General features: G+C 32.5%; 13 protein-coding genes across 13 annotated transcripts; 7 read left to right on the top strand and 6 right to left on the bottom strand.

The window, feature by feature from the left end:
* Positions 1–35,684: 35,684 nt before the first annotated feature.
* K444DRAFT_540884 (uncharacterized protein) lies at positions 35,685–38,792 on the top strand (the record flags this gene model as incomplete). Its single annotated transcript, XM_024875750.1, has 3 exons — positions 35,685–36,177; positions 36,227–36,303; positions 36,369–38,792. Coding segments are annotated over 3 exons (2,994 nt in total), but the record flags the coding sequence as incomplete, so codon positions are not given.
* A 203-nt stretch (positions 38,793–38,995) lies between these two features.
* K444DRAFT_618972 (2-nitropropane dioxygenase) lies at positions 38,996–40,355 on the top strand. The gene has a single exon (XM_024881428.1). The coding sequence runs from the start codon at positions 39,211–39,213 to the stop codon at positions 40,264–40,266; it is 1,056 nt and encodes a 351-aa protein (XP_024730682.1). The 5' UTR covers positions 38,996–39,210; the 3' UTR covers positions 40,267–40,355.
* Positions 40,356–40,445: 90 nt separating this feature from the next.
* K444DRAFT_571372 (uncharacterized protein) lies at positions 40,446–41,851 on the bottom strand (the record flags this gene model as incomplete). Its single annotated transcript, XM_024877312.1, has 1 exon — positions 40,446–41,851. One exon carries the CDS (start codon positions 41,849–41,851, stop codon positions 40,490–40,492), a length of 1,362 nt encoding a protein of 453 aa, XP_024730681.1. The 3' UTR covers positions 40,446–40,489.
* A 697-nt stretch (positions 41,852–42,548) lies between these two features.
* On the bottom strand, positions 42,549–44,813 carry K444DRAFT_146946 (uncharacterized protein). The gene is made up of 5 exons (XM_024870569.1): positions 44,450–44,813; positions 43,904–44,175; positions 43,696–43,844; positions 43,404–43,647; positions 42,549–43,315 (listed from the first exon to the last, which is right to left on the bottom strand). The coding sequence occupies exons 1-5, from the start codon at positions 44,721–44,723 to the stop codon at positions 42,782–42,784; spliced, it is 1,473 nt and encodes a 490-aa protein (XP_024730680.1). The 5' UTR covers positions 44,724–44,813; the 3' UTR covers positions 42,549–42,781.
* A 1,343-nt stretch (positions 44,814–46,156) lies between these two features.
* K444DRAFT_618970 (presequence protease-like protein) lies at positions 46,157–49,749 on the top strand. The gene is made up of 2 exons (XM_024881427.1): positions 46,157–46,472; positions 46,520–49,749. Exons 1-2 carry the CDS (start codon positions 46,183–46,185, stop codon positions 49,317–49,319), a joined length of 3,090 nt encoding a protein of 1,029 aa, XP_024730679.1. The 5' UTR covers positions 46,157–46,182; the 3' UTR covers positions 49,320–49,749.
* A 1,306-nt stretch (positions 49,750–51,055) lies between these two features.
* On the top strand, positions 51,056–52,454 carry K444DRAFT_646664 (ornithine decarboxylase; the record flags this gene model as incomplete). Its single annotated transcript, XM_024885228.1, has 2 exons — positions 51,056–51,350; positions 51,400–52,454. The coding sequence occupies 2 exons, from the start codon at positions 51,056–51,058 to the stop codon at positions 52,452–52,454; spliced, it is 1,350 nt and encodes a 449-aa protein (XP_024730678.1).
* Positions 52,455–54,658: 2,204 nt separating this feature from the next.
* Positions 54,659–55,499, top strand: K444DRAFT_146667 (small nuclear ribonucleo protein). Its single transcript, XM_024870568.1, has 7 exons — positions 54,659–54,772; positions 54,908–54,963; positions 55,016–55,072; positions 55,124–55,162; positions 55,214–55,241; positions 55,293–55,356; positions 55,404–55,499. The coding sequence occupies exons 2-7, from the start codon at positions 54,939–54,941 to the stop codon at positions 55,443–55,445; spliced, it is 255 nt and encodes an 84-aa protein (XP_024730677.1). The 5' UTR covers positions 54,659–54,772; positions 54,908–54,938; the 3' UTR covers positions 55,446–55,499.
* Positions 55,500–55,552: 53 nt separating this feature from the next.
* On the bottom strand, positions 55,553–56,559 carry K444DRAFT_635221 (uncharacterized protein; the record flags this gene model as incomplete). Its single annotated transcript, XM_024883834.1, has 3 exons — positions 55,553–55,966; positions 56,016–56,277; positions 56,426–56,559. The coding sequence occupies 3 exons, from the start codon at positions 56,557–56,559 to the stop codon at positions 55,553–55,555; spliced, it is 810 nt and encodes a 269-aa protein (XP_024730676.1).
* A 1,268-nt stretch (positions 56,560–57,827) lies between these two features.
* K444DRAFT_618963 (DNA-directed RNA polymeras-like protein II subunit RPB11) lies at positions 57,828–58,778 on the bottom strand. Its single transcript, XM_024881426.1, has 4 exons — positions 58,611–58,778; positions 58,415–58,473; positions 58,226–58,336; positions 57,828–58,174 (listed from the first exon to the last, which is right to left on the bottom strand). The coding sequence occupies exons 1-4, from the start codon at positions 58,625–58,627 to the stop codon at positions 57,984–57,986; spliced, it is 378 nt and encodes a 125-aa protein (XP_024730675.1). The 5' UTR covers positions 58,628–58,778; the 3' UTR covers positions 57,828–57,983.
* A 420-nt stretch (positions 58,779–59,198) lies between these two features.
* On the top strand, positions 59,199–60,383 carry K444DRAFT_646671 (NPD-domain-containing protein; the record flags this gene model as incomplete). Its single annotated transcript, XM_024885229.1, has 3 exons — positions 59,199–59,265; positions 59,297–59,448; positions 59,805–60,383. The coding sequence occupies 3 exons, from the start codon at positions 59,199–59,201 to the stop codon at positions 60,381–60,383; spliced, it is 798 nt and encodes a 265-aa protein (XP_024730674.1).
* Positions 60,384–60,546: 163 nt separating this feature from the next.
* Positions 60,547–64,484, bottom strand: K444DRAFT_541066 (uncharacterized protein; the record flags this gene model as incomplete). The annotated part of the gene is made up of 3 exons (XM_024875759.1): positions 60,547–62,096; positions 62,145–63,129; positions 63,186–64,484. The coding sequence occupies 3 exons, from the start codon at positions 64,482–64,484 to the stop codon at positions 60,547–60,549; spliced, it is 3,834 nt and encodes a 1,277-aa protein (XP_024730673.1).
* Positions 64,485–65,488: 1,004 nt separating this feature from the next.
* On the top strand, positions 65,489–67,145 carry K444DRAFT_541095 (uncharacterized protein; the record flags this gene model as incomplete). The annotated part of the gene is made up of 4 exons (XM_024875762.1): positions 65,489–65,888; positions 65,941–66,209; positions 66,272–66,393; positions 66,452–67,145. 4 exons carry the CDS (start codon positions 65,489–65,491, stop codon positions 67,143–67,145), a joined length of 1,485 nt encoding a protein of 494 aa, XP_024730672.1.
* Positions 67,146–67,249: 104 nt separating this feature from the next.
* On the bottom strand, positions 67,250–68,224 carry K444DRAFT_540843 (alcohol dehydrogenase zinc-binding domain protein; the record flags this gene model as incomplete). The annotated part of the gene is made up of 1 exon (XM_024875744.1): positions 67,250–68,224. The coding sequence occupies one exon, from the start codon at positions 68,222–68,224 to the stop codon at positions 67,250–67,252; it is 975 nt and encodes a 324-aa protein (XP_024730671.1).
* Positions 68,225–68,907: the final 683 nt, after the last annotated feature.

Genomic DNA, 68,907 nt, shown 5'->3' with positions numbered 1-68,907 from the left:
AAAGTATTCTAAAGGCCTTTTAGCTTAGTTTTCTATTTCTCTAATACTTATATTATAATAAGTATTTCTTTATTATATATATTATAATTAAGCTTTACTAGAAATATAGTTTTAGAAAAATAAGCTATAGGATACTAAAGGCCTATTTCTAGGTCTTATTAAGAAAATAGGCTAATAATTACTTTTTAAAATATATTTATTTCTATTATTATAAACAGATTTAGATTATAGTATTATAGAACTAGAATAGAAATTATAGCTTTCTTTAGGTAAGTAAAAGCCTTTTAATATTACTCGGATTACTTAAAGAAAATTTCTTTTTTTATAAATAAAATAAGAGATCTAGTAATTTTTTTATACTTTCTAATAAAGTATTTATAAAAGTTATAGAAGCCAAAAAAGAACTATATATTCTTAATTATTTTTAGAAGTTACTAATTATATATTATTTTAATTTTATTAGAATCTATTTTAATACTAAATATAGAAATAATAAAGTCTAAGTACTTTATATATATAACTTTAAATTCCGATTTCTTAATATTTACTTAGAAACTAGTAAGATATAAATAGTTTAGTACTTTTTATATATATTATTTATACTTTATTAGATTCTCTAAATAAATAAGAATATTATTAAGATATATTATATAAAAATTATTTAGATATTTAAAAAATATATTATTTATATAATATTAATATATAACTAGGCTATTTATAAAGCCTTTCTAGAGAATATTATATTTATATATTTTATAATAGATATAAAATATTATTAGTTCCTAAAAGTCCGGATTTATAGCTATATAATAGAAAGCTTAGTAATATCTAATTTAGTATAAATCTTAGCCTTAGATAATTAACTTAAAGTTTTATTAATAAATAAAAAGAAATATTAATTCTTTTAGGTAATATTATTTAGATAATAGAAATTAATATAGAAATATAAACCTCTATTTACTTTCTTTATAAAAAGAACTAGTAAAGTAAAAGAAGCCTAACTAGCTTTAATAAAGCCTTTAGCTAGGTTATTTTCCAAGAAATACTTGATTTCTAAAAGCTTTTAAGTAAATTATTACTAAAGGAGTTAATATCTAATACTCTTGGTTTCTTTTAGGCCTTTAATCTAAATCTTATAATTATATAGTTTATAAAAAGAAAAAGTATTAGATTTTTTTTTAAAGAAAATAAAAATATATTTCTTAAGTTCCGGAAATAATATTCTCTATAATTACTAAAGCTTTATTTCTCTTAGTTATTAACTCTTTAGGCTAGAAATAGCTTCTTTTTTCCAAGCTTTAAGCTTCTTATTAATCTTATAAATAGAGATTTAACTAATAATATTATTTTCTCTTTTAGCTATATAATTAAATACTATAAAAATAAGAATTACTAAGTCTAATATTTACTTTTTATTAAGAACTTCTTTTTGCTTTTTTAGCTTTTACTTAGGTATTATATTTTAATTAGGCTATAGAAGCTTCTTTTTTATAGTTTTATATAATTTCCTCTAATTAGTCTAAAAAAAGAAAAACTATTTTAGAATAAAAGATTTCTAGAAATAGCTTATAATAGAATCTTATTAATTAGTATTCTTTTAATATTTTTTATTAAATTACTTTTCTAGCTATTATTATAAAATACTAATAATATAATTAAATTATATAGATTTAGGCTTATTCTTTAGCTATATAAGCCTATATCTTTTATAATTAATTAGAATATTAATATATACTACTTATTTTCTATTAAGAATAATATTATAATTTTTAAGGTTTAGAATAATTATAAGTATATTAATACTTTATTTATTAATTAGAAATAAGACTTCTATATATTTTTTTTTAGTAAACTTAGCTAGTATTCTATTAAAACTATATATAATATAGGATAAGAAAAGAAGTTATAGTTCTATTTCTAATAATTACTTTATAAGCTAAATAAGCTTTATATTAATAAAAGTATAATTATTAGCTCTAGTATTAATAAGAAAAAAAGACTTAATTCCTAATTTATTTATACTAATAATATAAGATATTATAAGAGTATTTTCTCTTATTAAATAAATTAAGTTAATTTTTACTAAATCTATATTATAAGCTCCTAAAATAGAGACTTTCTTTAGAAATACTTGTTTTCCGGTTTTATACTAGAATTAGAACTCAAATTCTTTAAATACTTTACTAGAATAATATATTCTAGTAAAATAGAAACTAAGCCCGGCTTAATTCTAGAAAGAGCTATTTTGGTTTCTTTATTATATAGAATCGAATAGTATCTAATATAGTAGCCAAACTTATTATAATTAAAGTATTTAATAATTAAGAGATTCTTAGTCTTTATAAGATATTACTTATATTTATAAGAAGATATATATTTAATAAAAGTAATTAATATAGGCTTCTTAGATTTTTTCTTAAGAATATATTTCTTAGAAATATATAAGAATATAATACTAGAAGTAAACTTGGCTAGAATAGTTCCTGTTTTTTTATACTTTTTAATTTTCTCGTATATAGCCTTAATTTACTAATTATTAGTAATATAATACTAAGTAAAGTAAGTAGTATTAATAGAAGAATTATTATAGTATATATATACTAATTTCTAGAGTTTTAATAAGAGGTTCTTATTTAGTTTATACTTAATATTTTAAAGACTAATATTATCTTTTATAAATAGTTATAAGAAAAGAATATAGAATTCCTGAAATATTTAACTAGAATATATTTAAAGCTTACTAAAGTTATAATAAACGTTCTATATCTTATTAGAATTAAAGTATAGCTTCTTTAGATAGAAATAGAATTCTGAGAGCTAATAATACTAATTTAGACTATCTTTATTTATATAAGAGTTAGTTAGGGCAAGAATATTACTAGTAAGTTTATTAGAAATATAAATAATCTTGAGATTTTCTAAGAAATATAAATTAGTATTTCCTTATAGCTTATTCTTAATTTAAACTAGCTAGTTATTAAAGATAGTATAATCTCTAATAAAGAAAATTAGATCTGGGAGCTTAGTAATTCTAGTATCTCTAAAGGAAATATAAAATATAGGAAATTCTAGATAGAAATAAGCGAGAAATAGTTCGGAATTCTTTTAAGAGAGGTTTAAAGTAGCTAGAGCAGGCAAAGTAAAAGTAGTTAGAGCTACTATAAGCTAATCTATTATAGCTATATAATATTTAATATTATTCTCGAGCTTAGTATTATAAAGCTTAGTATTCTCGAGAATAGCTTTATTATAATTATAGATATTCTTATATAAAATAGCTTTTTAGATATTCTTCTAATAGCTTTTTATAATAATATTAATATCTGAAAATAAGGTATTAGGTTTCTTGGCCTATTTATATAATTCTCTAGTAATAATATAATTATTAGTCTCTAGAAGCTTTATAATAAAAGCAGAGAGTTCTATTTCTATAAACTTATTTATAAATTTTCTAGAAATATTAACGAGATATTTAATTCGGAAAAGGCTACTAATAAAATAACCTAAACTAGTAAGAGCTTTACCGGAAGCCTTAGCAGAAGTCAATATAGTTCCTGGTCACGTGATATCCTGAGAAATTAATCTATTATACTTTTTCTTTATTATATTCTCTCGAGTAATCTTATTACTAGTATATATATAGAGTCTATAAGATTATAGAATAGGGCTTGAGAATAGTAATTAGGTTACTAGCCTATATATATCTATTATTCTAGAACTTAATTAAAGAATAGCCTTTATTTAAAGTTCTTTAATTTTGGGTTTTTGGAAGAGATTTCTAATATATTACTAGTATATATTTATAAAGATATAAATATCTAATTTCTTTAAGAATTCTAAAGCTTTTTGCTTTTATTATTCTAAAGTCTATTATTTATATTTCTGAGATTCTATTATTTTAGTAATATTTATATTACTAATAGTTCTAAATTAGTTTATTTAAAATTCTCTATAAGATTAAAAAAAGTAAGCTTTAAATATTATTATAAATATAGTATTTAGGGTTTAGAAAGTAAGGTAAAAGGTTCCTTATAAAAATAATTTAAAACTAAGGAAAAGAAAACTAGAATATAGGAAACTATAAGGAAATATATATATCTTATAGTATACTAGTCCTAAAGGGGCTTAGTTTTCTAAATATCTCTAGTATATTTCAAGTATATTTCTTTAATAAGGCGGCTATATTATATATATTTAAGAGATATCTAATATCTAGTAAAATATTTTAGATACTAGATATCTAGGAATTATAATAGTACTTGTATTATATAAATATCTTATTCTAGATAATTAGGTCTATAAAATATAAGAGAGCCCTAAGCTGGCTTGTTTTAATAATTATATTTATAAATAATTTATTAAATTTAAATAGAATCTAGAATTAGAAATAAAATATATATTTATTTAGAAAAAAAAAGCTATAATATTTATTAATATTATATATAGAATTACCTTATCTTAGCTATAGTAATAGTAATAAAAGGTCTTATAAAGAAATATCTTACTAGTTTTATTAGAGTCTTATAAATAGAAATAGATAATTTATAAATTATTTATAATTATCTAAAAGTAAGAATACTAGTCTATATTTAGTTAGGCTTATATTATAGTTACTAGTAATATCTTATAAATATAATTAACTTATAAATTAGCTATATAGTAGCTTATAGTTTAGTTAAAGATATTTTTAGATAAGGTAATATTTATAAGTATTTACTAGAGATTTATAAGACTAAGACTAAATAAAAAGAAGTTAATTAATAGATTATAAACTAGCTTATAGACTAGATTATTATAGAAATGCTTTTTATACTAGTTTTAGATTATTTATATATTTATAATTAGCTATTAGTAAATATTTACAAAAAAGAATATTTATAAACTATAGCCGGTTATTAATAAAATAGCTTTATTAAAATACTAGAACTATTTCTAATTATTTTTTACTAAGCTATAAATAATACAAGTAATATAATATATAAAATAATAAATATTCTTAACTAAATAAAGCTTATTAAAGAATTATAAACTATATATAACTATTAATAAGAATTATAAATAGAACTACTTACCTAAAATTAGATTATAATAATAAATATAACTAATACTATATTCTTATTTATAGTATTTTTATATTTGAGTTTTAGTAATTTATATAAAATATTATAAGAACTTATAATATAAGTATTAGTAGCTATTTTATATATTATATTATATTTAAAAAAGGCTATTAAAATTAGATAAATATTTATAATTTAGTCTATAATTTATTTAGATAAGAGATTAGTTATAAAATAGATTATATATTATTTAGAAAAGTAAATTATAAGATATTAAATTAAAGAAAACTTCTAATATATTAGGTATTTAAATAAATACTAGAAAGCCTTTATAAGGCCTATATACTAAATCTAAAAATACTAGATAATCTTATTATTTATTTCTAAATAATAATAATTATATAATTTATTTTCTTATAAATATACTTATAAATATACTTAATTATTTATATAAATATATAGCTATTATTTTAATACTAGTATTCGAGATATCTATTTTTATAAATAATTATTATAATTATAAATATTTTAAAAAACCTCTTCTAGTATATAAATAAAACTATAAGTATTTTATAAACTATATATAAGGCTTTTGGATTATTATTAAGGCTATATAATCTATAAGATATTTAATTAGTAATTATAATTATAAGTTTGCCTATAGAATTCTATAATGAGTTTAGAAGCTTAATATAAATAATCTTATTAACTAAATTAGGAATTAAGAAAATAGTATTTCTTTTAAGAAATAAAAATAAATATATATATAGAAAGTTATATTTCTAGTATTTAATTATATAAATATAGCCTATATATTATCTAAAAAGATAATTTTTAAGATTTATAAAAAGCTCTTATATTTTTAGAATAAAAATCTAATAAAAGAAATTCGGATAATTAATTAATTATTATTTATTTAAAAAATAATCTATAATTTTAAGCTAGTATGAATTAGTTATAAAGATAATAAAAAAGCTTAGTTTACTAAAATACTATATAATAACTATTAAATCTTAAAAAAGCTATTATATAAAATAATTACTATTTATAAAACTCAATAAAAAAATAAAAAAATAGCTAATATTACTTATATAAATATTTTTATAAATTAAAGTATTTATAAGTTCTATATAAATATTTATATAAATATTTTACTAATATAAATAAAGCTAATTAAATAGGATAGTTTTATAAATAATATATATATTAATAATATATTATTAAAATAAATAACTAATATAAAAAAATATAAAAAAAACTAGATAAATATAGAAATAATACTAATAAAAGATTTATTATTTAAGTTATATTTATTAATGAATTCTATTATAGTTTTATAATTATAAATTATAATATTAGTTCGAATTATTATATAAGAAAAGTAAAATATAATAAAATATTATATATATTTATAAATATTTATAGCCTGTTTTATAAACTATAAATACTAAATTATAATAGCTTATATTTATATATTTATCTAAAATAAGAGCTATAATCTTATTATTTATTAGAAGATTTTTATAATAATAATTAGTATCTAACTCGAGAATTAAGTATATTTATAAGTTAAATAAAATCCAGAAATTAGTTTACTAGCTTATAAAATACTTACGGGCTATTTTATAAACTATAATAAACGAATTATAATTCGTAAATATATTTATAAACTATAAAAGAATTATATAATCTAAATAAGAAAAATTAATAGCTTATATATTAGTTATAAAAAGCAGATTATAAAAAAAGAATTATATAAAAAAGAATTTAATATATAAAGTAAACTATAATAGGCCTTAGAAATAAAAGAGCTTATTATAAATCTAAAAATACTAGATTTTATAAAAGAAGTTAATTTATATATTCTTTTTATATTTAATTAATATAAAAGTAAAAATATAATTATATATCTAGATATTTGCCTAGAAAACCTAATAAAGTAGATTATTACTTATAAAAAGATAAGAGAGATATAGAAGAGGCTTATAAATTAAAGGAAGTATTATATTATTCTTCTTATAATAGGCCTTAAAATAATTATTTATATAATTAAAATAGAAGATTTTATAAGCTATATAGTAATTTATAAGTAAACTAGTTATATATATAAAAGCTAGCCAGAAATATAAGAAAAAGCTAGAAAGCTATATAATAAATAAGTTTATAAGAAAGTTCTCTAAAATATTAACTAGAGCTATAATAAATAGTTAATAAATCCGTTACTAGTACTATAAGACTAGCTTATTTATAAAGATATTTATAATTAATTATTATTATTACTAGAAAATAAAGAAAATATTCGGATTAAGTTCTTATAAAATAAGATATTACTAAATATAATTAGTAACTAACCGGGCCTATTAACTAGTTAGTTAAGCTAGGAAAAGAGAAGAAATATAGATTTAATAGTAATTATAGCTTTTATATATCTTAGCCTATTTTATAATAAAGTTAGAAATAGGCCGATTTTTTTATAAATAATATAATAATAGAAAGAATCTATAGTAATAAAGAAAAGAAAAAGAAAAAAGTAATATAAGATTAGGTTTTCTTTTTTTAATACTTTTTATAGAACTACTAGCTTAAAACTTCCTTTTGAGCTTTAAAAAATTATAAGAAAAGCTTCTTATATTCTAGAACTACTAAAATAAAAATAAAAATATTTGAGTTTATTTTTTTTTATTTTAAGTTAAGCCCTAAAGATTTGAATATAATTATATTCTAATATATAATTTCCTAAAAAAGGGCAATTCTGGTATTTCTTATATAACTAGTATTTTTTAAGAAGCCCCGAAAGCTAATTATTTAGGGTAGTTCAAATATAGAATAATATAGAAAAAAAAGAAATATATTTTTAATAAGTTATAAAGTTCTAATTTATTTAGGTATTTAGAGAAACTATATATTAAATACTTTATTTATATAATATAAAAGTACTATATAGTTAATATAAGAGAAAATATAATCTTTATTATAAAGCTTTATAAAAGAACTTAAATAAATATTATAATATCTAATATAAGAAAAAACAGGAATTTATTAAGCTAAAGATATAAGAAAAAATCGCGATTTATTAATTAAAAATATAAGAAAAAATAGTAATATACTAGTAAATAAATATAGTTAATAGGTTATAAATACTTTTACTTTTACTACTAATAATTCTATAATTATAAAATATTAAATTATTATTATTTTATAATTATAAAATATATTATTATAAATAATAAAGAATATATTTTTGAATTTAAGCTTTTAAGCTAATTAAAATATAAAATATAGTTCTATAAAATATTATTAAAGCTTTATATTAAAGAAATCTAATATATTATTAAAATAAATAAAAATATATATATTATAAATATAATATTTATAATACTTATAATATCTAATATATTAATTAAAAAAAATAAGAATAAAATTAATAAAGTAATAAAGAAAATAATAAAGTTAAAGCTTAAAAAGAATTTTAAAAAGCTTAGAAAAAAGCTTAGAAAAAAGCTTATTTAATATAATAAAAATAAAGTTATTATCTTATCTTATATTATTTAATAATTTCTTAAAATAAAATACTATTAATTTTTCTTAATTAAAATTATAATAATAATTCAGAAAATTTAAAGCTTTAAATATATAAAAGAAAAAGAAATATATTCTAAATAAACTAAAATAAAGAAATATTATTATAGATTTGATCTTATAAATCTTATAATAAAAAATATATATTCTAACTTTATATTATTTATAATATTTAATATAAAGCTATTAAATAAATATAAAATAAGAATTAATAAATTTTATATAATAATATATAATATTAATAAAAAGATTAAAATCTTAATAAATAAGAAAAATAGTCTTAAAATATATATTATATTAAAAAGTGCCTTTATTATTTATAATACTTATAGTTATTTTCCTTCTTATTATTATTATTACTATTAATCTAATTTCTTAAAAAATAAAGAAATAAAATATTATATTTATTAAAGAATTTAATTCTAAAACAAATACTAAAACTAAAACTATTTTATTTTCCTAAAATAATATTAATAAATATCCGGATTTCTAGTTATTTAATTTAATTTATATTATATATATAGCTAATTAATCTTTTTATTTTAGGTTTATATTAGTTCTTATTAAATATATACTAATTTAGATTAAAGGAAAAATATTATATATAAAATAAAAAGAAATTATAAAAATATATATATTAAATAGAATTTTAATATTAGTTTTTAATTATTTTTTTATATTAGATTTAGGAATTAGTCTTTTATTAATAAGATATTTATATAAAGCAAGTTTTAAAAAAGAAATTAATTATAAAAAGCTATATTTTAAATATAAACCGAAAATAATTATTAAAATAAAAATAACTAATATATTTTATTTTATTTCTTATATAATATTAGAAAAAGAAAAGCAAGTTATATTTATATTAACTAGAATTAATATATAAAATATTAATCTTTATAAATAACTAATTATAAAGCTAAATAATAAGAAAATTAGAAATAAATAAATAAATAAATAAATAAAAAGAATTCAAAATCTTTAATTATTTATTTATATTAAACTCTAATAAAAATAGCTATTATTATAAAATATAAGCTTATATATAAGAGATTTAATTATTTTAAATTAAATAAACTATATTACTTTTATAAAGTTATAACTTTTAATAAGATAATTTAGATTTTATATAATATTAAGCTTTATAATAGCAGGAATAGAATAATGAAATAAGGTTTAAAGATTAATAATTTCCTATATTTTGAGAATTTAAAGCTAAGAAGGAAGAAGTGAGGTATAGTAGTAAATAAGTAGGTATAGCTAAGACTACTAAAACACCGAGCTTTAGAAATAAGCTTGGTTTGAATTATAGCTTGAAACCTTAGCTAAAACTAATCTCTTTAGCTAAAACCACATCTGTATTAACTATATAATACTAGCCGTTATAAGCTTTATAAGATTTATTTTCTAATAAAAATAAAAAATAAAACCCCGAAAATATTTAGTTTATAAAAGACTATAATTTTAGCTCTAATTTAATTTAATATAATAAGTTCATTTCCGACTTTTATTAATAGCTATAATTATTTCTTTTTAATTTTTAATAATATAATATAAAAGAAATAAGTTATATTAATAGAATTAAAATATATAATTATATAATATTTATAAATTTAAAAACTAGAAATTAAATATAAAATAAAGAAATTAATTAAGGAAATATAATTAGATAATTCTTTTTAATTATTTAAAGTAATATAAAGCTAAAAGATTTATAAAATTATAAAATTATAAAATATAATAATAGTATTATTATATTAGAATAAACTAGTTAAGAAAAGTATATAAATTATAAAAAATAATATATATTATTAATATAGCTATAATTATTAATAGTTATATAATATAGTTATATAATATAAAAATAATTATATAATCTTATATTATATTAGTAACTTAACTAATAGCTAGTTCTTATTAGACTTAATAGATTTAGGAATTATATATTAATATTATAATATTATAATTCCTATTTCTAAATAATAATAACTTTACTAACTTATATAAATAGTATTTTATAAATATATAATAGTATTATATATTTCTAGTAAACTAATACTAATTAGTTTATATATATGAATTAGGAAGAATTAAGTTATACTTATCTAAGATTTAGTTATTTAGAGGCAAAGCTATTATTCTAGTTAAAGAAAAAATAATTATTAATTCTATTACTTATAGTTTAGTTATATAAATAAGAAAAATATTTAATTTTATTAAGGTTTAATTATATTATATTAAAAAGAGAAATATTTATTAGTTCTATTATTTATAATTCGGTTATATAAGTAAGAAAGATATTTAATCTTACTAAATACTAAAATAGTTAGTTATTTAATTATTCTATTTTATTTCTATTTAATTCCTATAAAACCTTTTTAAAAATTACTTTTTTTTAAATTCCTAAAATTCTTAAGCTTTGAAATTATTGAGTTTTCTCGGAATCTCAATATTTTATTTCTTAAATTTCACTTCCTAAATTTCTTATTATAGACGAAATTTTTATTTTAAATATAATATCTTCTATAAATTTCTCATTTTATAAACTATTCTTTTTCTTATAAATCTATTTTTTTATAAACTACTATATCTTAAACTAGATATAAGCTTATAAAATATATAATAATAAAATATACTATAATAAATAATTTCTTTATTAGATTTATCTAATCTAATTATTCTATAAATAATAATAATTATAAGAAATTAATAAGAAAACAGAAATATAAGATTAATTTAAACTTTATTAAAGTAAATAAGATAACTAAATTCTTAAATATTAAACTATTTTAATATATTTTTTATAAAATAGTTAATAATAATATTTAGAAGCTATTTAGATATAATTTTAAGAATTTTACTTATTAAGGAAACTTTAATAAATTTAAACTTCCGAAAATACTATATTTATATAAGACTTTTTAATATAATAATATATTTATATAATAGAATAATAATATTAATACTATTATAAATACTTTATATATTATTATAAAGAAAAATAAATAGTATATATAATTAAATAAGAATATATTAGTAGCTATTCTAGATTTTATTAAAAAACTAATTCTATTAAGCTTTATTATTTTTATAAAAAACAAATATTTAGAACTTATTATTTTTAATATTCCTATATTATTACTTTTTTTATTACTTCTTTTATTACTATATTTTATATTTCTATTAGATTTATATACTAATATAAAAGCTTTAGAAATAAATAATATATTTCTATTATTATTACTATTATAACTATATTCGAATAATTCCTAATTTCTTTTAATTATAAGACTTATTAGAGAAGTTACTAAAATCTATATTAAAAAGTAAAAATATAATAGATCTAATAATTATTTTAATTATAAACTTATTATTTTCTTTAATATTTACTAATATATAAAGCTTTTATAAAAGGTACTAATATAAGCTTTTCTTATTATATTAAAGAAACTAGCTTAAGACTATTTTTATAATAACTAGGTCTTTTAATATATATATAAAGAGGCTTATTATTACGGGTACGGCATTCAGGGCTTGGAAAGCAAGATAGAAGGTCCCTTATGAAGACGATTCAAAGCTAAGGAAGGGAAAACTAGAATACAGGAGGCTGCGAGGGAGTATATGCACCCCACAGTGCGCTAGTCCCGAAGGGGCTTAGCCTTCTAAATATCTCTAGTGCATTCCAAGCCCACTTCCCTAGCGAGGCGGCCGCGTCACGTGCGTCTAGGAGGTAACGGGACATGGGCAACGGGATATAGGCAACCATGTCAGCTGACCATGTCAGCTGACGAGGTCGAAAGCTGAATCGTAATACTTATATTAATATTTATAGTTTTTTTAAAGGCCCTAAATTTAAATATCGAAATTTAGATAAGTAAAATACTATTATATTAGCTTTTATAATAGCTAAATTTCCGGAAAAAATAATATTTGAAATTATTTAATTACTAATTAATAAACTATATTAATTATAGTATAGTTTTATATCTAATTTATAAAATACCGAATTTCTTTATAATAAAATTATTATTTTTTACTAAAGCTCCCGAATATATAAATATATAATTTTAGATTCTTTTATAAATTTCGGCTAGCTTATTAATAAGCTCTAGTTATCTATTACTATATATAAAAGCTAATAATAAGCTAATCTCGAAATCTTTTTTACTAATTAATAATACTATTCTTAGAACTTTCTAAGCTATTATTTTCCCGGAAATTATTAATATAAATCTAGCTATAACTTCGGAACTTATAATAACTATTTCAAGTCTTATAATTATAATAATTATATTCCGAAATTATACTTTATATATAAGAAACCCAAATATTATTTATAGAAATATATATTAGAAAAATAAGAAACTAAAAAGACTCGATTTAGAAATAGAAATATTTATTAGTTCAGATTTCGAAATATTTATAACTTTAATAAATACTCTAGTAATACTTATATATAATATATTATTAAAGCTAAAGATAAAAAGAGTAATAAGAATAATAAGAATAAACTAATAAATAATACTTTTAAGGCTTTATTAATAAAAATAAATAAAAAAGAGAAATACTATTTAGATTTTTACTTTATTTTAGTTAAAAGCTTTTTAGCTATTTCTACTACTTTTATTTTACTAATAATTATAGCTAATATTCTTATAAATAACCTTATTTTTCTTTCTTTTATATATTAGATAATAGATAAAAACTATATTTTAAAGTCTATTAAATTCTTAATAAAAGATATCTAAACTTTTATAATTAATAATATATTAAGATATAATATTTATTACTTTTATAGAATTATAATTAATACTAGAGCTTTTAGATACTTAATTACTAGTTCTAACTAATTCCAAACTCTCTAGTAAACTAATAATAATATTAAACTTAATAAAACTATTAAAGATTAAATTAATATCTAGTTTAGTATTAGATTTATATTCTTTATTAAATCTATAATAGTAAGAATACTAATTAGGCAAGTATAATTCTATATTATACTTATAAAAATTCTATTTCTATTTAGTTTAGCTAATATAAATAAGCTAGAAATCTATTTTAATAATCTTACTAATTATTTTATTACTTTTATTAGATACTTTATACCTATAATATAATGTTTTAGATACTTTTTCCTGTTTTAGAATACTATTTTATAAAGCTTTATTTCCGAATTCTTTACTTATAACTCCTGCTTTTTTATAGAAATTAAATTATAATATCTATATTATTATTTTAGTTATTTATTTATTAATAAACTTCGAAATATACTAAAATAAGTAAGCTATAATATTAATATAAAAGCCCTTAAATACCTTATAAAATACTATAAATAATACTAGAAATTCGAATAATTATTAAAATAATTTAAGTTTAACTTAAGAAATAATATTAGCTTTAATTACTTTATTATTATTAATATTTTCTATATTTATAATAAGCCTATACTTTATATTATTAATAAAGGCATTTAATATTAAACTAGCTAATAGTTTTAAAATATTAGCATATTATATACTTGAGATATTCTAAAGTAATATTAAATTAATACCTATTTAGGTTCTCTTAATTAGATTATAGTAAATACTAGAAAGTAGTTTACTAATAAGAAGTTTACTTAGCTTATAAATACTATAGGAACTAAGATTAAAATCATTTCTATAAAAGCTTATAATTTTATTAGAATTATAAAATATTACTATAGCCTAATTTAATATATTTATTTTATTATTATAGCCGAAATTAATAGAATTAATAAGAATATTATATTCTAAATAGCTTTTAAGGCTATTAATAATTTTACTAGACCTAATAATATTATTCTAATTCTTTTAATTTATAATACTTTATTTTAAATAACTAAATATAATACCTTATTACTAATTATATTATAATAATTAGTAGTATTTAAAAAAGTAATAATAGAAATTCAGAAGCTTTAAGCTAGATACTAGATTATAAATACCCTAAATACCCGAAATAGTTCTAGTATTACTAATATTTATAAACTTCTTTTAAATTCGAATATTCTTATATAATATAAAGAAAATACTAATTAATCTAGTAATTAGAATAAGCTATATAAGCTAATAGCTATTAATAGAAAGAACTATATACTAGCTTTATTATATAGTAATATTACCTTTTATTTAACTTTTATAAAGCTATTCTATATAGGAAATATTAAGGTTATTACTAATAGCCTCAAACCTAAAATTATTTCTAAACTTTATAATAAAACTAAAAATAATATAAGTATAATTTCTTTTATTATTCCTGCTATTTTACTAAAATATAATAAAAGATACTTTTATAAGAATCCGGATTTTATAGTATTTCTATAAGATAATAACCTATATAAGAACTTTTACTAAATTGAAATTACTAGTTTATTAAAAAAGAATATATTTGAGATTATTTCTAGATTTCAGATACTAAAAGAAATATATATTTTTAACTCTCGGTTTATTAATAAGATTAAGAATAAGAATATAGAAAGAAAGTTTAAGAAATTGAGACTAGTTATCTAGGCTTATAATAATAGTAAGAAATATATAATATTAATATAATTACTTATTATTTAATATATTAGCTAAAGAATTATTCTTAGTATTATTATAATAATAAATATTATAGAACTATATTTATATAATATCTTATAAGCTTATATCTAATTAATAATCTTATTTAACTATAATTTTTATATTAACCTATCTTATAAGCTTATTAGAAAACTAAATCTAAATAATAATTCGGTTCTAAAAGTTATAAAACTATTATATAATATACTAGAAGCTAGGAACTATTAGTTTAAAACTTACTATTTCTATTATATTAATAAGCTTTTTATAAAATAGTTAATTTATAATTCTTACTTCTTTTATAATAAGTAATTCTTTGGAATTATTAGTTTTTAAACTAATAATATCTTATTTATTAGAACTAATAATTTTATAAAAATAAAGTAACGAAAACTTTATAAAGCTAAGTTCTTAACTAAAAAATATAAATGCCTTATTTCTAATTATAATCTCAAGTTTAATAGAAACATTATTTATATAAATACTATTAGAATTATTCTTATATAGAAATACTAGTATAAAAACCTATAAACTATTTCTATAAAAAATACTATTACTATAAGTAATAGAAATACTATTTATTAAGATCTTTCTATTAAGAACTAATATATTACTTAATATACTAAAGAAGTATATATTATATTAGTTTATTAACTAGAAGCTTTATATAACCTATTAATTATTACTTAAGTTATTAAATTCTCGGAAACTAATATAAAAGTATTTAATAAGTATATTTTATAATAAATTGAAAATATTATTAGAGAACTAAGATTTATAAAGCTAGTAAAGAAATTCTTATATTTAATTACTTTTATAAATATTTTATTTATAAATAATAGAGATCTCTTTTCCTAAATTAGATATATTTTAATTCTAGTAAATAGAACTAGATATACTAATATTATTTACTAGTTCTTTACTAAATACAAGAGAGTTATTAGAAGTATTCTAGCTTTAGAACTTTATAATATAGCTTATAGCTTTAATATAAGTACTTTAATTAAATCTATAATTAATAGAATACTAGAAATAGAACTACTACTAGTAATTTATATAAATTTAAAGTTATTATATAAATACCTTATTAAATTAGGAACTATTCGAGAAAAGTATTTAATAATTAATATAATATATCTTTACTAGATATATAAATAATAAGAAATTATAAAAGTTAAATAAATTAAGAAAGAATTAAATTCTACTAATTCTATAATAAAATCGAAGCTAATAAATACCGTTAAATATTTAATTAATATAAATATTATATAATTAGATATAAAGAAATAAGTTAAATATAAATAGGATAGAAAACAAATATATAGAATAAAAGAATATTATAAGAGAGAAAGTTATATATAAAAGACTATAATCTTTAGTATATAACTAAAACCTCAGAAATAATATAGATATATAGAATATTTGAGAAAATCTAATACTAGACCGGATTAGGGAATTTATATATAATTAGAAAGAAATATTATTTTTTATATTTTTAGAAAGTTTCTAATATTAGTATAGCTATTTCTTTAAGAGTTATATATATAATTATAGGATATAAAATATAGGTAATAAGATATAAAATACGAGATATAATTATATAATCTTATATTCTATTAGTAATTCGACTAGTAAACTAGATTCTTTTAGGCTTAATAAATTTAGGAATTATATATTAATACTATAATATTATAATTCCTATTTCTAAATAATAACTTTATTAACTAATATAACTAGTATTTCTATACTTATATAATAATACTATATATTACTAGTAAACTAATAATAAGTTCTAGTTAACTTTAAAACTAATTATTTAAATATATAATTTAGTAATTATCTTATTATTTTTCTAATAAAAATCTCGAAGTTTCTTAAAATATTTTACTAATAAATTTAAAATATTTAAAATATATTAACTAAATAAGTCTTAAATTACTTCTAATAAATCTTATATAATAATAGGCTCTATTTTATTATAAACTTTTAAATATTACAAAATTCGTTTCTAAAGATATTTATAATAAAATTAATTCTAGAAAAGTATTTATTATAAATTTAAGATTAGATTCTAAAAACTATCTTTTAGAAAAATATAAATATTTTCTATTTCTAAAAAAACTTTTTATAATATAAATTAAATATCCGGATTTTAAAAGGCTTTTTTTAGTTTAAATATATTTTTAGAATATTATATAATAGCTTTTAATAAATAATATTAAAATTACTTTTAAAGCTTATTATATTAGAAAGAAAAATTCTAATTCTATTCTAAAAAGTTTATTAATAGAAATTATTAAAGAAAAGAAAATAAACTTATAAATAAAGTTTCTATAAAATATAATAAATTATGAAATATTTTTAAAAATATTCTTATATTATTCTAATTATAAGATATATTAATTAATTATATTTACTAATTATTACTTTTATTAAAGTATTTTAACTTTAATATATAAGTTTTATTTTATAGCTTAAATAATAATAATTTAAATAATAATTTTAGTATTTTAATTATTACTAAAATTATTTTAATTATTATTATTTATTTATAAAAGCTCCTAAAAGACCCTATTAAAAGTATTAAATAAGCCTTTATTATTACTTATATTAGAATTAATTTAGTTAATTTCCTTTATAAAAATAGCTTTAGTAAGAAATTATAAATTTTATAGATTTCGAAATATAATTATTTATTAAACTATTTTCTTTAAGAATAGAGAAATTAGCTTATAAGATATTTATTAGTAAATAATAAATTAATAAATTAATAAATTATAATATTAAATTTAATATAAAACTAATTTCTATTTCTTTTATAAGGTTTAAGAAAGTCTTTTCTAAATAAAAAACCCTAATAATATATATTATAATAATTAATATTAAAAAATATTTTATTTAATTTATAAATATTATTATAAATTAATTTAATATATTTATTTTATTATTATAATTAAAATTAATAAAAATATTATATTTTAAATAGCTTTTAAAACTATTAATAATTTTATAAAATCTAATATTATTATTTTAATTATTTTAATTTATAGTATTTTATTTTAAATAATTAAATATAATATTTTATTATTTATTATTTTATAATAATTAATAGTTCTTAAAAAAGTAATAATAAAAATTTAAAAGCTTTAAACTAGATATTTAAAATAATTCTAATATAACTAATATTTATAAATTCTTATTAAATTCAAATATTTTTATATAATATAAAAGAAATATTAATTAATTTAATTATTAGAAAAAATTATATAAGCTTATAATTATTAATAAAAAGAATTATATATTATTTTTTATTTAACTTTTATAAAGCTCTTTTATATAAGAAATATTAAAAATAATATTAATAGCCCTAAATTTAAATATAATTTCGAATTTTATAATAAAGCTAAAAATAATACAAAAATAATTTCTTTTATTATTTCTACTATTTTATTAAAATATAATAATAAATAACTTTATAAGAATTTTAATATTATAGTATTTTTATAAAATAATAATTTATATAAGAACTTTTATTAAATTAAAGTTATTAGCTTTTTTTAAAAAAAAAATATTTTTAAAGTTATTTTTAGATTTTAAATATTAAAAAAAAAATCTAGTTTATTAATAAAATTAAAATTAAAAATATAAAAAAAAGATCAAAAAATTAAAACTAATTATTTAAGCTCATAATAATAATAAACATTATAAAATTATATTTATATAATATTTTATAAATTTATATTTAATTAATAATTTTATTTAATTATAATTTTTATATTAATTTATTTTATAAGCTTATTAAAGAACTAAATTTAAAAAATTATATTATTTTAAAAATTATAAAACTATTACAAGCCAGGCCTTTTATATAAAAAAACTAGTAATTCTTAATATAAAAAGAATTTATTAAAGAAAGAAAATAAAAGTAAGTTCTAATTTCTAGAAAATAAAGAAATATAATTATATAAAAATAGGTTTATAAAATCTAATATAAATATTATATATTAAATATAAAAACCAAATCTTAATTTATTATATTATTTTTCTTTTTTTATATATATAGCTTTTAAAAAAATTCTTAAGTCTTTTATTATATATAAGATTCTTTTCTTTATTTTAAGTATTTTTTAAGCCTTTATAGGCTTTATTTTTATTTATAAGTATTCTAAATACTTCTATAAGCTTTATTTATTAATCTTATAATTTATAAGAGCTTTTAATTTTATTTATAAAAATTTAAGGCCTTTATAGGCTTCTATTTTTATTTATAAGTATTTTAAGCCTCTATAGGCTTTATTTATTAGCCTTACTATTTATAAAGGCTTTTATTCTTATTTATAAGTATTTAAGGGCCTTTATAAGCTTTCTAATATTCTAAGTACCTTTATAAGCATCCAGTATTCTAAAGCTTTTATAGGCTTTCTAGTATTCTAAATATCTTTATAGACATCCGGTATTCTAAAGCCTTTATAGGCTATTATTATTATATAATAAAAGTACTTAATAGCTTATTTCTATTAGTAGTATTTCTTTATTATATTAGAATATCCGGGGCCCAAATACTTTTTACTAGCCCGTATAATTATTAGTATTTACAGGTATTATTTGTATAGTAGGGGCTATTACCCACTACCTTTACTACCGGGTATTCTAAAGCCTTTACAGGCTACTTATTTACTGGCCTTATAGTTCGCAAAGGCTTCCGTTTACAGGTATTATTAAGCCTCCGCAGGCTATATTGTCCGCTGGCCTTGCAGTTCGCAAGGGCTTCCGTTTACAGGTATTATTAAGCCTCTACAGGCTGTATTATCCGCTGGCCTTTCAGTTCGCAAGGGCTTCCGTTCACAGGTATTATTAAGCTTCTGCAGGCTGCTTGTCCGCTGGCCTCGCAGTCTGCAAGGGCTTCCGTTTATCTATTAGCCTTGCTATATACGAGGGCTTTCCTTCTCTATTTGCTTGTCCAAAAAATAACGGCTAGATAAAGGCTAAAAGCCTCTATCTCACCCCTTTACAAAAAATTTCCGGGGTTTTTAAAGGAGAATAAATTCTAATATTACGGGCCAGGCCTTTAATATAAAGAAGACTAGTAGTTCTTAATATAAAAAGAATTTATTAAAGAAAGAAGCTAAAAGCAAGCCCTGATTTCTGGGAAATAAAGAAATATAATTATATAAAAGTAAGCTTATAAAGTCTAATATAAGTACTATATATTAAGTATAAAAACCGGGTTTTAATCTATTATAAAAACCGGGTTTTAATCTATTATAAAAACTATTATATAATATATTAAAAGCTAGAAATTACTAATTTAAAACTTATTATTTTTATTATATTAATAAGCTTTTTATAAAATAATTAATTTATAATTCTTGTCTTTTTTATAATAAGTAATACTTTATTTATTAAAACTAATAATTTTATAAAAATAAAATAATTAAAGCTTTAAAAGGCTAAGTTTTTATCTAAGAAATATAAATGCTTTACTTTTAATTATAATCTTAAGTTTAATAAAAGTATTATTTATATAAATATTATTAGAATTATTTTTATATAAAAAATACTAATATAAAAATCTTTAAATTATTTCTATAGAAAGTATTATTATTATAAATAATAAAAATACTATTTATTAAAATCTCTTTATTAAAGATTAATATATTAAAGAAATATATATTATATTAATTTATTAATTATTATTTAAATTATTAAATTCTCGAAAATTAATATAAAGGTATTTAATAAATATATTTAGTAATAAATTAATAATATTATTTAAAAAAATAAAGATTTATAAAACTAATAAAGAAATTCTTATATTTAATTATTTTTATAAATACTTTATTTATAAATAATAGCGATTTCTTTTCTTAAATTAAATATATTAATATTATTTATTAGTTTTTTATTAAATATAAAAGAATTACTAAAAGCTTTTTAGTTTTAGAACTATATAATATAACTTATAACTTTAATATAAATATTTTTATTAAATTCATAATTAATAAAATATTATAAATAACTCTATTATTAATTATTTATATAAATTTAAAATTATTATATAAATATCTTATTAAATTAAATATTACTTAAAAGAAATATCTAATAATTAATATAATATATTTTTATTAAATATATAAATAATAAAAAGTTATAGAAATTAAATAAATTAAAGAAAAATCGAATTCTATTAATTTTATAATAAAATTAAAATTATTAAATACTTTTAAATATCTAATTAATATAAATATAATATAAATAAATATATTAAATAAATAAATAATATATATATATATATATATATAAATATATAAAGTATTTAAAAATCTAATATTAAATTAAATTAAAAAATTAATATATAATTAAAGAAAAATATTATTTTTTATATTTTTAAAGAAATTCTAATATTAATATAATTATATAATCTTATATTATATAAGTAATTTAACTAGTAATTAGTTTCTATTAGATTTAATAAATTTAGAAATTATATATTAATATTATAATATTATAATTATTTTATTAATTTTAATATTTTATAATTATATAATTATATTATATATTATTAATAAATTAATAAATACAAAAGTTATTTAATTTATAAAGTATTTTTTTATATATTAAAATAAAAATAATTATAAGCTATATTAATTATTTTTTTAATAATTATATTAGAAATATATAAATAAAAGCAAGTATTAATAATATAATATAGAAATCTGTTTTTAATATAAAATATTATATTATTCTTTTATATTTATTTTTAAAAAAGATTTCTTTTTAAAGTATTAAAAAATTAGAATATATATATAATATAATATATATAGAATTATATATAATTTAAGAATATATAATAAACCTCGGATATTATAAGTATTAATTAGAGAAATTAGTAGCTCTTTAATATTATAACTAATTACTATTTATATTATAAATATTAGACTTATAAATTACTAATTATATATATATTATTAGAGTTTTCTATTTAGAAAAGGCTTTTCTAAACCTTATAAAAGAAATAGAAATTAGTTCTATACCAAATTTAATATTATAGTTTTATAACTTACTAATTCATTCTATTATTTTATTACTTACTAATAAATACCTTATAAACTAATCTTTCTATTCTTAAAAAAGGTAGTTTAATAAGTAATTATATCTTGAAATCTATAAAATATATAATTTTTTACTAAAGCTATTTTTATAAAAGAAATTAACTAGATTAATTCTAATATAAATAATAATAAAAGCTTATCTAATACTTTTAATAGGGCTTCTTAGAAGTTTCTAAAAGCTAGTAATAATTAAGATATTAAGATTAATACCTAAGTTATTATTACCTAAGTTATAAAATAGAGCTTATATACTAAAGTTAAAATACTCTAATAAAAGCAAGAATTAGTAAATATAATTAACTAATATATTCTATAATTAAAATAATATAAAAGTATTCTTAGAAATATTATATAGTTTATTATATTTTATAAAAACTCTATTTATAAGTCTATTTTATTTTTCTTAGTAATTTCTATTAGAGAACTTCCTAAAATAAAATTAGAATTTATTTCCTTTTCTAATATAATAAGCTTTAAGAATAATCTTAATACTATTTATTAGAAGCTATTATATAATATTCTAAAGATATATTTAGATTAAAAAAAGCTTTTTAAGATCCGGATACCTGACTTATATTATAGAAAGTTCTTTAAGAAATAGAAAATATTTATATTTTTCTAGAAAATAATCTTTAAAATCCAATCTCGGATTTATAATAGATATTCTTTTAGAATTAACTCTATTATAAATATTTTTAGGAATAAACTTTATAATATTTAGGAAATTATAATAAAGTAAAGCCTATTATTATATAAGATTTATTAGAAGTAATTTAAAGCCTATTTAGCTAATATATTTTAAGTATTTTAAATTTATTAATAAGACGTTTTTAAGAAACTCCGAGATCTTTATTAAAAAAATAATAAGATAATTACTAAATTATATATTCGGATAATTACTCTTAAAATTAACTAGAACTTATATTTATTCTTTTAGGAAATAAAATAATATCTATTTCCGAATAATTTAAAAAAGCTCAGAAAGTAAAATATATTACTTATTTCAAATTAAGAAAAATAAAGATAAGAGAGTCTAATAAAAGTAATTCTGTTTCTAAGAACTCTAATTTAGTAAATTCTGATTTATAAAACTATTAAAAAAGGAAAAATAAGTTCCGAAAATTATATAAAAAATCTTTAGGTAATACTTTAGCCTCTTTAAGGCCTTAATAAAGTATTAGTTCTATTTCAGATATAGTTTATTAGACTTATAAATAGAAAGAATACTTTTTAGAAAGTATAAAATATTTCAAATATACTAAATAGGCTTAGTAAAACCCTAATAAGGCTAAAACCATAAAAGAATTAAGGTATTTATAAAAGCAGATTAATACTATTATTATAGAGAAATATTCTAAAGAAGATTCTTTTAAGAAATAAAAAAAAAAGACTAAATTTTAAATATTAATAATTTTACTTATAATAAAAAAGATATATTACTTTATATAATTATTTAAGTAAGATTAATATAGCTAGAAATAGATATCTTAGAAATATATAATAGATTTAATAATACTAGATTAGATTATAACTTCTTTAATAATAATTGAATTTAAAGTCAAGGCTTTATTACCTTAACTAAATATAACCAAGAATTTATAATCTTTTATAAGAACTAATTTAAGGTCTATTAAGCCTATAATCTTAAGATATTTATTATAAATAATTATAGTAAAATATATTCTTTTAAGCTCTAGTTCTATAAATATAAGAATATTAGCTCTTATAGCCTTATTTTCGGTATAGAATTTTATAAAGTAACTCTTATATAATATATAGATTATATTAAGAAATAATAGATATATATATTTATATAGTTTAATAATATTAAGATCCTAATACTAAAAGAGTTTAGTAAAAAGCTTAACTAGTATTCTAAACTAGTATTTTAAGTCTTATTTTTAATTAAAGGCAAATATAACTATTCTAGATAATAGGCTTTATATATTTATAATAATTATTAGATCTTTATTTTATTATATAGTTCTAATAATACTAAATAGAAGTTTTTAATATAATAAATTAATATTTTCTAGAAAAGAGCCTTAGAAATATCTATTTATTTTTAAAATAATAAATATAAAGACTTCTTTTAGGTTTTTAACTCTAATAAAGCTTTAGAACTTCCTAATCTTAGTAGTATTAAATACTTTATTAATATAAATAGTACGGTCTTATATAGGCCTTTATATAATTTATTAGAAATCTAACTAGAAATATTATATTTATATTTATAAGATATATTTTATAAATATTAGATAAGGCCTAGTAAAAGCCTAATAAAAGTACTTATTCTTTTTATTTCTAAAAAGAATAAAGAACTATATCTTTATATTAATTATTATAAACTTAATTAAGTTATAATTAAGAATTAGTATTTGCTTTCTTTTATTAATAAAACCTTTAACTAGTTTTAAAAAGCCAAGATTTTTATAAAACTAGATCTTAAGAATATATATTATTAGATAAGAATTTATAAAAGATATAAATAGAAAACGGCTTTTAGGACCTATTATAGCTATTTTAAATATCTTATAATATCTTTTGGGCTAGCTAATATACTAGCTATATTTCAAGTATATATTAATATTATATTTATAAAATTCCTGAATTATTTTATAATTATTTATTTAAATAATATTCTTATTTATTTTTGAAATAAAAATAAATACTATAATTACATTTACTAGATACTTACTAGACTATATAAAAATAACCTATTTTATAAACTTAGTAAATATAAGTTTAATATTAAGAAAATCGAATTTTTGAACTTTTTTATTAAAATAAAAAGTATTTATATAAATCCTAAACAAGTTTATAGTATTATTAAATAGCTAGAACTAGAATTATTCTATAATATCTAAATATTTATTGGATTTACTAATTTCTATTACAGATTTATTTACTATTATTTTTAAGTAATTATAGGTTTAATAAATTTCTTAAAAGAAATAAAAAAGAGCCGGAAATCCGGTTCTTTTATATAAATAAATAAAGTAGCTAAAAGCTTTAAGACTTTAAAAAAAGCTTTTACTATAATACTTATCCTAGTCTATTTTAATTCTTCTAAAAAAATTTATATTAAAACTAATATATTGAAATTTATAATTACTAGTACTATTTTATAATAAGTTAATTCTAGTAATAGCCCGAAAAAATACTAATATCTAGTAGTATTCTAGTTCCGGAAACTCTTTAGAGCCAAATATAACTATAGTACCTATAATAGAAAGCTATTTATAATTATTAAAGCCTTTAAATATTAGTATTATTACTTTAAAAAGTTTAGGTTTATAATTGAGGTTATTATAAACTATAATAATCTTTAATACTTTATAGAAATAAAGTATTTAGAAAACTATTAAGTATATTAAATAATATATTTTATAATATTTAATTTTAATATTATTTATTATAAAAATATTTCAAATCTAGTAAATAGATCTAGTAAAAGATTTAATTATAAAAAAGGTTCTATTAATATAATTTGGCTTCTAACCTTTTAAAATAAGCTAAAAAAAGCTTTTATAATTATAATTCAGAGATTCTTATAAATATCTAAAAAGTTCTCTTTTTTAAAATAAGTATTATTTAATACTTATTATATTTATAATAGCTAAAGAAAAATATTTATTATAAAATAAATAAATAGATTATCTTATAGATTTCTTAATTATAGAATTAGTTAAGAAATAAAATATAGAAAAATATCTTAAAGGCTCTATTATTATAGCTAATATAATAGAAATATCTATAACTATATTATTTAATAAAACTAAAAACTTTTCGGTTTCTCGAATTTTTAAATTAGATAATTATAAATATCTAATTCCTTATATATAAATATATATAGCTACTAAAAGAGCTATAGTACTAGTTCTTTTATCTAAATTTCTTCTAGATATTATCTAGATATTATTTAGATAATTCAGAGAAATAATTCTTAATATTAGAATATTATAAAATAGAGGCTTAGTAAGAAAAATATTAAGAGAAAAGAAATTTAGAAAAATAATTCGGGTCTATTTAAATACTATTTAAGAATTATTATATCTAATAATCCTGCTTTATATTAAGAAGTTATAAAGCTTTATTATAATAATCTAATAGCCGAATATTATAGAATAAAGAAAACTTTTAAGCTTCTTAAAAAGTTCTAGTATTAGAAGAATATAAAAGAAAATATTTATAATTATTATTAATAATATAATATTTACTAGAGAATTAAGATAAAGAGGCATTTACTATATAATTTATTTAGTAGTTTATTATAGCCTAAAAGATTTTAAAATAAGATTTCTATAGATTTTATTATAGGTTTATTATTATATAAGAATCTAATAAAAGGTCCCGATTTTAATATAATTTTTATAATTATTAACTAGTATTTTAAAATAATAAAATATATTATATATTATAAAACTATTAACTTTCTAGAGTTTACTAAAATTATATAGAAATATATTTTCTCGATTTTTAGCTCTTTTAATAGAATTATTTCTAATTAAGAAATAGTATTTATTAGCTAGTTCTAGTTTACTTTTTATTTCTATTTAATATATAAATAGTATTTAAATATAGTTTATTATTTTTAGATAAATAGTTAAATAGAAAAGCAAAACCAGGCCCTGAAATATTATCTGAAATACTATTATAATACTTAAAAAAATAACTCGTTTAAAAAGTTATTTTTTATAGAATTTATATATAATAATTTAAAATATTAGGTTTTATAAAATATATCTTTTTATATATATTATAAATACTACTTTTAATTTCTATAAAATCCTAAAAACAGAATTATAGAAAAGGTACTAGCTATATATAAGAGGCTAGAAATCCTTAAAATAAAATAAAAAAAGCTTGATAATTTATAGTATTATATATAAAATAACCGGGAAACCTATTATAATAAATACTAGTTAACTAAATATTATTCTAAAAAAGTTTAGATAATATTATTAATAAAAAATATTAAATTTAAAATAGAAAAGCTTAAACCAAAATTTATAAGTCTATTTAGGATCCTTAAATATATTAGTAATTTAGTATATAAGTTAGAATTACTAAATATATATAATTATTTATATCTAACTTTTTATATTTCTTTTTTAAAAAAATATATAATAAAAAAAAGTTAAGAATTATATTTATATTTCTTTAGAAAACTTCCGGAATTAGTAAATAATAATAAAGAATAAAAATAGGAAATAGAGGCTATTATTAATTACTAATAAGATAATAGAAATAAGAAGTAATAGTATTTAATTAAATAGAAAGCCTAGTCTAAAGATTATAATATCTAGTTATTTACTTTTTTTAATCTTAAAAATTCTAAGAAACTTCTAAAATTATATAACTAAAACTATAGCTTGAAATCTGAAACTATCTTTTAATAACTTCTTAAAATTAAAAAGAATTCTGAACTATTAAAAAAAAGGCTACTTAAAAAAAAAAAAGAACCTAAATAGCTAAGAAAAGGCCCGGAGTAATAATAGAAATATTATTTTTCTAGGTTTTTTTATTTATAAAGGTTTTCTAGAATTTTATTAAGGCTTATAAGAATTATATTTAAATTATTAGAAAAAGATTCAGAATTAAAAAAGATTTATTATAAATAAACCAGTTATAAATATCTTAAATAAATAAACTCTAATTTCTATAAATTCCTAATTTCTAAAATAAGAATACTAAATACTAGCTCTATTTAGAATTTAATAAAGAATTAACTAATACTTTCCGGAATCTACTTATTTCTTAATAAAATATAATTATATTATAATAATATTAGTATTAAAAATATTAAAAAAAAATTTATAATAGTTATATATTTTTTATAAAATGCCCGAATTTTTAAAATTGGGTCCTAAATAGCTATAAATATTATATTATTAGTATTTAAAATACTAGTAATAAATTATTTAGTAATTTTAGTAATAAGTTTAATAATAAGATTAATATCTTAAAAATAAACTTTATAGTATTCTTTTAAGAAATTAGTAAATACCTAAATATATTAGAAAAAACTTCTCTTTAGAATACTAATCTAAATAGTATTATTATCTGCTTTATTAAAACAGGAAAAAGAATTTCAAAACTTATTAGTATTTTTCTAGTTTTTAAAAACCTAATTAATAATATTATCTTTATTAATATAATACTATTTAGGATATATTTTAAGAAATTTCTTAAAAATTATAATAGTATTTTCCTAGAACTAATAAGCTTCTAATAAGTAATAAGAAATCTGAAATTATATTAGCTTTAATAAATATTAAAGCTAAAGAACTTACTAATATATAAAATTTAGAATTCTTATTATAATAGTTATAATTCTTTTTATTAGATACTATAATATATAAAGTAAAGAGATTAATAAGTATTTACTAGTAATAGAAAAGAAAGCTATAAAGTTATTTTTATACTTATTATTATATAAATAAATAATAAAGCCAGAAAAAAATATTATAGAATTAATTAAAAAAAATTAAAAAAAACTTAAAAAAGAGTAAAAGAAGAAACTAGAAGGTAATAATAGAAAAAGTTATTATATATATAATTATTAGAAAGAAAAAGAATATATAATAATATAAAAAGGTTCTTTTATAGAAATAGAAAACTACCTGAATTAATTACTAGTTTTTATACTAGTTCTAATCGGAAATTAATATAACTAATTAATATATATTTCTAGAAACCTATAAATAATTTCTAGAATCTTAGAAATATTTATATAAGTTTCTTATACGAATATTTATTAAATTTTTTTTATATAACTATTTAAATTATTCTAATATAAATCTAATAAGTAATATTAATTTTATAGAATAGTATTTTAATATTTTAAATTAAGCTAATTAGAATACTCAGATTTTAAATAAAATTATAATTACTAGCTAGCTCTTATATCTAAAATATAATTACTTTTCTTTCTTACTTATTTAGCTCTAATCTAATTAAATGATTTTTATATCTATTATCTAGATTATATTAATAAAACTATTTCCTAAGATACTAGAAGTTTACCTTAATTAAATATATAATTAATTAAATATTTACTAGAATAGATTAATAAATCTTAGAAATAAGATTCTAAGAAGAAAATATAATTATAATATATATAGAGTTATATATAACTTAAGAATATATAATGAATTTCGAATATTACAGGTATTAATTAGAGAAATTAGTAGTTCTTTAATATTATAAGTATTAGGCTTATAAATTACTAATTATATATATATTATCGGGGTTTCCTATTTAGAAAAGGCTTCCCTAAACCTTATAAGAGAAATAGAAATTAGTTCTATACTAAATTTAATACTATAGTTTTATAACTTATTAATTTATTCTATTATCTTATTACTTATTAATAAATACTTTATAAAAAGAATTTATATTTTTTATTTTTTATTCTAATATTAATTAGGCTAGTAATAAATCTAATTAAAAAAATATTTTATAAAAGACTAATCTTATAATTAAATTTTTTTTTAATAATTATTTCAAATTATAAATAAAAATAAAAATTATATAAATTTTTAAGAATTTAAGCTAATTATAATATATTAAAAAAATTAAGGTTTATATATTAAGAAATAATTAAAAAGTAATTATTTTAGCTAAAAGCTTTTATTTTTATAATTATTTTATTTAAATTCTAATAAAAATATAAAAAGTCTAGATAGCTTATATTTTAATAACTAAAATAATTATTAATAAAATAATAAAACTATTATTTAGAATAGCTTTTAAGAAATTTAAAGAAATATTAAAAATAATTAGAAATAAAAAAATTAAAATATTAAAATATTAAAAATATAAAATTAATATATTTAAAAAAAAACAAATTATATAATATTATATATAAATATAATACTATTATATAAACTAGTAAAATTATAGTTTTATAAAAATCTATAAATTATTATTTTTATTTTTATTTTTATTATATTATTTCTTTATTAGATTATACTAAATTAAGAAATATATTTTTATAATAACTAGCTTTTTTAATATATATATATATAAAAAGGCTTATATAAATATTTATAATTTCTTTAAAAGCTTTAATTTCTAATATTAAAATTTAAATAAATAAAATATTATTATTTTAATAATTTTAATATATAATTTCGAATTCTTTTAATAAATTCGACTAGCTTATTAATAAATTCTAATTATTTATTATTATTTATAAAAAAAAGTAATAAATTAATAATATTATTTTTAAATTCTTTTAAATTATTATTTATTCGAAAATTATTAAAATAAATTTAATTATAATTTCGAAATCTATAATAATTACTTTAAGTTTTATAATTATAATAATTATATTCTATATATAAAAAACCTAAATAGAATTTCTGAAAAAATATATTAGAAAAATAAAAAACTAAAAATATTTAATTTAAAAATAGAAATATTTATTAATTTAAAATTCGAAACTTTTATAACTTTAATAAATACTTTAGTAATATTTATATATAATAAAAGCCTTAATAATATAGCTTTATAAATTATAATAAATAATATAAAAAAATATATTATTTAAATTAATAAATATTATTAACTAATAAACTTTAAAATAAAATATAAAATATAAAAAAATATTAAATATTAAAAAAAAAATTTATTAAATAAAAGGCTTATATAAAATTATAAAACAAAATAAATACTTTTAAGCTTAAATTTTTAAAGTTAATAAAAATATATCTAGTATTTTATATAAAGAAATTATATAAAATTTTAAATAATTTTTATTTTAAATAAATAAATCTAAAGTTTTTATTATTAGAATTATAAAATAAAAAACGAAATATAATATTTAGAAAATATTAATAATAAAATTATTTTATAAAAAGCTCAAATATTAAAATTAATAAAAATAATAAAATTCAAATTTAAAATAATATATAGCTTTTTTATTAAATAATAATTTCTTAATTCTTTAAAATATTTATATTAAAATCTACTAATAATTAAAATTACCTTAAAACTTATAATATTAATTAAAATATATTAAAATATATTTTTTATTATAATTATATATTAAAGCCTTTTAGTTTTTATTATATAATTAATAAAAATTTATATATTTTAAAAATTTATTATAAACTTTTAAAGCTTAAAAATAAGTTTTTTTATAAAAAAAAAGTATTATTATAATTATTATAATATATAATATTAATAAGAATTAAACTAGAATTAGCTAAATATATAAAATTAAAGTTAAAAAGTAAAAGTAAAATTATATATTATAACTTTATTTAATAAATATATAGGCTTATATATAATTTATAATTATTTAAATTTGAAACTTTTTCGAGAACTTTTTTTCTTTTTTGGCTTTAAATTATTAAAATAAATATAATTTAATTATACTTTTTAAGTTCTAGATTTTATACTTATAATAATAATAAAAATATTTATAATTATATATATAATTATTATAAAAGTTATTATATTAGTTCCTTTATTTAAATTTCTTTTAAATATTATTTATATAACTTAAAGAAATGATTTTTATTATTAAAATATCTTAAAATTAAAGTAATAAAATTAAAGTAATAAAATTAAAGTAATAATTAAAGGCTTAAAGTTTAAAGAATTTTATATATTAAAAATATTAAGCTAAAAAGAAAAAGAAAGAAATTAAATTAAATAAAGAAAGATACTACTTAAACTACTAAAATACTAGCCAGCCAAGTAAAACTAGTTATATAATAGCTTACTTCTTATAATACTAGCTAGCGCTATTATATTACCCCTCCCGAAAACCAAATCTGAATGCCCTTATTTAAATATATAACAAAAATAGGGTTTTTAACAAAAACCCCCAAAATGGCTAGCTTTTAATAATTACTATTTGACTAATAGCTACCTTTACTAGAGACCTCAGAACTAACTTTAAACTCAAAATTGTTGGCAAACCCCAAACTGTTCGTAAAGCCAGAATTAGCCTTCACGTTTGACTCAATCTCGGCCCCGGAGCCAGGATTAACCTCTATGTCTGACTCGAACTCGGCTCCAGAGCTAGATTTGCCAGGGTCTTGTTAGCTCTTGGTCTCCTCAGAGGACAAATCATTGGTAAGAGGATATTGTATATGAGCTTCTGGAGTAGAATTGTCCGAATTATCCGAATCGGAAAAAGGGTATTATAAGGGGCAATTGCGCAAGGGGCAGTCATGCAAGGGGCAATTATGCAAGGGGCAGTCTTGCAAGGGGCAGCCGAATTAAAACAGTTGCTTTTGTTTTGAATTAGCAAACTAGAACTAATTGTTATATTGCTTTTGTTTTAAGTTAATAACCGGAAACTAACTATCGTGACTCTTGTTTCAAATCGGAGAGTTACTAATTATTAGAGAAAGGGAAGTATACTAGTTCTTTTACTCTTTTTAATATCGAGAAAGCATTATTTGCTTTAGTTAAGGATCAAGTTCCGAGATTAATTAGGTAATAAAAAAACAAAAGTCTTTTTTCTTGTAAAATAATAATGAATTAATTATTAAAAAGAAAGCATTATTCATTTTAATTAAGGGCTAAACTCCAAGATTAACTAAGTTATAAAGAATATTATACTTTTGGCTAAGTTTCTAATTCTTTCTATTTTGAAAAGATTATTAAATATTAAAAGCAATATTTTGTCTCTGCTTTCCAAGAACAAATACAAGTCCTTTACTAGTAATATTATATTGCCTTTATAAGCCAAGTCAAGTAAGCTTAGTATTACGTAATAGCAAGATTAATGCAATAGTTAAAGGCTCAAAGTTTAATAAATCTCATGTATTAAAAATACTAAGCTAGAGAGCAAAGAAGAGAGGAATGCCTTGATCTTTAGTAACGCTTTGCTTATACCTTCTGGCTTAGTTCCCTGTTTCAGACTTGTTTCCTAATTCCTATTCCCGGCAGATCATGCAGTTATGCCAGCCGTCACACAATCCAAACAAGCAATCGGAAGCTGAAGACAAGCTATATGCGCTCTGTTAAGGCAACAATTACCTCCCTGCCTATATAGCCAAGTTCGAGCGCACCTTATACAAAGCAGACAGGTAAAGCTGGCCAGATATTAATAAAATCTCCAGTTTTCGCAATGGCCTCAATTCTGCAATTCGCTCTCGCCTAGCCTAATAGTTGACTCTACCTGGGGTTTACGGCAATTTCCTACAGACCGTCCAATAGCTCTCCTCTGAAACTGTTGCTCCACCGTACGCCACTGCTCCCAAGATCGCTAGCGACCCCATATACGTCAGTGAATTGATAATTGGTGCCCTTACGTTGTTTGGTCCACCCTCACCGGCCATACCAGCTCGTTTAACCTCAAAGGGGCTCCGCCAGCTATACCGTCAAACCGGTAAATGTATCAGATGCGGATCCCAGGATTACTTTATAAAGAACTGCAGCCTAGCTCCTGCAAGCACTGCTTCTTCCGGTTCTGGCAAATGAGTCACAATCGCCGCAGTCAACGATAATAATTACTCTGGTACAGAGAGCGATTCTGACGAGTCTGGAGGAGCACGCCCGGATATAGACTGGAGAAGAAACATCACCACTGGCATCGGGAACTGGTCCTTTTCCTTTGTTTCGTTGATTTATTACACTCCTTTTACTTTCCCTTTATCTACTTCCTCTCGTAGCACACTGGCGCTCGGGTTCGAGCTGTTTGGAGAGGGGGGTAATATAACGGCTAGTGCCACACGGTTGGTTTCAACTAAGGTTTTAGCTAAGGTGTCAAGCTAAGGTTCAAACTAAGCTCGACGTTTCAGTGGTCTTGGCCGCACTTACTTATCCACTGCCACACCTCACTCCATCTCTCCTTAGCTTTAGATTCTAAAAGACACTGGAATCTTAGATATTTGAGCCTCGTTCCATTGCTTTGTTCCTGCCGTCACACTACCTCTCAAGATACTAGAAGTTTGCTTTAAATAAATAAATAATTGACTGCGTATTTTACTAAAATAAATTAATGGATCTTAGAAACAAGAACCCTTAAAGAGGGTATAATTGTAATGTATGCCGCGCCGCACATGACTATATTACATATAACGAATGTTATGAGGCCTGGCTCTTGGTTTGGAAAGCAGGTTAGGGTGGCTCTTATTTCGGGAATACTAAACTAGGGAAGGAGATATATAGTATATGTAATAGCGGGATTAAAGCAATAGTGAAAGGCTCGAAGTTTAAAAAATCCCATGTATTGAAAATACTAAGCTAAAGAGAAGAAGGAGAGAGAGGGAGAGAGAGAAGTTAAAAGGAGAGATACTAGCTAAAACCACTGAAATGCCGGCTAGCTAGGTGAAACCAGTCATGTGACAGCTACCCCTATATAACCCTAGCCAGCGCTGTCATAGTATAAGTGTATGTACGGCAAGTAAGCAGCAAAACAGCCTAGTATGATATAGCCTAGTACATTACGTATACTTAATACGTAATAACTATAGAGCCTGCAATTATTTCTTTATCCGCTAAGACATGTCTAGCGCTAGTAAGGGAGCCACGCTCGGGGTAAAAAGGTAATAGATAACTAACAAATTTATAACTAAAGGTATACTAGTATAATCTGAGTAAGGTTCCTTGCTAGTACTAGACATATCTCAGCAAACAAAGGGATAATAGCGAGCCTCGGTTATTAAGGAGATCGGTAACTCTTATATGTTATTATTTTACTATTATAGGCTATAGGTTTATAATACTCTAATTATATATATTATTAGCCCCCTTATTTAGAGAAAGCTTCCCTAAACCTTATAAGAGTAATAGAAATTAGTTTTATACTAGATTAATACTAGTAATTTTTATACTTTACTAATTAATTCTATTGCTTTATTATTTACTAATAAATACCTCACTAAAAGCTTTTATTCTTTTTTTAATTTAATTCTTTTTAAATATAATAATTTGAGAATAAGTAATTAATTGGTATTACAAATTTTTTATTTTTTTTTGGTTATTCTTGGGTCGGACCGACTATAGAACTTATTGCATATTTAAAGAATATAAAACAACAAAAATTCAAAGTGCACTTCCTTTACTTGCACAGCAAGAAATTCTTGCCTCATCATGGGAAGCCTTCACCACCCGCTACAGTGGCTAAGTGCTCCAAGCCAGTTGGAGCAGACCAAACCACGGAAACAGTTTCATCAATCACAATTGCTGATCAACCGAGTCGAGCTCTCTCCTGCGCTACCAAAACAATGCCTAGCACATGCAAACCAAAAGCAGAGTAGCAAGTCCACTTCTCCGCAGGCAAGTCTTCATCATCGAAAAACTTCTCCAGCGCCAGACGGTCTCGAACTAACTTCACTTCTAAATAGAGAAACCAAGAATCCCTCATCCACTCAGCATGTCCAATTCTTGCCCCCACTGGCTGCACCCCCCAATTCTGCGTTGCAGGTCGTATGATCCGCCCTCTCGACCCACGAGTAGGTGAGAACCGTTCAATTGAAGTCATAAAACAAGAAGCAGAAGCTTTTCTTAAAGAAATGCTTTCTGAAGGCCTCTTCGATTCCTCCGAAGTTTTCGAACAGAGACTCAAGGAGGTCATCAAACAGATTGAGGGAAACAGCGTTAAATGTATGGTGTGGGGAGATAGTGCCGGAGATGATGGAGTACAGAGAAGAAAAGTACAAGGAGTGAGCAGCAACGGATATGTTCAAACGAAAGAAGAGATGGAGTGGGGAGTCAGAATTGCGTGGAGGAATTCGAGGAAATGCATTATGCGAGCTCACTGCTGGGACTTGAAATGTCTCGACTTGAGAGACATCAAGACAAGCAAGGGAATGCTGGACGCGATCATTAAGCATTGTCCCACTACATACAATCGCGGCAGGATTGTACCCACTGGTTTGTTGCCCCCGAATATATTGCACAATAAACACTTAACATGCGATAGTCTTCATCTTCCCTGGACGTCGTGTTGACTGCAGTGGACCCATGTTCTGGTCACAGCAGTTTTTGAATTTCGCAGGAGTAAGTACTGATTACCCTACATCTTCGGTTTTGAGGTATTGGTACTGACACTTGTCTTTGCACAGTATGAGCTTTCACCTGGCGAAGTACTAGGCGATCCAGCTCAAGTACAGCTGACGAAAGACATCATCGCGTTGGGTTGGCAACCACCAACTCCCAAGACAAGATGGGACATTCTCCCTCTCGTTGCCATGGCCGAGGGCGACGAGCCTGAGTTCGCAACACTGCCGCCTGAACTCACACGACCGGTCTCGATTACCCACCCACAGTACCCCAAGGTCGCAGATTTAGATCTGAGGTGGGGAAAATTTCCGGCCTTAAGTCGACTCGGTTTTGATATCGGAGGAGTTCAGTACACTGCTTCTCCCTTCATCGGATGGTTTATGGATGCAGAAATAGGAGTCAGAAATTTGGCCGATACATTCAGGTACAATGTCCTGCCAGAAGTTGCGAAAGCCATAGGTTGGAGCAGTCCCAGCCACACATTTGGCGAGCTGCCAGACCACGAGCGGCTTCTGTGGTTGTCAAGGGCTCAAGCAGAGTTGAACTATGCAGTGTATTGCTCATTCCAGAAAGCTGGTGTAACTTGCACAAGTAGTCTCACGGCTTCGCATTCCTGGACCACGTTCGACGATCAACATTTGAGGGAGAAAGGATACAGACTCAACGCGGATCCTTATTGGATCTCTCCGCCACAAGGCAGTGTGGTGCCCCTATGGCACCGAGGTGGCGCACCGAATTACCAACCAAAACCGTTGATTGCGAGGCATAGGTGCGATCCGGTCCGAGTCTGGAAGAGACGATATAACGCACTTACACGAGTAGAAGGACAACTCGACAATGCAGACTATGACGAAGATAGACCTGCAGGTCCTCAATCGGAGGTACACATCTTCTATTGTGGAACAAACGGTACGGCTGCAAAGTTGGCAGAGAGCTTGCGAATATTCATGGCAAAGAAGTCGTCGAGGATAGTCGGTGAATTTGGAACCTTGAATTCCTTCGATCCCTGCAAAATATACCCAGGTGACACAGCCCTGTTCATTGTTTCGACGACTGGAACGGGCGAGATCCCTTCCAACGGCCAACAATTCGTCAAGAAGATGAATGTCGAACTGGCTTTCCCCTTGTTGAAGTTCTCCATACTTGGAATCGGTGATAGTGGCTACCATGGAACCTTCAACTGGGCATGCAAATCTGTTCAACGAATACTCAAAGAGAAACAACTCAAGCCGCTGATGTTGGATTGCGTAACAGAAAGCGATGTTTCTGTGGAGAACCCTCCCTGGACCGACTTCCGAGTGTGGTGCAGTCGTATTGAGCGGGCGCTGGACGGTGAGACTGAAGAAGGAAGCCTCGAGCCCGGCAAGCCGGACCACATCGACAATTTATATGAGAAACAATACAGCATTCTGAAGGCATACAAAGAGGCTACCATGCGATTCGATCCTTTCATCCACAGGCCAGGTGAGATTTTGAAGTTGTCGTTGGAGATCCCAGAGTCCGATTATGAACCGATGGGTCACATCCGTCTTCTCCCTCGAAATTCTGAAGTGGCAGCTCAAAGAGCAATGAAATTGCTCGAAATCGACGACAACCAAACTATCGGCACGGTTGCCAAGGAGAATCCGGCGTATCCGAGCCAAATTCAGGATCAGAGACAAGTGCAGTTACTTGCAGTTCCGATCCGTCAGTTCTTGAAGGACTTCGTTGACCTACACAGCCCATTTCTCTCTATGGATTGGGCACAAAATCTGTCGAACGTCAAAAATGGGCCCGCTCTTCAAGTTCTCGAACACTTATCTCGGTCACTTCAGCACCTATCGCCATCGATCTCACCAATGGAACTCCTGCTCTCGTTGACCCCGCTCCGTCCACGAAGCTATTCCATCGCCTCATCTTCTGAATATACCGTTGATTCCGATACGAGCGCCGTAGTGACTACGCTTGACGTCTTCGTCCGTATCATCCCTAACGGACGATTCAGCCACCACTGTTTATCTGAGGTGGGGAACGGAGGTAAAATCCTCTATAAATTGACCCCAAACAACATCTGCCCTCCTCTCCTGAAATTGAATGGTAAACCTTTAGTGGCAGTTGCTTGCGGAACGGGAATTGCGCCTGTCCGCTCTCTGCTTCAACATCTCATCCACGCTAATATTACGGAGTCGAAGATCAGCGTTTTCATAGGCTTCAGACCTGATGACAGCAGCACTGAGCTGTTCATCGAGATCGTTGAGCAAGCATTGGAGAAAGGAATTTTGGATATCTTGGACGTTGTTCCGAGTAACAAAGAGAAGGTGAGAGTTCAGGACCATTTTGGAGACTGCAAGGAAGCTTTGAGGAGAAAATTGGGGGAGGAAGCAGGATACTTCTACGTTTGTGGCAATGCGGTGGTTGTAGGAGTGGTGAAGGACAGATTGAAGGGTGTTTTGGGACCGGAGATATGGACAAGAGTCCAAGAGAGGATTTTGGAGGAGACCTTTTAGGAAGGGTTGCTTTGCCATCGGGCTCAGTTGCTGGGCATTCGGTGATTCGTAAGAAGGTTCTTGGCCTTGGCATTATAAACAATTTCTTCCTCTGTATCTGCAAAAGCTTGTGATAAGTATATACTTGCGAGCCATCGGTAGCCATATCAAAAGAGGCTTCGCATTCTCGCATGCATGAGAATCGTGCACATGCTCAAGTGAGGTTGGCAGGCGAGAAAAGACCCCAGAAAACGCCACAAACAGGAGCCGAGGCAGGTTCTTCCCCGCAAGCGAAGCAACACAAGCTTCACCGTCATGTACCCCATAACTACTTTGCCTGACATGTATCTGCCTTACGCTTTCTTGTACACTCCTTCTCTTCACCTCTTCATCCTCAAACCGCCTTGAGTCTCAATATAGCTTCTGAACAATCGCAACAATGGCTCCCTCAGGCCCCATAACAACCCCGCTCACCACCCTCCTCAACATCCAACACCCCATCCTCCTTGCCGGCATGGCCCGAACCTCAGGAGGCCCCCTTGCAGCCGCAGTGTCGAACGCCGGCGGGCTAGGTTGCATCGGAGGACTGGGCTACACGCCAACCCAGCTCCGTGAAATTATCCACGAGCTGAAAGCCAATCTCTCTTCGCCCTCTCTATCCTTCGGCGTCGATTTGGCACTACCGAAAGTAGGAGAAGGTGCACGGAAAACAAACCACGATTATACGCACGGCCAGCTTGATGATTTGATCGCGGTTACGATTGAAGAGGGAGCCAAACTGTTTATCAGTGCGGTGGGAATCTCTCCTCCGCATGTGATTAAGCGGTTACATGATGCGGGGATTTTGATTATGAATATGGTTGGGGCGCCGAAACATGCGAAGAAGGCGCTTGATGCTGGGGTTGATATCGTTTGTGCTCAGGGTGGAGAGGGTGGTGGGCATACGGGCGATATTCCGAATTCGATATTGATTCCAAGCGTGGTTGATGTTGCACGGCAGTATCGCCCGAAATTGCTTGGGGGTCAGACGGCATTGGTTGTTGCTGCTGGAGGGATTTATAATGGTAGAAGCTTGGCAAGCAGTCTGATGCAGGGTGCTTGTGGAGTTTGGGTTGGAACGAGGTTTGTTGCGTCCACGGAGGCGGGGTGCAGTCAGCAGCACAAGGAGAGTGTAGTGAGTGCTGCTTTTGAGGATACCTTGAGGACTCTGGTTGTTAGCGGAAGGCCATTGAGGGTTAGGAGGAACGAGTGGGTTGATAAGTGGGAGGCGCAGCCCGAAAAGATCAAGGAGTTGACTGAGAAGGGAGTGGTTCCTATTGAATTTGATTTGGAAGCTGGCAATGATGTGGATATTCCTCATTTAATGGGTGTTGTAGCTGGCGTTATCAAGGACGTCAAGCCAGCGAAGGCGATTGTTGATGATATAGTTTCGGAAGCTGTTGAGATGCTGGAGCAGGGGCAGACTTTCTTAACAGGAAGGAAAAGTAAGCTATAAGCTTTGACGTTTGTAACAACATTTCCAGATATTCAAATCATAGATCAACAAGAATTAAAACGGGTTGAAATGCTCAATTCTAGCAAATGCTACCTGCCAAACACCCCAAAAAACACCAGCAGCGAGCGCTTCGCATGCTTCTATGACGCCAACCATCTGCTCAACCCTAAGTCTATACAAGAAGGGGGCAATAATAGCTAAAGAAATGTGTTGAGGGCTAACCTCAACTGAAAAATGGTAACCTTGCTGGTACGAAGGTATGCTTCGAAGGCTCCAGCGATTTGGTGGTCTCCATTGATCGAGAGCTTGTTGGAGCAGAAGAGCCAACAGTGGGATCTGCGGCCTCAGCAGCTGCAGCGTTCGCTTCACCGGTTTCTTCTTCTGATTGTGGCAGAGGAGGTATGTCATCAACGACAAGTGATTCTTGCTTTGTCTCTGAAACAGGCACCTCAGCCGAATCTCCAGCATGAAGTCCTCTTTCAACTGCCAATTTGACAGCTGCCAGCCTCTTTCTTTCCACTTCGAGTTCCTCTTCATGCCTAACTCTCTCCTCCTCCTGTTGCAAGTCTGTTAAGGATGGTGTCTCTGCCATATGCGGGCTGAGTATATCCGGAGTTTGAGCTATCGATGCTCCCGAACTGACACGACGACCAGATAGAGAAGGTCTCGAGTTCGATGATTGGGTGGTCCTCGATAGATTCCTCGAAATGTTCCTGGATACAGCAGGTCTCTTGCCTTTGCTACTCCTCGTCTTCCCACTGCTTCTATCGTCGGTATTTACGGTCATCCTCCTCTCCAGGACCATGGCGAATTCATCACTCAATGGAACTGCATCATCTTCTCCATCGCTTGGAAAGAGGTCTCCTCTCGATCTGAAAGAGTCTGATGTTTCGCCAGAGCTGGTAGTCGAACTTCGGTTTCTCTTATGTCCTTTTTGGTTGTATCTCTCATCCTCACTGTGCTCATCGGAAATGAGCGGCTCCCCTTCCTCTTCTTCTCTAATTTCCGCACGCGACGCTCCAGGATGCTCCTGCAGATCTGCAGCACTTGGTTTATATCTCAATGTCCCTCCCAGCTTGAACGGCAGCCGTCCCAAGAATCCCAAAGCGCTTGTACTAGGTATGACAGTCGGATCGGGCTCCAGACTCTTCCGCCTTGCCCTATTAGTGCCATAACTCATCTTTCTCTTCCTCCTCGGCTGCTGATCAATTCCTTCACTCCCACCACTATGTGATCCGCTGCCTGCTAGCAACCTGTCCAGTTCGTCGTTTCCCCAGCCTCCCAACAAGCCTCGACTCGCCGCAGAATCATCCTCATCCCAATCATCATAGAAATCGAAGCTTAGCTCCGCTCGTCCTCTAGTCCGCCCTCTTTCCCTCAATCGCCTCGCTCGATCGTCGCGGTCAGGGAAGCACTGTCCGGCGCATTGCTCGAAGCCGGACGCGATTGACGCAAAGCAAGGGTTGATGTAATTGTGCTGGAAGGTCCAGATACCGGCAGCAGCGGTCTCAGTCGCTTGCTCAGCATTCTGCGAAATCTGATTCCAGGTCTGCCGGATTCGAGGGTCTTCGAGGAGGGGCGCCATGGTGAGGGTTGTTGGGTTGGGTCGAGGTCATTGACAGCCTTCAGCCGGTGAGGTGATGCATGCGCCTCACGCAATATGTTTTACTGCATCAAGTTGCTCGGCGATGTGTTAGGAACAGAGCATTGTGCGGGCAATTAGACATGATGGTGTGGCTGAAGGTAAAGTTTTGAGCATTGTCTCCGAGCATCGTCTCCGACGCTTGCGGCGAGAGCTTGATTATCTGCACGTGATGAGAACCACGATCCATTATTCTCAGTCTTATGGCACGGCTGAACTATCTTTGACTATTTGAACCTGCAATATACCGAGTTCACAATACCTGAAACATCGTTCGTAAAGTATTGGCGGAAATTGAGTTGTTGTGTAAGCTTGGAGGCTCCATGTTGTAAGGACGCCGTCGATTGGGCGAAGAGCTTCCTAAGAAGCACTGCTTTCATTGACAGCGGATAGACCAGTAATTTCATCAGAATTAGTAGATTGATTCTGTTATCTAGCGACGTGTGAGTTTGTCCATAACGTGGTGGGACGTTAAACGAGGGAAAGTGTCCACCTAGTTCAGCAGGCCTCTTTAAGGCTGCTTGAGGTACTCCACACCAGGGCCTTCCTTTGAGAGACGTACGTGAATGTAAAAAGCCCAAGAATGATCAGACCAAACTTCTCTGTGAAGAGTGAATTAATCCAGAGCCAATTCGTGTGCTTGTATGCATTGTGCCGCGACTTGTGGTACATTCGAAAGCTAGCATCCACGCTCGGATTCTCCGTAATATGCGAGAAGCTCATTTGGGATTGCTGATATTGTAGGTTGTGAGAGGGTGGTATTGACGTTGCCGAGCAAATACTACATACCAGGAGCCAAAATATAGCCCCAATAGCAGACGCATATGCAATACAAGCCAATGTGAATGCTCATTTCATTGCTCGATCAATCAATCAATGCTTGACCCCATTTGCTGGAGTCGTCACCCCATTCGCAACCGCAAGCGTCGGCGGAGGCACCGGTCCAAATGGCTTTGGGCCTTCGGGATGCAACTCCTCCTCCGTATCTTCGTTGTAATCCCCCTCACTAACCTCATCGCCTTCTTCCTGCTCTCCATCACCGTCCTCTCCTTCCTCGTCTTCATATTCGTAATCGCTTTCCGTACCATCCATATCGCCCTCGACGTATTCTCCCTCTGTACTGCCTTCGGCCATAGTAGCCATGCCACCAGCGACTCCTCTCCCTTGCTTCTGCATCTGGTTGATGATACTAGTCAGCTTTTCGTTCTTCTTCCTCAACGAATCCATTTCTAGATTGGTCTTCGTCCTTTCCTCGGCCATCTTCAAGATGTTTTGATTCGTCAAATCATGTTTCCTAGTCAGGCTCATATTCTCCTTCTCAAGTCGCTTCGTCTTCTTGGACATCTCTTCCATTTCTTTCCGGAAGGTTAAGAATAAGTCATTACTGTTATTGAGCGTGTCCTCCACCTGGGGCGTGTTAGCTCGACAATATATTATCCATAAGGGAATAGTAGAGTATTGATGCCCCTGTACAGAATAGAAACTTGATACATACCTGCTTGAACTTTTCAACGTAAATGTTGAGCTGATTGCGCAGTTCTGTTTCCGTCTTTGAAAACGTTAGAACCTGCGCATTCAAAGCTCGGGATCGTGTAACCTCTGCCTCAGCTGTTTTCTTCTCTCGGTCAAACCTTGCCATATTATACTGTACTTCCAGCTCTTTCGACCGTAGAAGGGAGTGAAAATGCAGCTCGCGCAGTTCGTATTGATCAATCAGGGATTTGAACCGTTGTTTGAATCTGGGAGGAAATTAGCACCAAGGGTTGTACCGAGAAGAGGTGGCTAACAGATCGTCGACTTCGATATTGACAACTTGCGCTTGAGGATGGTCCTTGGCTTCCTGGTAGTCTTGTAACTGCCATAAAACTTGCTTGAATTTTTCGTCCCATGCTGCATGGTTGTCTTTCTCCGCATCTCCCAATGTCTTATTCTCAGCCTATTCCAGAGTCAGAACTTCCAGAACCACAGCACCTTTTCCGGACAAAAGCCTCAAACCTTTAACCTATTGTTCTCCCGTTGAAGCTCTCGGCAGAGCTTCTCCAGCTTCTCCTTCAAGGTAGTCGTCTTGCTCAAATCTGTCCTGGCATGGTCCTTTTCCTTTTGCAACAGATCGCCCCGTTTCTTGTGCTTCTGGTTCTCTCGTTCCAAACGCTTCATATTCGCCAGGTGCTCTGTGGCTCGTCTTTGGAGCACTTCAATCTTTTGCCTATCGTCCAGATTCGATATAGAATTGTTTAGTTCGCGGTTGGCTTTCCTGACTTCGCGTTCTTTATATGATCGACTATTAGTAAAGGTCCATCCAGATCGCAAAGCAATCCAACAAGCTCTCCATCCGTGATCGTTGATGGGGAGAGAGTTGGAGCTAGCACAATAACACCGGAGCAATACTGTTGATAACGAGTATCGGTACTGTAGCTCTGGTGTACCACACAACAGCGTAGTTCATGAATCACAACTTTGCGAAGTATATCCTTGCCTCCGGTGTGGCAACCGCTCTCAACAATGGCGCATATGGAGGGGATCAAAACGGGTTTAACCAACCAATTTCAGCCTCTTGCTCCTGTTCCCCAGCCGCATCCAGCTCCAACTGCGAAATCTTCGCAGCGATCAAGTTCGAGGCTTCATTCGGGTCCGTGGTTTTCTTCCCCTTCCCCTTCTTCGCAACATTCGATCCCGACGCCGCACCAACATCGTGATGGTGGTGATGGTGTCCATTTGTATAGCCAGAGTCGGTGTGAGAATGGTTCGCAGAAGATGAGAGCGTCCTCGAACTCGCAGGCACAGATGTATGAGTGGAATTCACGGCGGTCGACATGGTGGTCCCGGATGATTTTGGGGGTAAAGAGCTAGCTACGAGCACGAGCGAAGCTCCTATTCCACGATGTGCAGGTTCGGGTTCGAGGCAGAGGTGGACTTGTGTTCTGGCAGCTTTGTGTTCCCATCGACTCGTTCTCCTATCGGACGTCTGGTGTCGTGAGGAGAGTTGTGCAGAACAGCTTAATTTGGATTGCGTTAGCGGCAAATCGCAGTTTCCGTGGCCTCAGCTTGGTCCCAAATTGTGGCAGGGAACAGCGCAGCAAAAACTCACTCAAAAAGAAATATAAAGACAAGATTTGCTGACTATACTTTGCGTTTCCTTCGATATACCACAGGTAAGGTCAAGGCCATCACTCCAGATCCATGCTGGCTCATTATTGGTGTGCCAAACGTTCAATGATTTATGCAGGCCGATAAAAGCAGCAATTTTCAAGCCATATGCAAAAACTCCCTGTTTTCGGGCAATTTCACCTAAACCATACGTTTTCTCGCGAGCGTTTTTCCTAACTAATAAATTTTTACTATTTTAAGATTTCTATTAATAAAAAGTACGTAGAAAGATTCGCATTACTTTAGGGAGTCTAAATATATATATATATATATTTTATAAGGTTATAGGTAGGTTCTTAATTAATTGTATAAGACTTGAGGGAAAAGAATTTTGGTATCCTCGTTCACGTATATTTTGTCTAGACAAGGCTCGAAAATCATATATTTATACCTTTAATTTTATGATCTTCCCGTATAATTTTGTCTCTTCAAGTATTTTATTAAAATTAATCGTCCTTTATCAGAATATTTTTTTAATTGTAAAAGAGCTCTTAAGCTCTTCTTTTAAGCTACTTTTCTAAGTGGATTTTTGGCCCTTTTTGGCTCAAAATTTACTCTGGCTCGAGTCTGGCAGGCCTCGCACAGACGGAATTTAGGCGAGAACGAGGAATACCAAAACTCCTTTACTTTTAACCCTAAAATTGTTAGAATGCACCCTTTTAAACTCTTAGTCTGATAAATATCTAAGATACTTAAAAGAAGGCCTTTCTAAATATTTACTTTTTATTAAGAAATTTGTGGTTTTAGTAAAAGTCAATTTGCAGTTTTTAAAAAGTATGGTTTTGCTGTGACGTCGGGATCAATGTAATGGTCGAAGGCTCAAAGTTCAATGAATCTCATGTATTGAAAATACTAAGCTGGAGAGCAAAGAAGGGAGGAATGCCTCGACCTTTAGTATTACTTTGCCCATGCCTTCCGGCTTAGTTCCGTTTTAGACCTGTTTCCGAATTCCTATTCCCGGCAGATCGTGCCGTTATGCCAGCCGTCACATTTGCCAAAAATGCGCTGAAACAGGGTGTTTTTGCATATGACTGTGTGGCTTTAGCGAGATGTCAACATCGGACTTGAACTTTTCGTGTTTTTATTCAGTTCTCTCACTCAGCAACTCCAAATGTCACGACTACACGATGCTGCGCAACGCATCCAAGGGAGTCGTCCGGAAAGCCGTGACAGAGCTTGCCCAATACCCGAAGCCCGGAGAGAAGATCCACGGCTTCACTCTCCTCCGTTCGAAGCATGTCCCAGAACTCGAGTTGACAGCTCTGCACCTGCAGCACGACAAGACGGGCGCCGACTATCTGCATGTTGCCCGCGAAGACAAGAACAATGTCTTCTCTATCGGCTTCAAGACAAACCCACCGGACCATACGGGGGTGCCGCATATCCTGGAGCATACGACACTTTGTGGCAGTGAAAAGTAGCTAGCATCCTGGCCTTCAAATGAGCTGTGCTGAGTGCTTGCAGATATCCCATACGTGATCCATTCTTCAAGATGCTTCCCCGAACGCTCTCGAACTTTATGAATGCCTTCACTGCTTCCGATCATACCTTTTATCCATTCGCCACCACAAACGAACAAGACTTCAAGAATTTGATGTCCGTATACCTCGACGCTACCTTACATCCACTGTTAAAGCAGAATGACTTTGCCCAGGAAGGATGGCGGGTAGGTCCGGAGAATGCCAGGGCTGCTCAAGCTGGTGATGCGAAGGCAGAGGACAGCAAGTTGGTGTTTAAAGGCGTGGTCTACAATGAGATGAAAGGACAAATGTCGGATGCTGGTTATCTATATTATATGAAATTCCTGGAAGAAATATTTCCGGCTATCAACAATTCTGGAGGCGATCCACAAATGATGACGGATCTGACCTACGAACAATTGAAGAAGTTTCACGCAGAGCACTACCATCCGAGCAATGCCAAACTTTTCACATACGGAGATATGCCCCTGGCGGGTCATCTGCAAGAAGTCGATACTCAGCTAAGCTCTTTTGAGCGTATTCAAGGAGATTTGGAAGTCCGGAGACCTATCGAGATCGATAACGATGGGCCCGAGGCCGTTCAGGTTCATGGGCCGATCGATCTATTGGTGGACAGAGACATGCAGTGGAAGACATCCACGAGTTGGCTGATGGGGGATACTACCAATAATCTCGAAACTTTCTCTCTAGGAATCATATCTAGTCTCCTAATGGATGGATACGGCTCACCATTATATCGCAATTTGATCGAGGCTGGCCTGGGAACAGATTGGACTCCGAACACAGGCTTCGACAACACTGGGAGAGTTGGAATATTCTCAGTGGGTGTTACTGGCGTCAAAGAGGCGGATCTTTACAAGGTCAAGTTAGCTCTTCACAGAACGTTCGAAGAAGTGCACCGTAACGGATTTGACAATTCGAAAGTGGACGGACATCTCCATCAATTGGAAATTTCGTTGAAACACAAAACTGCAAAATTCGGCCTGGGTATTTTGCAACGTATCAAGCCTGCTTGGTTTCAGGGGGTTGATCCGTTTGACTCATTGGCTTGGAATGATACAATTTCAGCATTCCAGACTGAAATGGCGAAAGGAGGCTATCTGGAAGGTTTGATGGAGAAATACTTGCTGAACGACAGAACACTTACGGTTACGATGATTCCAGATGCTGATTACGAAAAGGAGGTGTCCAAGGAAGAGGCAGCTCGTCTTGCAAAGAAGATCTTCGAAGTCACAGAAGCGGCTGGAAGTGAAGCAGAAGCGCGTGCCCAGTTGGGAAAGCAGGAATTGCAACTCCTGGAAGAACAGTCGAAGTCAAGTACCCAGGATCTCAGCTGCCTTCCAACAGTACACGTCAGAGACATCCCCCGACAACAGGAAGTAATCGATGTGAGGGATTCCAAAGTCGATAATGTCAACGTACAATGGCGGGAAGCGCCAACGAATGGTCTTACATATTTCAGAGCCGTCAATTTATTTGAAAATTTGCCTGAGGAACTCAGAGCACTGATCCCGCTCTTTACCGACTCCATCATGCGCTTAGGGACCAAAGATATGACAATGGAGCAGCTCGAGGATCTGATAAAGCTGAAGACAGGTGGGATATCTGCTTCATATTTTGCTTCATCTTCTCCTCTAAACTTCAGATTATCGTCCGAAGGTATGAGTTTTGCAGGAACTGTGTTGGATCGCAATGTAGCCGACATGTTTCAACTATTACAAAAGCTCGTGCTCGAAACTGATTTCGAGAGCGCTGAGGCTCAATCACGAATCAGGCAACTTTTACAAGGGTCAGCAGACGGAGCAGTGGGCCATATTGCATCCTCAGGGCATGTGTATGCCAGAGGTTATGCGGAAGCAGGACTGACAAACTATTTTCGAATAAAGGAGCAAGTTAGCGGTTTGTCACAAGTGAAGCTTGTCTCATCACTAGCTTCTCGACCCGAAGCCGAAGGACTTGCAGATGTCATCGAGAAATTGAAAGCCATTCAAAATTTGGCACTCTCAGGACCTAGCAGTTTCCGCACTGCAATCACTTGCGGCACCGAAAGCGTGTCCACCAACGAAGCTGCACTCCAAAAGTTCCTCTCCGCCCTTCCCAAATCAAAACAATCGCCACTAAAGATTCCATCCCCGGATTTCAGCAGGAATACCAAGACTTTCTTCCCCCTCCCTTATCAAGTTTACTATGGTGCGCTAGCCGTCCCAACAGTATCCTATACCTCAACTTCCGGTGCTCCATTGCAAATCCTCGCCCAACTCCTGACACACAAATATCTACACCACGAGATCCGTGAGAAAGGTGGCGCGTACGGTGGAGGCGCTTACTCTAGTGGTCTCAATGGTGTATTTGGCTTCTACTCCTACCGAGACCCGAACCCACAGAACACCATAGAGATTATACGTGATGCAGGACAATGGGCTGTTGGAAAGCAATGGACGGATCGCGATCTCGAAGAGGCGAAACTCAGTGTTTTCCAGAGTGTGGATGCGCCACAAAGTGTTAGCGATGAGGGCATGAACAGGTTTTTGAGTGGGGTCAGTGATGATATGATGCAGGAGAGGAGAGAGAGATTACTGGATGTCACCAAGGAGCAGGTTAAGGAGGCGGCACAGAAGTATGTTGTTGATCCTCTTAAAAAGGGAGAGGGACGAATGGTATTTTTGGGCGAGAAGAAGCTGTGGGTTGACGGTACTTGGGAGACCAAGGACATGGGAATCTCAGCGCAGGAGCCGGAGATTACCGATGAGGAGGATGTAAAGGAGGCGGCTTTAGGGTCGTAATGTCGATTGTATGTATGACTTTGTATGATACTGTATTCCACTCATGCACTGGTGGCGTTCACATTTCTCAAGAAGACATAATCGGGCTATGTCCGTCAGTTTTACAGAACAATCAGCACGCGCTACGAACAGATAATACGTCTGCAGTCATCTCAGTGGCTGTAAGATCACAAGTCATGCCTCCGGGCTAGCGCAAGAACGAAATAGCGACCGAGGAAACCTGACGAGAGTTGGGGGGTTCGAGGAAGCGATCTCCGTCTTATTTCAGACCTGTTGTCCCTGAGCTGTGGGATGGCGGACTAAAGATGTGAGGACATACTCCTGGCTAACACAGAGGACTGTGGCAGATTGAGCATCATTTCAAGATGTGGGGGACACAATCCCCAGCAATACGAAGACTAGTTATTGCTGGTCGAACAGGAGGTTGATACAAACACTTGAGCGAGGAGCTGTAGCTCCACTAGATAACTATGGCTTCAAAGTGGACTTTCTGACAGTCCATGTGGTGTGCTTCACTGCCCCTTTCATTTTGCTCCTAGCGTTTGGCCGACTATCGAGTTTTTGTGAATCAGTATTAAATAGCTAGGAGTCCTAACTCCAGGGCCCTCGCTTGTCATGTTTGATGAAGCAGTCTAATCATGTAATTGATCTCGTGACAGTCAATTGTTTCCAGGTAGGTTGCTCTGTTTTCGTCTCGCTTCGCCTCCGCCGCAGCCCCTGAAAAGAAGGGGTGGTGCGTCATCGGCTCTCTCAAATCCCCAAAACGCAGGAACAACAGCTACCTGCGGAATTTTGAGCTATTCCCAGGAGCCCATCAATGACTGGAGAATGCCTGGGTCTCTTCTCCACATTTTGATAAAATGAGACTGTGTAGTAGTCGAAAATAGCTCATCATATGCCCATGAACTGGTCGGCTGCGTGATTTTTTTAGGACAAGGATCATCGGTTAAATTCGCTAGTGCGGGTTTGGCGGGGACTACCACCCAGAGTTTTCGATTCCCCTCTCTTCGTGAACAACGACACATCTCCTTCGACCAAGTCGAAGAACACCTCTAGTCCCGGCACTTGCATCCCCCATTTTTGACTCGAAGTCCTCAAGGCATTTGGAACGTCTAGCAAGATAGACGTTATTCCCTCACCAGAACTGGTAAGTGTACTTTTCCTTCGATGAAGAAGCGGTGATGGACTCGAGCATTTCGGTCCAAGGCCCTCAACCTCCACAGCTCGTCAAAAACTGTCAGCGAGGTATTTGCAAAACCATTTCTGACAGTTCTTCACCGCAGATCACTTTGATACAACACCCAAAACCCTCCTGACTGCCTTTGGTCAAGCAAAGGCAACTTTTCACACTACGGCTTTCGCGGCCAAAGCACTCCCCTCTGACCACGATTTCTCCCTACGACCCAACCGACACATCATCAACACCCTACCACCTCCTTTGGCTGCAGTCTACTAAAGATCTTGAGCGATTTCTCTTCGACTTTTCCCTCAACACCCCAGCTTGGTCCCCGATTTTTCAGCTGCCGCATAGGACGGGTTTAGAGGTTCTTCCTCTCGCAGAGGAAGAGTCGAGCCGACCTCGTCAGATAAGTGTAGGATCTGATCGATACCGACCTCCCTAACACCCTTTCAGAGTACAAGTAAGTCGCTGCGCCCACCCCTCCAAAAATTCGCCCCATTCATCTTTCTCTTAGTAGAACCGTATCAAGACAATACCCTCGACCTTCCTCGGGGATATGTCACCTTCCGCTATCGCAACCATTGAAACAACACCGAGTCTTACAAGTATTCATTCGTACTATGAGAATTCGAAGAGTTCTTATATTAAACACTTTAATGAACATTACAACCATGGCGTGAACACACCAAAGAGGTTGATTGGAGAAGCTCTGAAGGAAAGGGTCGAAAGCATCGATCATGACGTCTGCGAGCCAGGAGACGAAGATACATTCTTCGTAGCTGATCTCGGCGAGGTCTATCGGCAGCACATGAGATGGAAGTTGAATTTGCCAAGAGTCAAGCCTTTCTATGGTGAGATATCTTCATCCACAATGATGGATGTGAGCTAATATCATCGCAGCTGTCAAGTGCAACCCTGACCCCCAAGTCATCCGTCTTCTGGCAGAGCTTGGAACAGGGTTTGACTGTGCCTCTAAAGGCGAAATTGAACAAGTTCTGAAGATGGATGTTGACCCGAGTCGTATTATCTACGCTCAACCATGCAAGACCAACTCTTATGTCCGCTACGCTGCGAGCCAGGGTGTCAAGAAGATGACCTTCGACAATACGGATGAACTTTACAAGATAAAGACGCTTTACCCCGGAGCTGAGCTTTTCTTGCGAATCTCTACAGACGACTCCTCAAGCTTGTGCCGTTTGAGTCTCAAATTTGGAGCTGCTATGGATTCTACCGAGGATCTTCTCGCTCTCGCAAAGGAGTTGAATCTCAATGTCGTTGGAGTCAGCTTCCACGTTGGCTCTGGCGCTTCTGATCCTCTCGCATTCTTGAAAGCTGTTCAGGACGCTCGCAAGGTCTTCGACCAAGCTGCTCGGTACGGCTTCTTTATGCACACTCTCGACGTTGGTGGCGGCTTCTCCAGCGAGACCTTCGAAGTCATGGCTGGTGTGCTCAGCGAGGCTCTGGACAAATACATTCCAGGACACGTCAGCGTCATCGGCGAGCCGGGTCGCTACTACGTTGCCGCCGCTTTCACTTTGGCTTGTCACATTATCTCTCGTCGCACCATTGAGCACTCAGGTAACGGCGAGAAGAGCTACATGGTCTACTTGAATGATGGTCTCTACGGCAACTTTTCCAGCATCATGTTCGACCACCAAAACCCCATCGCACAAGTCCTTCGCAGCGGTGAACGAACTTACTTCGACACCAGCGCTGCTCAAGATTCTACTGATGGCATTGAGTACTCCATCTGGGGTCCGACATGCGATGGCATTGACCGCATCGCTGAGAGCATCCGCTTCGGCCATACCCTCGATGTCGGCGATTGGCTCTACTTCGAAAACATGGGTGCATACACCAAGTGCTCTGCTACCAGATTCAATGGCTTTACCGATGCTCACGATGTCATCTACGTTGCCAGCGAGCCAGGAGCAAAGGCGCTCCTGGGAATGTAATCTCTTTACTATCCTGATGAACGCAAGGTCGATAAAGCGGAGGAGATAATCGGGCAGACGGTTGTTTCTTTTGCTAGACTTCCTTTTACTTCGTTGTGGCCGGGGCCGGGGCCCAGGAGTGGATGAATCATAGATTTCCTTCCGCGATGATTAACCTGCTTATTCAGTCCATATGTTATTCAATAAGACGTTCATTTGATCATAAAATTCTATGTCTATATGCTGATATATACTGCTGCGTCCATGACTCATGCTTTTGGTAAGCATGTTCAGTTTTCGTGAAGTCAGATACCAAGTCGCGTTCACGTGATCCGCACACCCTGTCTCTGATGGGCAGGTGCTTCTCGCGGCTTGGCGTGACAAAATATCACTCTCGGCAAATTGGTGGGAAAGTGAGTTTGCCGACATTTGATCAGGTGGAAGGTCGGCGTTCGATCTGAGCAGATCCAGACTTCGGGCTAGTCAGAAATTCTCTGCGGCGAGAGTGGCGAAGAGCTTTCAGCCTTTCCACGAGGAATTGCCTATGCTTATTGCCTGGGTTTTCCATCGTCCAGGAAGATATTGATTCATAGGTGAGATCGGACTCGGGCACTGAATTCGCGAATCTTTTGAGAGAGCCAGGGCTTCGGGGCTGGATTGGGAGGACTATCACCCACGACGTTGTTTGTCTCAGTAACTTGCTTGTTTCTGGGGGTTCGGGTGTCATTTCCGGGAGATGGTTTGATAGTCTCCTCACCTTCGTATACATCCCCATCGGTGGGTATCTCAATACCTTCCGCGACTCTGATCGGTCGATTAAGCTCTGCGTGCCAGGGTAATGGTGGTGTGGGTTCTAATCGCTTTCTCTTTGCATCGAGTGTGTAGTAAAGCTGTACGGCTGCGTATGGGTCGCTGGCTGCGTACATGATCTGTTCCAAATTTAATTTCTGGCTCCAATCTGAACCCCTGACCTCTCCTTTGAAGAGTGGTAAGTGCAAATGTTCCTGCACCTGGTTGGCGAGAGAAACTAGCATCTTGTTTATGAGGTGCGTGTCCTTGCTTTCCGAGAACTTCACCAGTTTGTATAAATGTGAAAGTTCGAAAAGTCCTTGGGAGTTGATGCTTAGATTCTTGCGGAGTCGGGTGCAGTCTGCTTTTATCGCCACCCCAACTTTGGTAATGCCTGGATCCTCCATGATCCTCCTCAAGGCCGGAGCAACAAGGCTTTCCGGAGTTTCATTCTCCCGTTTAGGGTATTGAGCTATATGGAAAAGCCCAATCCGATTCTCGCTCGCGATTTGGATGAGAGAGAGAGCAGTCCGTGGTCCCTTGTTCTTGAAATGCATATAATCCGGTGCCCATTCGATATCGAAGCCTAGTACCTTTTTGTTCGCGAAGTACATCTGGATGACTCGTTCTGTTGTCATGACGCTTTTGCAATAATGCACTGTCGGCTTCTTGGATTGGGGTCCTCGGTAGAGGGCGTACGACCAAAAGGACTCAGGCGCCCCTTGAGCGGCAGTCTTGGCGGCACAGAAGAGAGATTCGGGTATTGAGAAAGTTGTGCAAGGTTCTGGGGGCATGTTCTGCTCTGGGTCCTCGGGTTTGGCATTTGTTGGATGGTTCGAGGGAGGTGGATCTGTCACGTCCGTCGAGGTAAGAGGAGCGGGGTTGAGAATAGATTGACCCTCCAACTCAGTTATGTCCGTCGGTGGCATCACGTAGTTGTCTTCAGCCGTTGAATTTAGTATTAAATCTTGTTTTGTTTCCACCGCGGCCATGCTCAATGATCGAGGGGTTGAGGGTGATGGCCCAGAACCGAAAACAATTCCAAGATTCGGATGCCATGTGTTCTGCAGCGGCAGATTTGGATCTGGTCGAGCTGTGCGCGAACTATTGAGCATCAAATGTTAGCACTGCAATTTTCAGTACAAGCTCAACCTACACAAGCCGTCCTCCTGTACCTCGCTGCACCGATGCTCTCAAAGTATCGGCGGCCAGAGCCGAAGTGCCCTCGAACGGACCCATTATTGTCATAAGGGGTCGCCGGAGTGTTTTGCCCAACGCCGATGCTCCATGACTGCTAAGGAGCATGACTCTATTCTGTTGACTTTTTGATTGTGAAGGCAGACGCGTCGAAGACCCAATTGTTGCTTGGCACGAATGGTGGAGGCAAGCGCAGCCGAGCAAACAGGCCAAACACCCGAGTCGAGAAATCTTGGATCACGAGAACGTCACCTCTTGACATCTTGAGCATGATAAACTTAATGCCATAAAGCAAGCGTCTAATAAAAGAAACATAGCCGGCTCATTGCTTTCATCGTTTGATCGACCTTTCTGTGAGTACTTTGCTATTATTCTCAGCCTCGTTTCACGTGCATCGAGATCCTCAGCTAGCCAACGCCCTGGGATCTCGTACATCTCCGCTATTGCTCGTCATTGGAACTGCATTAGCATAGGCTGACATCCTCTAGTCCGCTCTTACTCTCAGGAATTGGCCTCAAGATGGCGTCACAGCTACTTCCTCTCGGTTCGACTGCCCCAAACACTCTTTGGATGCGCCCCGGCTGATATTTGAAAAGAGTTGATCGATAAATGCGTGGGCTCCAAGATCTGGGTTGTCATGAAAGGTGACAAAGGTTCATCTTTTCTTCCTTCTGTTTCGGCCACAATACCTGACCTCTGGGCAGAATTCAGTGGCACTCTCCTTGGCTTCGATGACTACGTCAGTAAGTGCCAGCAGGTCTAATTCAAACGAGCGTACTCTGATACTCCTATAGATATGGTTCTGGAAAATGTGACAGAATTGTAAGTTCTTGGGAGACTGTAATGTGGGCAAGATGCTGACACTGGGATCAGCGACTACTCCGGCGGCCAGACGAAGCTTTCAAAGATTCTGCTGAATGGAAACAACATCTGCATGGTACTTGGTACTCTTTTTATTCAATTTTGCCTGCTAATAAATTGCAGTTAATACCTGGTGGCGAGGGTCCTGGGACGACAGCTTCATGAAGTATCTGGAGAATGAGGGGAGACAATCCTGCTGCGTTTTTGTGCTCTAAAAGTACATGATCGCTTTCTGCTTGTTATTGAGCAATTCAAGATAAATTCCCAAATGCTCAAACTCCTCCCATCCATTGTCCATTACGGATATAGCCTCTACCCTCCAGAACGCGATAGGCCAACGGGGTGAGCTCGGACAGATCGAATCCATTGACGATGCCAGTCAAACGGGGGCCGGGATAGTCGTTCTCAGTTTCGTCCTCATCCGCAGATTGTTCTCCTTCCTCGCCGTTCAATTGATCGTTGGTGACCTCATCAATGTCCTTGTCATTTTCCCCCTCCATCTGGGATAATTCATCATTGGTGTCCTCATTAATGTCCTCATCATTGTCTCCGTCAATCTGGGACAATCGATCGTCCTTCTCCTTGTCGTCATTCACGGAAAGCTCAGTATAGGACTTTGGGACAGCACGAGTTCGTGGAGCCGGCTTCTCGACGCGACCACGTTGGACCTTATTCAATGTAGACTTCTGCTGAGAGTGTTAGACACGATGATAGTAGGAGGTAAAGACGACTTACGGTATTCGGTGCACCAGCTTTCTTCGGCTTTGACGCGTCCTTGGGCGTAGCTGCGGCTTTTGGCTTTGCGACCATGGTAGTCTCTGGCTTCGCGGCATCAGGAGCTTGCTCGGCCTCCATGCTTGCGGCTTTGCTCTCGGCTTTTGGCTGGATTTGGGGACGATCGTACGTGCAAGTTTTTTTGGTCCTCAAGCAGTAGTTGCAGGGGGATCGATAGTCGGCGGGGTCGGAGAGAACACAGTTCTTGAACGAGAAGTGTGATCTGAGAAATTGTCAGCGATTTTCTTGATGAGATTGGAACCCTCGAAGAAGCGAACAGAAGGACTGTCCTCGAGGTCGAGGGAATATGTAGGCGAGGAGCCAGGAAGCATCTAAGATGTGTGCAGCCTGTCTCTGTTGAAGTCACTTACGCAAAGCACTGATCGCATCTCACACGAGCAACGTGAGCAGTCGGTTGTTGGATTGGGGGAGTTTGGAAGGGGTTGTCGGAGGAATTTCTATCGGCTAGTTTTTGGGAGTGAGTGCCCAAAGAGGCGTGAGCCATGGTTGAGTTTCGCTCCATGCGGAGCTTTCGACCCGTCGATGGGATAGTTCTCGTGAAGGAGAGATCGTGAAGACGAATTTTATTTCTATCTACTCCGCTTCCTGTTCCCCTTTCCTACGCGATACCTGATTAGGAATTCATGAACGGATCGGATGAGAAGCTTCATTCCGAGTCTAACGATTGCATCCTGATTAGCGGATATCCTCCATTGCTGGCTGCTAGAACGCTTGCTAGGCTGATTTTCAAGTGAATTTGGGACAACAAAAATCTGCTGTTTCGAATCAATGTCACCTTTCTTGTCTTAAAGGTTGGGAGAAATCACAAAGAATACGGCACGGCTAGACAAAAAGGGCATTGATATTAACTGTCCCAAGTGGACATCACAGAGTTTCACTTCTCAATGTCCAGTCTCGTCATTGTATGCTAAAAGCCTACTCCTCTTTGAATATCTCGTCTTTCCTGCGACACTTAGAATACTTCCTAGTGAAAAACTTACATCCTAGCAAAGTTGGACATGATTGATCCCTCCCTTCAAAATGACTGCTCTCGTTCTTGTACAACAAGTGTCTCTCCCCTAGAACGGTCCCGAGCTTCCTAGGGCATTTAGACTTCGTCCAAGTCTCGGTACAACCGAAAGGTGAACTTGAACTGCGGTAATGAGAATTTAGTGCTCTTCTTCATATCGAATATAAGAGTGAATCCTACTCACATGAACGAAAAGTGGTATTAGACCTCTTTTTGCAATAGAACCTTCAGAATCACAGTTCATAAACAATTAAATCATTGGTAAAGTAAGATAGTAAGAACACCCAGGCTGTTTTGTGTCTTTTAGTCAATATTTTAGTTTGTACAGATAGGAAGAAGATGTTTTCCAGGCATGGTAGTTGAGCAGTGTTAATAGGGGAGCTCTAGCGCCATTTTAGCGAGACACCCTTGCAAAACCATTGTTGTGAACCATTTCAAACATACACCAAAGAGAGGTGGGGATTTGATAAGTTCAACCAGGTGGCTGTTGGTATTCTGATGTTTCCACTCGAACCTGACGATGATCTATCATGGACTTCCACCAAGGCTGCTTTCGTATCGAGGTTTGAAAGGATATCCTGATGTGGAAATAGCGTGTATTTCGAGGCCACCCTTTTACTGGTCAGGAGCTCGGAATAGCCGATAAGACTTATTCTGCATCCGGATATTTCTCGCACCTGGATGGCTGGACGAGGGTAACGGATGAGAGCGAGGTGAAGAAGACCAAAGCTCAAACTTTAAACCTCAATTGGTGAAGATAGAAGGAGCAATTGGAGAAGCAACACTAATATTGCACCAGCTAGCATAGCCATTTATGCCCTCTTCCCATAACGCCAAAAAATGCTCGAGGCCCTAACTCCATCCAAGTCATATCTTTTTGACCCAGGCATAACTAACCATTATTGTTTCTCCGTAGCAGCAGCATCTCCCATGACCATCTTCCGTAGCTCAAATTCCTTTGTGAATTCTCTACTCAAGATCTCGAGATCTTGAACGAGATTCTTGCATGTGTTGACCAGCGCTTCCTTTGGAGTGAGGCTTCCATCGGTCTGTACTCGGAGCTCGAATGTTGCAAATAAGGGATGAGGAACTATAGCACATGTCAACGATTGGCGTAGCCGTATCAGGATTGGAGGCTAACTCTTGTATCCAGCAAAGGTAACGTGGGGGTCCTTCAAGAGATGTGCTCGTAGGATGTTGGCAAGGGTGTGATCTTCCTTGTTGAATGTGAACACCGAACTATTCGCAGTGCCTGCGCCAGTCAGCTACATAGCTCTGTATTATTCTCACAGATGTGCTCCCTCGAAGAGTATCCGCCGGGGCAATATACGCGTATCTGGGATCTCCGAACACTTCTTCTCGCCATCGCCCAACAGGAACAACTCGAATCTAAGAAGCAGGTTAGCCTGATTCTTCTACTACCCACATCCTGTTAAACCGAGCCGGAGTTTTGTCGTAGATCCTGCGACTGTCCGCCGCTAGCAACTAACCATGTCGCACGGCCAAGAATGGAGAAGGTAACGTACCTATCGGGGGCGTTCATCCTTGCGACTCCAGATTTCGAGTTTCCTACTTAATAAATCTGGTGAACAAGCTGGAAGGATACAGAGCCAAGCCTTCAACGCACCAGGTCTCCCGAGAACAATTCGATGTCCTTTGAGTTGATGATGCTTGCCCTGTGTCAAGATGCTCTTGCGCGGCCCGAAATTGGACGTGGATTTCGCGAGGTTGCTGGGATGAGGCTCTGCGGGAGGTCTAGGCCTAAAACAGAATGGTGCGGCAGAGGTTGAGGGGTGGAAGTTGACATCGTCCTCGATATAGATCCTACGAAAACTGGACAAGCAGAGGGAATATCTTCCATATCGGCCAGAGAGAAAAAATACGCTCCAGTGAAGATCCTCTAAATTTACATTCGCGTTTTATCAATAGTCACTCTTATTTCCGCACTTCTTTGAATCTTTCTTCCCAAGTTTTCTTGAGACTCTGACTCTCTGAAGATCGAAATTCGAAATTACATCTGAATCCGTCAAACTTGTTTGATATATATATCATACCGACTCCGTTCTCTGCCAGATGGTCTTCTCTCATACTCAGGCTCTCACCTCCTACTATTTATGGACTTCTACTCCCCTCATATCTTCCGCTCCAATAAGCTTGATCGCTTCTCCCCTCGCAGTCGCAGTCTAGAAAGCAGGCGGACTCGGTTTCTTAGGGCTAGGGACCGACATTTCCACGTTCCCATCTCTCCTCAATGAAGCTGCGACGGCTCTCCATTCTTCTCCTATCGCAAAAACACCGCCGCATATCCTTCCCATCGGCGTTGGCTTCATATGCTGGGGAGCCGACCTCTCTACGGCCCTCTTTGTCATTCGATCAGAACCACTCAAGCCAACAGCAGCATGGCTCTTTGCACCTCAAGAACCGAAAGGCCTCATCACATGAATAGAAGGATTTAGAAAAGCAAGCAACGGGAAAACAAAAATATGAATTCAAGTTGGTACTGTCACAATGACGCTTGATGCCGCCAAGAGCTGTAGACCTGATGTTCTCGTTATTTAGGTAAGCTTAGTTTCATGTGGAATTGCTGTTTTGTTGTTTGAGAGCTCAGAGCTTCGGGGTTTCACCGAGCTTGCATGGGTATTTGTCTCTAAAACTCCGCTCCCCAGCTCCTCAGTTCCCTCCTGCATTTCAGGAAATTATCGCACTAATTGGGTGATTAGGGTGCCGATGCGGGTGGTCATGGACTTGCTCAGTCGAGCTCCATCATTACCTTGCTGCCGGAATGTGCTGATGCCTTGGCGAAAGATGGATACGGGGATATTACCCTCATTGCTACTGGTGGAATTGTAGATGGGAGAGGTGTTGCTGCTGCGTCGACATTAGGTGCAAGCGGTGTTTGCATGGGAACTCGGTTCTTTGCCTCGCCCGAGGCGGCAATCGGCGAGGGATATAGGAATGCGATTGTCGATGCCAAAGATGGTGGTGTGGCCACTGCTCGGACGACTGTGTATGATCGGTTACGAGGGACAGTGGGATGGCCGGAGACGTATAATGGCAGGGGCGTACTGAATCAGAGTTTTCGAGATCATGCGCATGGGATGAGCGAAGATGAAAGCAAGAAGCTGTACGAGGGCGCGATGAAACTGGGGGATCGGGAATGGGGTGATAATGGGAGAATGACTACTTATGCGGGAACTGGAGTGGGCCTGATTCATAGGGTTCTGCCGGCTGGTGATATTGTGAGGGAGGTTTTGAAAGATTCGAGAGATAGTTTAGTTAGGGCGGGGAGCAACCTGTAATAACAATGCCAAGTCAAACCATTTTGTGGTCTCAGGTAATCAACGGGTGTATATTGCAGCTTCACCAAGGGTATATATTTCCCAAAACTGAATCCCACGCTATGCAAAAGCACCCACCATCCACGCTTTCTGTCTATATACTCCCTCGCTCACATCTTTTCGACTACAAGCTCATAGTAACCGTCATACTATTGCTATGTACCATCAACACCGGCGGACACCCTCTGCACAGCACCTCCAAATCCCCCAAATAAGCCGCGCTACTCTCCACACTCCTACTGGTCCCTTCAACCGGACTCGGCAACGTCGTGAACATAACCGCAGTGTGTTTACTCTTACTCCGCATCAACTGGTTCAGAATCAGATGCTGAGCTCGACACGGTAAATCATTGAAGCTGATTGGAAGGGCTTGAGTAGAGTACATAGATCCACGTCGTGATTGAGTAGGAGAAGGAGCATTCTCGGAGACCTCGGAGATATGGTCCCGTAGTGAGGCGTTTGGCCGATAAGCAGAAGGCAGACGGGATGCTCGCCGTGTCGGGGGAGAAGGAGTGTCGGTGAACATGATACTGGGTCCAGGCCCATCTTCAGTTGCAACTCGGGTGATAGGTACAGGTTTACTTGAGAACTTGGGCTGAGATGCGTGGCGAGAGAGGGTCGGGCGTTCAGAGCGAACAGAGGCTGGACGAGTACTCGATGCATCTGTTCTTGTTGGGGTCTTGTCCGGTTCTTTGAGAGAGGCAGGTTTACTGCTTGAACCTTCGGAGTTGGCTTTGAGTGATGTGGAGAGATTGGAGATTGACGGTGGCTTTCTGCTCGGACTCTCGGATCTTTTGAACGTGAGATCTGGCGCCGAAGCTGCGGGTGGCACGGTCGTTGCAACAGTGGCGGTTGGTTCCGAATGTAGTGATCCTGCCGACGGCCGTTGTGGGACTTTGATCTCCGCTTCACCAGTTGATTTCTTCGATGGAGGTGGGCCTCGCATAGAATCACCGTGGCTCCTTCGTCTTCGTATCAACTGAGCGCTTGGCACAGAAGATCCATCATCAGATACGAAATCGTCGATATCCCCCTCACTCGCCGCACTGAGAGTTGAAGAGTCCTCTGAATCGCTTTCAGAGTCACTCTCTGAATCCTCGCTTGCACTCATTGTTGTTGCGTGCTGCGACATAACATTGTCCGACAACCGGTGAGTCCGCATTCCAAGACTCACGCCCAATTTCGTTATCCCACTCATCGTGTGCTTTCTCTTTCCTTTCTTCAGTAGTCTGCGGAGGCCAAGAAATCGTTCAATTTTTTCTCCACGAGGTCCCTGCTGGAATGACGAGTCGGGCCAGTTTGTTCCATCAGTGAAGATATTCGCAATCTCTGAGAGGTCTTCCGTGGCAGAGGTCACCCCACGGTTTCCTCGTATCTTTTGAAGCTCTTCCCACCACTCCTGACCTTTTAAGCATTCCCGGACCTCTTCTTCCGCCTCCTTCCCCGGACTTGCTCCATTCACGATGATTTCGTATGCTGGTAGATTTCCAGAAGCTAACCAGAAGACGAGAACTTCGGCCTCTATCCTTAAATTCTCAAGCAAGGTCTTGACTCGCCCTCGTTCCTCTTCTACGTCGGATTCATACTCGACGAAGACTGCGACTCGAAGTTTGTAAGCTTTTTTCCATGCTGGAACAGTATTTAAAATTACGCCCAGCTGTAAGATTAATGTATCTAGATAGGGTTAGTTCTGTCCGTTATCATTATTCGCTCACGGCTTACAAGTATCAAAATTTGTCGTCAAAACATTCTGTTTGTTATCGCCTTCTGCCGCGATCTCTGCCGACATCTGGATTGGCCAAAGGTCGATATATCTTTTGCTGTGATCTCCATTCTCAGAAGGGAGTTCAAGATCTTGGAATCCTTTTGCGACGGCAACGTTGATTTGAAGTCGCAAGAGAAGGTCCTCGAGAATCGTCACATAACTTGTAACACTCATCATCGCTTCTGTCTTGCAAGAATCTGTTGGAAGGCTAAAGTCCTTTTTGCTATCTTGGCGAGGTAAAGGTGGTTCGGTAGTCTCTGGTCTGATTTCTAGGGATCGAATTTCGGGGACATCGATCAAGGGTTGATTCCGTCGTAAGTCATCTAGATTGTAAAACCCCAAGACCGCAATGTTTGGTCTCATGCCTCCTAATCCTGCGCTAAGGACGATGTTTCTGGCCCCCCATTCGACACCGGGAGAAATAGCAATGTTGACAAAAGCTTTGATTTTCGAAAAGTCAATGTACTTAGTCCAGGCTGCCTGCTGTCGGCGAGCTTCTGGAACCGAGCCGCCGAAGTTGTCCGTCACAATTACATGACCTAAGATATATAGTGCTCCTTTCTTCATTGAATTGCAGAATTGGATAAGTTTATACTGCCGCCGAGGGTCGTTGACAAACAGCAGAATCTGCGGACGCCAGAATTTGACATGTTCTTGCCTCAGCCGAAGGAGGTACTTGCGGACCTGGTGGTAAATAAGAGACTGTGAGACATCGCCCCAGCTCTTTGGCGGACTTGTATAATGAATCACGAGGAATATTGCAATGAGGATGCCGACACAGCCAGTAGCGTAGAGTCCATCGACAAAGAACATAGCTACTGCAGAGACAATCGTGCCAGTTAGGGCAGTCTGCCAGTTGAAGAAATGGAAGGATGGTCTGAAGTTCGGAGCAGAGCCAATTTTCAGAAGAAAACAAGCCAAGTTCATAACCAAAAATGTCATCTGCATAAATTAGCTCCTCTGAACCTCATTCGCTGAGAATGGGCGCAAGTGCTCACCAAATAAGTCATTGTTGTAAACGAGGCAATTTGATTCAAGTCGCATAGCATCGTAACCTGAGCCACGATGTATGTCATGAGAATCGCATACGTGGGCTCGTCTCCTTTCTTCGTTCCCTGGCCAAATATCATGAATCCAGGGAGAAGATTATCCCTTGAAAGCGCTTGTAATAACTTGGCTGATCCAATGACGCCCATCAACGTGGAAAAGAACGAGCTTGCAAACTCGCCAGCCAGAATCACAACTCCAGAAATATTGGTATCCTGGATAACGTTGGCGTTCCTAACAAAAGACGATCTAGTGATCGTGGCTGCCATGGCTAAAATAACGAGTGTATATAAGACGAAAGTTGTTCCAAGCCCGTAAAGTGTACCCCTCGGGATCGATTTGCTAGGGTTCTTAAGATCCCCACTCATGCTGGCCCCAGCAAAGATGCCACCAGTCGCTGGAAAAAGGATGCCGAAAAGATCCTGGAACGTCTCTTTCCCACGTATTTGACTGCCCGCAGCGCCTCTCGTAAGCTGAGGCTTTAGGTTTCCAAGGAAGGTAGTCCAGCTGATCCCAGTATAATTAATGCCCAATTGTCTATTTTCGAATGGCGAGACGATAAGCGCAGAGAAGGGGATACTGAGAGTAGCTATAAGAAGAATCACCAAAAGCCCGTTACTAGCACGGGCAAAGATAGATGACCCGGCAAGGCAGATTGCAGTGCATATTACAAGCACAATCGTAGACCAGAGGTAGAGATACCACTGGCTGTCGGGCAGCCAATTTGCCCAGTTTCCAGCTGTGGCACCAAAATTGATCTTCATACAGTCAATCAAACCAACAGCATTCAGCCCGGTATTGAAAACAAAGCCCAAATAGAACACGACTCCTATTGACCCTCCAAACTCTGGACCAAGAGATCTGGATATAAGATAATAAGCTCCGCCGCCTCGAACAGTGCCATTGGAGGCGATCGCAGAGAGTGAGAAGGTGGTTATAAGGTTGATGGCATAGGAAGCAATAAGCATTCCCATTATTCCAAGAAACCCTCCTTGGCCAAGTATAAAGCCGAATCTCAAGAACATAAGAATGCTCAAAACATTCAAGCACGTCGGCACATATACGCCAGAGAACATCCCCAGCTTCTCATCGCCGCCAATGGGCCGAGGACCTAATCCAGGTTTTGGAGTTGAGGAGTCTCCATTTGCTTTCTTGACCTCTGTGGCATTGTGCATCTGAACCGTCAACGAGTCGGCCCCAATCAGTCTAGTTTGTGCTCTCCGCCGCCCACTGACCGACCTCCTTCGCATATTCGAGGATCCTCCATTGGGAGAAGGAGAAGGCAGATGTAGAAGCCGACGAGTTCGAGAGTGGTCATGTGGAGGAGGAGTCGAGGAAGTCGTAGCAGGTTCGTACGGATTGGGCGCTGTACTCAATTCCAACGGCCGTGCTCTTTCGCTCGGAGAAGGAGAATCTTCAGGGACCATCGAATACCGCCTGTTCAATTCCCCAGCTTCGTCTCTCGCGCTGCGAGCTTGAAAATTCGAGTGCTGACGCTCGGAACCCTTGCGACCTGAGTCGGTCATGTTGTGTCGCAATCAGCACTGGAGGTCCATCATGGAAGTTATCAACAATCCCAAGAAATATTATTAAGTTGTCTGTCCAACAGTCTTGGTCTCAGTCTTGGTGTTGTCTCCTCATTGTTTGAAGGACAAGTCCCTGCAATTGGACCCTGCTCCGGACGTCATTCGGCAAATCTTTCCTATTCCTCTTCCTCTTGTGCTTCTGCAATGTGAAGTTTCTTCAAGTCACGACTGACCACCGAAAAGCTGCTGCTATTGCACGATAAGTGCAACGAGAAGGCGAGGATGCAAGATGTGCTCCTTCGCAAGGAGCAGAGTAGGAGCTCTGCGCAGGGGCTGCCATGTGCAAGCTCGGATTCTGATTGGCTGTGCCCCCTTTTGGCTTGTTGTTTCGAGTTTGTTCTCAGTGTTACACGAAGCCTTATCTACTGTATTTCTCTTCTCTTGTCATGTCATGTCTTAGCCAACCTGCAAGTGCCCCTCGGGCCCAGACAGGGTTTTCCAGACAAGGCATGCGGTGCAACTGCTCTTTTTGCGCAGTGCACTTGCGAATTGTAGACGTACAGTCAGCTAATTCCTCATTGGATGTTGGTCACGGAAAATACGGAGTACGGTTGCACTTCGTTCGAAGCTTGGCATTTTGCACAATAAATCCCGCCTTCTTACTTAGACTCAAGCGGCCTGGAAAAGTAATTAAGTAGGTACTTTGTGAAAAGTAAATGAGCCTCATCATGAAAGAATCTTCCGATGGAGCCTCGCGCCGGCCAGTGTCCGACGATTTTGAGGAGGGTGCACCAAAGGCTCCTCGGGAACGAGGCTTCCGATTTCTTAACTTTTCAAATTTCAACGACACCAAGGCGAAAGAGACGAAAAACAGGGTCCGAAGCCATGTCATGCATGGGGTACATCAGAAAAAGAAGAGTGGAGAGCAGCGTATACCGAAAGGCTCAATTGAGCTAGACACTTATTCTCTAGTTCGTTCGAAGCCTCAAGCCACTCAGCCACACGCAAACACTGCTATACCGAATGCAGCATTAATAGGTCCCGATAGATTGGGAGCAGGAAGAAATGATCCTTTCCAGAACTACCCAATTCGGATGAATCAACGGACCCTAGAGATCTATGATCACTGTAAGTCTTTTCTCCGCGTTTCAGTCTACTCCATCCGTTGACCCCGACACAGTAACGAAAGGTCCCTTTTGCCCGATGTTTAAGACAATGAGCAGAATCGGATTCTACAGGAGCATCACGGATCCTGCGGGTTTTCTCCAAATCCTTAGCACTTCAGTCTCTCACATGACCATGCTACGGCACCAGCCTGTGGCAGAGAGCCCGGAAGCAATCGCGCTGTCAACCCAGGCGATCGAGTCTGTCAACAAGCGGCTTGGCGATCCCGTCCTCAACATGAGCGATGGAATCGTGGCGGCCATCTTGACGTTCTGTTGTCACACTGTAAGTGGCCCGCAGCATCGATAGCGAATCAAGAATAGACAATGTTTCTAACAACTGCACAGACCATGTTCAACGATGTCCCTGGCTCAAAGATCCACGTGAACGGGCTAGAAGAGATCATTCGGCGCAGAGGAGGCGTAGGCACTTTGGATTCAAACCCCGCGATGAGGATGGTCTTATTTTGGTACGTAAAATAAACTTTGTCAAAAAAAGGCTTCCCCAAGATTGACATCTGACTGCAGGGTCGACACAAATTATGCTTTCATGGCAAACACAGTGCCTCGATTTCCGTATCCAGAAGACCTATACCCCGTGATTCCTGAACGGCCCGGCAACGATCCTTTGCTGCTCACAGAAGCGTGCAAACAAGAAGATCTTCTTTCTGCCATTTATGACTTATATAGCTTGAATCAGCTGATAACCAACGAACCCAAAGTTAGAGATATCTGGGCCGATGGTGTCTTTGCATGGAAATATATTGTTCCTGTGCTCCACAAGCTGCTGTTGATAAAGTATGAGCAGCTAGGTCCTGGGTCAGCAGCTCTCCGAACAGGTGCAATGCTTTATATTGCGGCAATACGGCGGCGATTCGGAGTCCGAATCTTAACGGACATTCAAATTCAAAAACTGAGAACCTCCATGATGGCGCTGCTCCAGGATGCTGATCTCGCCGGATACGACGCTACTGCTGCTGTTCTGCTTTGGCTATTTGTGCTTGGCAGTACGCTGTCAGACCTGAGGGACGACCGCGATTGGTTCGTCTCGCAGACAGCGCAGCATATCTCCATCATGGGTTATGGCTCGTGGGATGAGGCGATCAGCGGCTCCGTCAAGAAAGTCTTGTGGATTGACGATATTCTTGTCGATGAACTCGAGTCACTTCACCAAGACGTGTCTATGACAATGTTGGTTTCTTATGGACACCGATTTCCTTAACGACTACACTTGGTCTCTGTGACGGACTTGGAATGTAAAATATTGCAAGTTTAAATATCAGCTAAAAATTCGGTAAAAGGCTATATCAGCAATCTCCCCAAAAATCACTTCGAAACCTTCACTACGATCTTTCCATTACCACTGCCATGTTCCAAAGCCTCGTGAGCTTTGGAGATGTCCTCGAATCGAAACACTTGCGAAGGTTTCGCCTTGTAACGACCCTTGGCAACATCCTCCACAATTTTCTGCATTGGCACATCTGACACTTCTATTCCTGGCATTCCAAAGTGTGGGCTGCCAAAGAAGCTCAAATGAACACCAGTCGGCATTTGCAACAGAGGGTTGAATTCCTTTATAGGTGCAAGTCCTCCGAGCCAGCCGGCTATGCACACTCGCCCACCTCGATGAGGGATTTCCAACGAATCCATCACAACACTATTTCCGACCAGATCAAGCACCGTATCGAAGCCTTTGTACGGAAGCCTCTCCGACAGTTCAGGACCTTCCAGCACAACCTCGTGAACACCAAGGTCTTTCAATATTGCAGCTCTGTCCAAGTTCCTGGTCGTCGCAGTGACCCTCGCACCAGCATTGACCGCGAGATTGACTGCTGCATGCCCAAGGGAGGATGTCCCTCCTCTAATCAGAAGTTTCTGGCCTTCCTTCAGCTCCAAATTTCGGAATAAAGCCGACCAAGCCGTTGCATACGACTCCGGAATCGCAGCAAGTTCTTCCCAGCTCAAGTCAGACTCGATAGAAACAACATTGCCAACTCGCACTCGCGTATATTCCGCATAGCTTCCAGGGATAGTTCGCCCCATGCCACCCATGATTGCAGCTACTTTCATGCCAACGGCAAACTCGTTCCCGGCACAGGAATGAACGATACCGACACACTCAATGCCGCTGATTTCGTGGATCTCGGGCCATTCTCCTTTTCGCATGTGTACTTCTGCATGATTGAGGCCGAAGGCCTTGACTTGGATTACAGCATGTCCGGGCAGCGCTTCGGGAATAGGGATGTCTTTGAAGACGTAGGTTGAGGGTTTTCCGGGAGTTGAAAGGAAGATGGCTCTCATTTTGGACGTGCTTAGTGTTCGGAAATGCCGCTGAAGATTTTCTGCTTTTTTTGAGACGCTGAAAGATGGTGTGGGAGTGAAGAATGGATTGTTTGAAGCAATTTGATCAGAACTTACAGAGACATTTATACTTGATCCTGCACTTCCCTCGATTCAGCCAGATACTCGGCTTACAAGAAACAACGCAGCATCTCATGTCCTTACATTTGCCATTCCGAGAAATGATTTTCAGGGTACAGATTACCAAAACGCAATGCACCAAGGCTGCCCGAAATTCTGGGGTCCGCCATTTCATTCTCTATTATTAGAGATCTGAAGTTGAACGGCGTCCAGGGAAGCCGTCGATATGCGGGGATTAGCATGTGTAGCTAGCGTGTAGTGATCAGAGAAGTCAGGGGTTCTCATGCACCAGCCAGGGTCTACAATTTCCCGAAAAGGTCAAGCGTCTGAGGACTTCCAACGTCAATCAAAGGGCTCAACAAGCAAGGTGAGAAAAGCACGTAGGGCTGTGGGAGCTCTTCAAGTTATGCATGTGCCGTTTGTCGACTGCTTGCACGTTTCCTTGGCTTTTGCTTTCGATATGGACGTCAGAGTTAGCTCACTGAGCCGCTTGGGCCTGCTTTCGACGGTTCGACCTCACTTGCATGCAATCCCTAGATCCTGGGCTGTAGTGAACTAAATCG

Source organism: Hyaloscypha bicolor (genome assembly GCF_002865645.1).
Source record: "Hyaloscypha bicolor E unplaced genomic scaffold K444scaffold_141, whole genome shotgun sequence".
Lineage (NCBI taxonomy): Eukaryota > Fungi > Ascomycota > Leotiomycetes > Helotiales > Hyaloscyphaceae > Hyaloscypha > Hyaloscypha bicolor.
Note: the sequence above shows the minus strand (reverse complement) of the source record. Positions and strands in the feature narration are given on the sequence as shown.

Bases quoted from the DNA above. Each gene is read 5' to 3' on its own strand.
- K444DRAFT_618972 (XM_024881428.1), top strand. From the start codon at position 39,211: ATGGCTCCCTCAGGCCCCATAACAACCCCGCTCACCACCCTCCTCAAC.
- K444DRAFT_146946 (XM_024870569.1), bottom strand. From the start codon at position 44,723: ATGTCGACCGCCGTGAATTCCACTCATACATCTGTGCCTGCGAGTTCG. The intron at 43,845-43,903 runs GTTTGAGGCTTT...ACTCTGGAATAG, and splicing joins GGGAGAACAATAGGTTAAAG to GCTGAGAATAAGACATTGGG. The intron at 43,648-43,695 runs GTTAGCCACCTC...ATTTCCTCCCAG, and splicing joins AATATCGAAGTCGACGATCT to ATTCAAACAACGGTTCAAAT.
- K444DRAFT_618970 (XM_024881427.1), top strand. From the start codon at position 46,183: ATGCTGCGCAACGCATCCAAGGGAGTCGTCCGGAAAGCCGTGACAGAG. The intron at 46,473-46,519 runs GTAGCTAGCATC...GAGTGCTTGCAG, and splicing joins ACACTTTGTGGCAGTGAAAA to ATATCCCATACGTGATCCAT.
- K444DRAFT_146667 (XM_024870568.1), top strand. From the start codon at position 54,939: ATGGCGTCACAGCTACTTCCTCTCG. The intron at 55,073-55,123 runs GTTCATCTTTTC...ACCTCTGGGCAG, and splicing joins TGTCATGAAAGGTGACAAAG to AATTCAGTGGCACTCTCCTT. The intron at 55,357-55,403 runs GTACTTGGTACT...AATAAATTGCAG, and splicing joins ATGGAAACAACATCTGCATG to TTAATACCTGGTGGCGAGGG.
- K444DRAFT_618963 (XM_024881426.1), bottom strand. The intron at 58,337-58,414 runs GTATATTGCCCC...TGACTGGCGCAG, and splicing joins TTCGGAGATCCCAGATACGC to GCACTGCGAATAGTTCGGTG. The intron at 58,175-58,225 runs GTTAGCCTCCAA...CATGTGCTATAG, and splicing joins TACCTTTGCTGGATACAAGA to TTCCTCATCCCTTATTTGCA.